Source organism: Chinchilla lanigera, unplaced genomic scaffold (assembly GCF_000276665.1).
Source record: "Chinchilla lanigera isolate Chin_1 unplaced genomic scaffold, ChiLan1.0 scaffold00029, whole genome shotgun sequence".
Classification (NCBI taxonomy): domain Eukaryota; kingdom Metazoa; phylum Chordata; class Mammalia; order Rodentia; family Chinchillidae; genus Chinchilla; species Chinchilla lanigera.
In genome coordinates this window covers 8528214-8600042 of record NW_004955430.1, presented here as the reverse complement: position 1 = coordinate 8600042, position 71829 = coordinate 8528214, and the positions used below count along the sequence as shown (strand labels likewise).

The following is a 71829-nucleotide window of genomic DNA, read 5'->3' as shown; positions in this document are numbered from 1 at the left end:
GGGGGGGGGGGAGAACTGTTCACTCTTGCCTACCAGAGATATGAGCCAATTTAATGGATAAAACAAAGTACTTGTCAAGTACTACAGTAGTGTTCAATTGATAACAGAGTTCAAACCAAAATCCAGGCCACCAATGAATTGTTAAGTGCAGAGTTACTGTTTCCCCATCCTTACCATTATAAATTTGTGCTTCAACAACTTGGAAAGGAAAAAAAATAGTAAAGAATATACAGAATATACAAAAAAGAAAAAGTAATTAAGAGAAGATGGCCATGTAGAAGCACTCAACACTTATCTGGCCCCCAACAAGGAAGAATCAAAGTAACAAGTGTGTAGTTCCTACTGGGGTGAGTGATAAGAGAACACAGAAATGTGGAGATAAATAGAAACCTTGTAATATCCAACGACCTGGGTCAATGACACAATAAGAAAAATATCCCAACACCTGCAGCCTGAATTCCACAGCCTGGAGAGAGGAAGTCTCGGCCCCACATGGTTAGAGTCCTAGCTACTGGAAAGTTCTGCAAGCCTTATAGCTTTGCAGCCGAACTAGACAAGTAACCTGAAATTTTCACAGTAGTCTGGCTTTAGAAAAGGAATTCACACCATCTTTCAGTGAACCCCTGGGTGCTACAGCCAGGAGCCATCTTGAGAAGGAACTTACAGTATTACTTGCTGAACCTGGACCAACACGAGGGGCTCAGGAACGCTGCATATTCCCATCTCTGGGACCCCACAGATATTCCCTGATGGTTAACTGTCTCAGGAACCAAACGGGCTCCACAGAGTTACCTCTGTAAGTGCTGTACTGAGAGTCAGCTGTGCCATAGAGCACACGGGGAGCCTGTCTGTCCTCTCAGACTAGGGACACTGCCAGCTGTGTGCGGTTCCACCCCGGTGCCAGGGCTAAAGGCAGTTCCCGCCCCCAGGTGCCTGTCAATGAGAATAGTAACTCTATAGTTTCACTGACTCAGCAGTCTTTTTAATTTTTTCCCCACAACTGGGGATTGAGCCCAGGGCCTTCACACTGAGCTACATACCCAGTCCTTTTCTATTAAGAGACCAAAAGAAGAAGAAACCTAGGCTTAAACTTGTGGTTCTCCTGCTTCAGTCTCCAAGAATGCGGGCAATAGAGGGGTGCACCATCATGCCTGGCTGCTTTGGCAGCTTTGCACAACTCTGTGGCTCTGGCTGTCACCTGGCCCTGGGGTACGTCCTACGAAGGTTCACAAAGAAACTGACCAGTTCCAGCCGTGTTCTGCTCTCTCTGGCTCCCACAAGCACCGCAGCTAGAAGGAATTTGCTTGGCTCCACATGCAACCCATTTCTAGCCCCTCGCTGATGGGCATACAACTGAAAGAATCAGGAGGCAAAAGTACTGACCATGGCCCTGTTCAGAAGCAGACATACCTGAAGAGGACCCGAGACCCCTCTCCTGGGTAGGCATACCCACAGCTCTAGAAGAGAGGAACGCAAGTCCTGCTGCCACTGCACATACACAAGTCCCCACCGTCCCCAGATGCAGAATTACAGAACTTGCCCATAGCTAGAATATCTTGTCTGATCACATAGTGCGGACAAAACTGGGTGCAAGGCAACACGAGGGGCAGTGTGATTCCTGCCCCTACCCTTCCTAATGGTTCTGCACCGGTATCTAGTGAGAGGACAAGTGCTCCTACTAGTACAGCCAGTGCCTGAGACCCTTATAAGTAACAGAGCCAACATCAACAGGGAGTCCCCATCACTGGACAGGGGCTAACATTCCCACTGCAGGGACATACTGTTGTCTATGCCACACCCACGTGAACTGCTAGCCTGCCCCATTCTTGCATGACATCTGGAGACAATGGGTCTCTGATACAATACACACTATGCCCAAACTCACTAATCACAGCCAAAGAAACTACAGAGATTATGCTACTGTGCCAAGCTAGAAATAAACAACATTGCATAACCAATATCCCAAACATATCCTAGGGGAAAGCTGCTTACTAGGGCCATCCCATAAAAGTAAAAATAACCATCCCAGCAGATGTATAAATCTCAACACAGGAACACAAACATGGAAAACAAGACAGCAAGGCACCTCCTAAAGACCACAAGTCTACTAACAGATTCCAGAGATGCTGAAATGGATAAAATGCCTGATAATTCAAATGGAAGATTTTAAGAAATTGCATGCAATTCAAGAAAATAAACAGCTAAATTAATAAGATAATGCAGAATATGAAAGGAAAATTCGGCAAAGAGACAAAGATTTTGAAAAAGAACCACACAGAAATCTTGGAAATGAAACACAACAAATCAAATAAAAAAACTTAGTTGAAAGCCTCAACAATAGACTACATCAAACGGAACAAAGAACACTGGCATGTAAAGACAGCTTTTGCAGTATCACAGTCAGGAAAAAAGGAAGAATAGAGACCACTCAATTGCACGGTACACTATTAAATAACCAAACGTCTGCATCACTGACATATCCTAAGAAGAGGAAATGAAGGCTAAAGCACAGAAAATCTATTCAATGAGACAGCAAAAATTTCTCTAATCTTAGCAAACATGTGGATTTACATTATTCCATCCATGTTGTACAAGAAAGCTTATAAAACCCCAAATAAACATGACCAGAATGTATCTTTACCATGACATTTTAGAGTCAAGTTGTCAAAAGTATAGAACAAGAATTTTAAAATCTTTAAAGTGCCAAGCATTTAAGGGGAACCCCATTACACTAACAGCAGGTTTCTCAGGAGAAACCCTGGAGGCCGGGAGGGCATGGGATGACATATTTCAGTTCCTTAAAGAAGATAACTGCCAACCAAGATTGCCACACCCAGCAAGGCTATCTTTCAGTAGTGCAGCAATAAAGACACTGCAAGGTAAGTAAAAACAGAGAATTCATGATCATTACAGCAGTCTTACAAAAGATGCTTAAGGGATTCCTGTATCTATAAGTGAAAGAAAACTACCAGCCATCATGACAGCATGTGAAAGTGTAAACCCCAAAGAAGAACAGATATACCAAAGAGAAACAGAAAAGAATCAAACATAAGAGTAGTAAACCATCCAATAACAAAGATGAACAAATATTTCAGACAACTGAAGAATGTCAACAAAATGGTAAGCCTAAGTCTGTACCTTTCAATAACTCTAAATGTAAGTGGCCAATTGAAAGACAAAACTGACAGACTGGATTAAAAAAAGAATATGCTCTGTACAAAAAAAATTAATCTCACTAGTAAAGACACACACAATCGGAAAATGAAAGGATGGAAAATAATATTCCAAGCAAACAGAACCCTAAAACAAGCAGGAATAGCTATATTTGTATCTGACAAGACAGACTTCAAGACAGGAACATTAAGAGACAAAGGTCACTATATATTGATCAAGAGATCCGTTCATCAAGAAGATATAATATAAATCTATATGCACCTAATTTTGAAGCACCACATTTTATAAAACAAACGTTGTGACACCTAAAGGGAGAGATAGGCTCCAACACAATAATAGTTGGGGATGTTAATATCTCACTCATATCAATAGATACATCATCCAGGTCCCCCCCCCACATCAGCAAAAAAACATTAAACTATAGACCAAATAGACTACATTTACTGAACACTCCAACAGCTGCAAAATACAAATTCTTTTTCATGTGCAGCTTCTCTAGAATAAACCATACATTAGCCCACAAGACAAGTGTTAACAATTTTTTTAAAAAATCATGTTTTGTATCTTTATCTAATAACAATGGAATGAAGCTAGATGTTAATAACAAGAGAAACTTTAGAAATTAAACATAAGGAGAATGAACCATACATTTGCATCAACAGTGGGTCACAGAAGAAAATCAAAAGGGGAATTTAAAAATTCTTTGAAACAAGTAAAAATGGAAACACTACATATCCAAACCTAAGGGATGCACCAAAAGCAGTACTAAGAGGAACATTTGTAACAATAAATGTCAACATTTAAAAAAAACACCTAACCTGATAATGCATCTAAAGGACGTAGAAAGCAAAAACAAATCAAACCCAAAATTAATAGCAGGAAAGAAAAGATCCAAGGAGAAATAAACGCAAGTCAAAAACAAAACAAAACGAATCAATGAAATAAAGAGTTGGTTCTCTGAAAAGAAAAACTAACTTTTAGGTAGCTAGGTAGCTAGCTAGGCAGAAAAAGAGGGAGGGAGGGATAGAGAGAGAATCCAAACTTTAAAAATTAGTTGAAAAAGCAGACATTACAACTGAAGCCACAGAAATAACAAAAGACTATTAGGGATTGCTCTGAAAAGCTACATGTTAACAAACTGGAAAATCTAGAAGAAACGCACAAGTTTCTGGATACATATAATCTACTAAAATTTTTAAAAAGATAAAAACGCCTGAATAGACCAGTAACAGGCAGTAAGACTGAATCAGTAATAAAGATATTAATAAAGAAATTTCAGGACTAGATGGCTTCACAGCTAAAGTTTACCAAACTTTCATAAGAACTAATACCAATCCTTCTCAAGACTATTCCATAAAGTTGAAAAGGAGGGCAATCCTCCAAAATTATTAAAAGCCAAAAGTACCATTACCAAAACCTGACAAAGTCAACAAAATAATAGTATACCAGTATCCCTGAAGAACATAAATGCCAAACTATCAAAATATTAGTAAACCGAATTCAACTACATATCAAAAAGATCATACACCATGATGAAGCTGTTTTTCCCCCCAAAGTTGGAAGAACAGTTCAACATATGCAAATTAATAAGCATAATACTACACAGAAACAGAATCAGGAATAAAAACCTCAGTCATCTCAAGCTACAGAAAAAGCATTTGATGAAGTTCAATATTCCTTCATAATAAAAGCCCTGATCAAATTAGGTAGAAAGGATCATATATCAGTGTAATAAAGGCTATATATGACAAACCCCTAGCTAATACCATAATGAACGTGGGGAAAAACTGAAAGCATTTCCAGTAAACAGAAGCAACACAATGGTGTCCACTTATACTGCTCTTAACGTATTACCAGAAATTTTAGTGAGAGAAAATAGGTGACAAAAAGAAGTAAAAGACATGCAAATAGGAAAAAAGGAAGCCAAACTATCCCTCTTTACAGATAAGATTCTACACATAGAAAAACTTAGATTCCATCAAAGACTATTCAAACTCATAAATTCAGTAAAGTAGGACAGAATCAGTGGTTTTTCTATACACCAATAATTCATTGAAAATGAAATCATGAAAGCAACCCCATTTACAAAACACACAAACACAACACCTAGGGAGGAATAAACTAAGACACTAAAGACCTCTACAGTGAAAATTATAAAACCATGATTAGAAATTTGAGACAACACTAAAAAGTAGAAAGACATCCCATGTTCAAGGATTGGAAGAATACTGTTAAAATGTCCATATTACCCAAAGCACTCTACAGAGTCAATGCAACCCCCATTAGAACATCAGTAACATTATTCATAGAACTAGAGAAAACAATCATAAATTTCATATGGAAGCACAAAAGACCTGATCTTGAGCCAAAATACTATTCCTGAAGGTATCACAAAACTAATTTCAAAATATACTCTTGAGCTACAGTAACCATAACAGCATGGTACTGGCATCAAAACAGACTCATACGCTATTGCCACAGATGACAGAACCCAGAAGTAAACTCACACATCTAGAGCCAACTGATTCTTAACAAAGATGGCAAAACATACAATGGAGAAATGACAGCATCTTCTACAAGTAGCACTGGGGAAAACGGATACATCCACAAACAGATACTTTAAACTTGACCTCTATCTCTTGCCCTGCACAAAGATCAACTCAAACTGTATTTTAAGACCTGAAACTTGGAAAGCACTAGAGGAAAATATAGGGTTAACACTTCAAGATACTGGTTCAGGCAATGATTTTCTGGCTAGGATACCAAAAGCACAGGAAACAAAAATTGACAAATGGGATTACATCAAACTAAAACGCTTCTTCTGAGCAAAGGAAACAAAAGAGTGAAGAAATAACCTACAGAATGGGAGAAAATGTTTGCTGGGTACTCATCTGACAGAGAATTAAAATCCAGAATATACAGAGAACTTAAAACAAAAACCTTTAAAAAACCAAATAACTGAATTTTAAAATGGCCAATATATGAAAAATTTGGTCAATGTTATTAGCTGTCAGGGAAATGCAAAAAAAGCTACAATGAGATACCATCTCACCTCAGTTAGAATGGTTATTATGAAATATAAATAAATGCCAGTGAGGATGAGGAAAAAAAGAAATATACTGCTCATAGGAATGTGAATTAGTATAGACACTATGGCAAAGAGTATGGCGATTCCTCAAATAATAAAAAGAGAACTACCATATGATCTAGTTATTCCACTTCTGGGTATACAGTATGTCCAAAAGAAATGAAGTCAGCATACAAAAGTGATACCTGTTGGCTGTACTGTTTATTGCTGCACTAGTCAAAATAGCTAATATATGAATCAACCCAGGTGTCCCTCAACAGATGAATGAATAAACAAGATATGGGATAGATAGGAGGGAATATTATTCAGCCATAAAAAGAATGAAACGACATTCGCAGCAAAATGCCCCTAGGCACATACAACTCCAATGAGCCATAACCAAAATAAAGCTACACCCAGACATACAATAATCAAGATCCCAGAAATTCTACAAAAGAACAGAATATTAAAAGCTGTTAAGAGAAAAATAACATCATCTACAAAGGAAAGCCCATCAGAATCAGGGCAGATTTCTCAACACAAACCATCAAGTCAAGAAGAGCTTGGAATGAAGTATTTCAGGTCATTGAAGATAACAATTTCTAATATAACAACCACTATTAATTCCTATCATTTTGTTTTGAAACTCTGTATCATTTTTATCCTTTAACCCTGTATCACTTTTATCCTTTTTGCTTTGTTTTGTTTTTGTCTGTGTTATTATTGTTTTTTATTCTCTTTAAAATAAAAAAAATTATAAAATGTTTTAAAAAAGTAGTTAAAACAACATGACATCAAAGCAGACTTATCAAAGCAAAACAGACCATGGAACAGTTGGAAGTCTTGGAGGAAAAATACATTGGTGAGAATTTAGTATGTGACTTAAAAAGCATTTGAAATCATGGGGAAAGTACACCAATGGTGGCTAACCTATGGCACGCATGCCGCAGCAGGCTGTTTGTATCATGGAAAGCTCTAACAGGTTCGCCATCCCTGGTACAGACTTTGGACAGCTGGAGAGTTGTGTGGAAAAGTTGGAGTCATATCCCCCATCAAGTACAAAAACTAATCTCCAGTAAATTAAGGATCTGTAAATTATCAGAAGAGAATATATCCAAAGAAACAAAGGGAAAGGACAGCATGGTGCAAAATAGACACAATTTAGAAACCACTGGTATAAGTTACAACAAACAATTTAGGTACTAGCAACAGACTATGGAAAGATATTTGTAATATATAAAATGTACAAAAATTACCACTTTATAGTTATAAATCAGTAAGATGTTAAAACACACCTACAACATGAATGCATCTTTCTCAAAAGAAACAGAAGGCTTAAACACTGTAATAAAAAAATGCAATGGAACAATCAGAAAATGGTTAACTTTTAAAAAACTATCTTTCATCCAATAAGTTAGGAGACAAAGTATTTTAACACTGAGGATATCTAGTGCTGGCTAGAAATGGACATGTTCATACCTTATTAGAATATAAACTGATTAGGCATGGAATAGGATAATTTGGCAATAACAGTCAATTTTTGATCCTTAAGTAATACTTCTAGGAACTCTATAGGATTACATGTATAAAAATTATACAAACCAATCTATGTGCTGCAGTACTGTGTGTAATAGCGCAAAATGCAATCTAAAGGTCTACCGCTGAACATGGTTAAACACATTATGGTATACATCCATAACCTGAAAATGTGTAAAGAAAGAAAAGAGATACACAGCACATAAGCTGTACATGTACACAAGGTGTTTGTACCATAAGATGTCTTAATGGATAACCAGTGAGCTCTTTACACAGAGTTTCCTTCCAGGTATGGGAAAGCAATAGGAGAAAAGCAGCCCTCAGTGTTTTAGTGTGCATACTTCCACAGTATTAAATTTTTAGTTCATATTTATCAGATAATTACAAAGAAAAAGAAAAGACAGATCTTAGGCTCAAGTACAGCACAATGAGACATGGGAATGAGATGGCAGGGACTAGGTTAATCTAATGGGATCCTGCAAGGCTTTAAGAACTCAGAACAAACCAGATCAAGAAGGCTGATCAACACCCAAGAAAGCCTACACTCCTGAGTACACAACATTTTAAAATGCATGCCTTGATTCAATGATGGCTTAGTAGATAGCTTTATATTATCACCAGACTGATTGTTTGTGCACATATTAGGGAAGAGTAATATTAAAGAAAAGACATCTCATGATTTTCTCTAAGATGAGAACAGTACACTTCTTTGAAATGATTTAAAGTAAAAATGAAATAACACATCTGAGGTCAAATTATCAGTATATGATCATCTGCAATACACAGGAATGAAGGAAATTGTTTTCCATTCAGGAAAAAAAACATCTCCCGAGACATATGACCTTAAATTGTTTGCCAGTCATTGCGTGCACATGTTTGTACTTGTAGGCATGCCTGCACACATCTGTAGCTGTGCGTCCAGAATTAATCCTCCTGAGCATTGTCTGCACAGCATGGTACAAAATGTCCCACAGCTCTCTCCTAGTCTCAAAAGTTCAAAAAACAAAACAAAACTAAATAAGTGGCCATTTTTTGACCCCACTTCCCTTTCTAGTTATTCCATTTCGTTTCTTCCCTTTCCTTGAAATTATTATCCACATTCTCTCATTATATCCCCAGTTGTTCTGAAACCCATTCTAGGTTTTCACTCCCTCTCCCCATCTTATCCAAATCACCAAGACCTTCTGGTTGCCAAGGCAACAGTCACTATTCAGAATGCATCTTTTTTGTTATAGCAGCAGCACCCACCATGTTAACTAGTCCATTCTCAAAACACTTTCCTACTTGTTTAGTAGAGCATCTCTTACAAGCCCGTAACGCCATTAACCCCTGTGACTTCGTGTGGGCCACTGACACAACAGGGGCAACCTGAAACAAGGTGAGCAACAAAAGACTGCCTGCAGTGAATGAAAACATGTATAAAAAGCCTTGACTTCATTCATACTGTCATTCTAAAAAGATCTCACTGGTCACCTTTTAGAGACTGCTAAGTCACCATGTCATAATAGGTTAACTTATGAGAGGAAAGAAATCCAGAATTGATCCTGCACTCATCTCATGGTAATCAAAGTTGATAAGGAGATGTTCATTACAAAAGGATCACAGGTAATGAATGCAGGAAGTAACAGGAATGGATAATTAATCCTTAATGAAATAACAGATATAGGCAATGATCAGTGGCTGCTAAGACAATTAGGCAAAAGGTTGATGGAGAACTTTATATTGGATGGATGAGGCTGACAGAAGCCAAAACCACTGATCCGTTCTGACAGTGAAGGTGGAAGATGTAAGTGCCATCAGGAATACACACACCAATCTGTAATGAAGCCTCACCCGCAAAAAAAACCTTGACTCTGACTCTAAGTAAGTTCTAGATTTAAGGACCAGTTTGCATGTAAGAGGGTAAAGGATAATGTTAAATGACCCCTGAGGATGCATTACACTGGGTTCAAATGGTGGAAAACTATAGGACAAAGGAGCCAGTGTCTTCCACAATGAGTCACGAGGTAGTTAGGAGGGTGCCACTGATTAAAGGAAATTTAAAAGACACATCAACCTAATGCAGTGTGTGGACTTTTGAGGCCATGGGAGAACACAACACAGAGGGTCTCAGATGATATTAAGGAATTATTATTACTTGTTGAATATGGTGATGACATTGTGGTGTGATGTCTGTGAGAGATACGTAAGAATTTACAGGTGACAGGACAAGAACAGCAGGACACTGACAGTAATTGAAGCTGAGTGGTGGACTAATGGGAATTCATTTTGCTTTCTCTCCTACTGTGACATACGTGGAATTTTTCATAATAAGTTTTTTTTTCTTTCTCTTTTTTTTTAAAGTAGGAGCTAGGGACAAGAACTAGGATCCCAGGGAACATCCCTATCTCAGGGCTGCACATCCACCTGCAGACGCCCTGTTGGTGCTGACATGCTCCTTGCCTAACAGAAAGCCCCTTTGAGAGTAAACTACTTGGGGAAGGTCAAGTGTTTATTCCACTTTCTAGTAAACAATGGTGCTCATATACTTAAAATTTAAGAAAGATTCATGCGTCATATTAATCCACTCTCTTGTCACAAGAAACAGTCTCACAAACTGGCCCTTAGTAAAGGCCAGAGGGTCCTCACTAAGTCCTTTACTCCATCTCATCTGCTCTGGGAAAGCCCTTACATAAACAAATACCTACTATATGCCATGTACAGTACTAAACAAGACTGGGTTCCTACCCATAGGAAGGTTTTAAATTAATGAACTGAATCTAAACTATCCAGCCTCTTGAAATCCTTCCTGAATAGGACAAGGAGTAGCAAATGATGACAATATGTTCATGCATACTGTGCCAGTATTTTATATGCATGACCACATTCAATCCCCACAACCGGCCTACAAAGGACGTCGTAGTAGTAGCACCTTTTCACATGAAGATGTAGGTGTATACCTTTAAATAAGGCATACAGCAGTCAAGTGACTTGCTCATGGTCATCTACCTTGCAGGTAGTATCGCTGAGAGTTGAACCTGGGGAGTCTGGCTGAAGGGCTCTCTCTAATCTACACCATTCCGCCACCACACTGAAAATTACCAGCCATCCTTGCTGGAGTTCATTCATTTGAGTATCAAAGAGATATGGATTGGCTTGGCTTGGATAAGGAATAGGACTTCCTTGGCCAGCAGACCAGAAAATGCCACTTAGCACTTAGCATTGGAGCGACGGAGCTTTAAGGAATTACACTGCAGGCACACAAAGATCATGCCCTGGCCCATCTCAGCGGTTCACAGATGGTGACGGTGAGTCGGCAGCAGGGTGGGAGGCAGAGCTGGACTCTCCAGGAGAGACGGCCCTTCCTCTCTGACAACGGCAGGTACACAGCACGGCGCTGGCTAGACAGAGGGAGAAGGCAGCACCTCCTTATGCTCCCATCCTGTGCTGCACTGAGGACATTCGCCCTGCTTCTCCACTCCTGGCACAGACGCCTTTGCTGGGCTTTTTCTCTGTACCTTTGGGTCTCTCCCCGCCGGCTGCCTTTACTGGGTGGAAGGAGCCCTTGATAGCTCCCTAGCCCTGAATCACAGCATGCTTTATCCTAGGCCTCTTCAGTGTCCGGCTCTACAGCCCAGCCCCCAAACAGAACGCTCTGAAACCAATCAGTAAGTCAGGATTCCTGTGGCAGCTCAGAGCTTCTCACAGTCCTCTCACCTGTGAAATGCAGAAGATTATTTCCTGGAGTGGCCTTTGATATGCCTGTCAGCTCAACAGCCCGTCTCTTCCTCTTGCCAAATCCAAATCTGAGATCAAATAGTCATATGCTAAATAATGACGTTTTAGTCAACGACGGGACTATAATATATACAACAGCAGTCTCATAAGGTTACATCACCGGGAGATGTCACACCCATCTCAGTTTGTGAAGTACGTTCTATGAATGCTCACACAACAGAATCTCCTTGCTACGGCAGGTAGAAACACCAAAACACCACCCAGGATTTGGAAGCAGATTTATTTATATCAACAGGCACTGATCAGGATCATTCCCAGAATATCAGCTCCTGATCTCTGGTGATTAGGGCTTAAATGGGATAAGCAAGCGGGAAGTAGAGAGGCAGAATGGCTTGTCAGTTGGGGACTGGTTTATACAGTGTGCATCATAGTGACCAGCCGTTTCGAAGAGACAGGAGCAACCAGAACTGGAACTATTACCTGGGCAACTAACAAACTGAAGCATACTGGCTGGGTGAGGGTGAGGGGGCATTTTCTGTTACAACCTAACACACATTTCTCAGAACTCATCCCAGTCTTTAAGAAGCTGACAATAGCTGACCAAAACCGTATTTGTTTAAAACCTGACAAAACTCAAAATAGGGCAGAGGCTACATGGTGACACCAGCCTTATTCAGGTCCCATTAATTGATTATGTGTTTAAGTACGGAAGCTCCTGTAGCAACAGAGCTGAGAAAGGCAGCCTGTCTCCTCTGCTCAGCACACACACAATGAGCTCCAGTTCTGGTCTGCCCTTCCTTCTCGCTCCCTCCATCCTCTAGTGTTCTCCAAGCTGACGGCCTTGGGCCCAAGACTGTCATGCAGAGAATGGCCTGACCTCAGCCCACAGTCTTCTTCATGACTTTTAAAAATCTAAACAAAGAGAAGAATTGGTCCCTACCAGTTTCACCAGAGAAGCCTGGGGATGGGGCTCCACCATTCTTTCTATCCACCCTGGGGACTGGCTCTCAGTTCCAGAGTTAGTGAGGGGCTAAAATGTTAATGATTTTCTTTCAGTCATTCAGCAAATATGCAAGGCATACCTTCTGGTGCCCAGGATGACCCTTGAAGAGGAAGGAAATAAAAAGCACAGAAGCAGGATCTGGAAATGGCTCTGCACCCCCCCATCAATCCACACAGTTCCACGGCCAGCCAGCCCAGCACTGATTCTACCTGAAGCACACGTCACCGACACCTTCCTCCCAGGCAAGCAGCCACCTCCTACAGTGGTATGGCAGGCGGCCAAGACACAGCAAGGGTTTTACTCGAGGAGAAACAATTAGGATACATACTTAGGCTATGCATTACCAAGAAAGAAAATATGCTTGATCTTTAACTCCCTACGGCAGTTTGCCTAGTAATTTTCTATTTCCAAACCCAACTTTGATGGTTCAAATAGACAGAAGTAAACTAAGGCATTAGAAATTGAGAATTTTGAAAGTAAAATTATTAAGAAAGTATTTAAATTTTAAGTTCATTGAACACAAGATATATGGACTACTATCAAATAATTTAAAGACAGCCTATGATTCACACCAAAAGCTACAATTTCTTATGATTAAATTAATCTGTATCTATCTATCTATCTGTACACATAGATAGGTACAGAGAGAAAGAGAGACCACCAAGAAAGTATACATCAGGAAAAGCTTGCATAAATATTTTAATACTAAATTTATTGAGACATGATGAGATTAATACATGTTGCCTTTGGCCTGTACAATTACAAGGAGTACTCAAAGTGGTGGCTATTACCTTCCAGACATTATGAGTACAGCAAACTGCTGAAGTGTGTATACATTTTTTTGGCAGACTATATATATATCGCTTTTTTCCCTAATGGCAAAAGAAAATCTGTATTGAACAATTCAAGGCACCTCATGAGTCAAACTGTTACTAACGGAAAAAATCCATATAGTAAAAAAATATTTTGATCAATGAAGTCACTGCAAAAAGTTTATCTTTTGACTCTGCTAGCTAGCTTGTATTTTATCCTTTAGCTAGTCACTTGGATCACAACTTTAAAAAAATGGAACAACTCAGGTAGAGGTAAATCCACCTTGCCACAAATGATATAAAATCTCTCTTCCTCTCTTGGGTGGATCTCACATCTTTTGTGCCTTTGCCCACACCCTACCACCACTTCTCAAAGAAAATGTGCTCTTTGGGAACACAGCTGTTTTCTAGTTGCTTGGAGAAGAAGTCCGTCATTGGAGGTGGGCCACAAATATAGAATAAAGTCTCATTTGAAATATGATCTTTTATCTCCTCCTCCGTTATTCTTCCTTCTGCCAAAAAATAGAATAAACACCAAATTAAGCCAGACATGTTTGTATTCTGAAATGAGAAAGGAGTAGGCACAACTCACCAACAGTGTTTATCTGTAGTAAATCAAGCCCAGTGTGTCTTTGTAAACTTACGGCAAGCAAAGTGGGAAGCTAACCGTAATGCACTCTGGACAGACAACCAGCTAGCTTACTGGTCTTTGATGGAGATGGAAAATTACTTTCAGCAAAACAAATACATAAAATGCTTCATCAATAAAGTTTTATAAAACCCTTCAAAATGGGGTGCTGGGGATTTAGCTCAGCGGCAAAGCGCCTGCCTGGCAAGCGCAAGGTCGTGAGTTCGGTTCCCAGTACCGGAGAAAAAACAAAAAACAAAATGGAAAACCCTGAGTAACTTAAATGACTGTTACTAGCAAATGCAATCAATTCAGCCAAGGTTGGAATATAAATTTTTTGTATGCACAACATAGCAGTGACACAAATGCCTCCTTAAAAATGTGAAAAAAAAATTTTAATATGGACAGTAGAAAGTCTTTATATAATAAGCAAATCCAACTGAATATTCCTTGTTTCTCCATGATGAATCATCTCCCAGTTCCCCTGGTACTAAAATCCCAGCCAGCAACTCCCAACAATAAAGCATATATGCTCAACCAACTGGCATGTGCACCAAATAACTGCATGGAGATAATCAAAATATCTTTAGAGGACTCACCCGTGATGTATGGCCTAAGTTCTGCACTGATTTGTGTAGTCTGTTTTGTAACATGCAAACTGCATGCAATCTTCTCAGGAAATTCACTTACTAAATCGAGGATATTTTTCTGGAATGTCAAACATATTTGGTCACACTACAATTTTAAAAAATCAAAACAGATGTGCATTAACCACTGACGCCGAACCTCAACTCCCATTCTGCACACGTCTGCTGCTCTTACTCTCTACTCAGGAAGATATTGTTTGCAGCCTAGCAGGCCAGAGCATTCAGAGTACAGAGGGCTATTTGGCTTTAATTGAAATCTGAATATGCTAACAAGCATATTACTAACTCTCCGGGAGTTTTTTCTTTTTCCTTTTTCTCAAGCATTGGCAATTAAGCAGCAGTTTCACTGACCACAGTTGTGTCTTTTAACTGTTTCTGTTCTTTTGTTCATTTCTGCAGCTGCTAAGCAGTCTTGAGTGAAAGCCTTCTCTGCTGAATGTACTTAGTTTCAACAGATGCAACTGATGGGGGTTTCATTTACCCAGCTGGATCCAAACTATCTGGATCTCACCTACTTCAGTGACAGATGAGCCCACTTGTGGGTCTCTTGACTCTTTCCAGAATCTCAGGGTCATAGTGACTTTTCTGTTCACCTAACCTCCAGATTCCATCCCACCAAAACCCACCTTATCTTGTCACTTAACTTGGAGCCTCCTCAACACTAGCAGTTTTATTTGTCCTGGGTAAGATGTGTTGTTTAATTTCATTTGAACATGACAAATCATTGCCAAGCCTTTTGTCTGAACCTTTGCAGAGAAATCAGAACCTAGATGAGACATTTTTGTGGATAATACCACTGTACAAGTGTGCTCACAGCAAACTGTAAAACATATATTCTCACCCTTACCTTAAATAAGAGTTCGCTAGTATTCTTTGCACTGTAGAATAGTTTTATCGTTCCTATCTCATATCCACTTCTTTTATTTGCCCACTCCCGGTGAAGATCTGCTGAGTACCGCAGGATGGAAAGCAGGGGGTTAATTCCGACTCCTCCTGCGATCAACACAAGGTTTCTGGGGGCATCTGTGGGCTGAGGGTCAAAGAAGAACTCTCCACCCACTCTCACAGCCACTTCAGAGTCAAGTGTACACTACGGCAGGAAAAACAAAAAGGATCCTTTAGTCTTTTGCAGCACAGGTCTTAAACCAAATGTTCTAACTTTAATAAAACCAACTGCCTACCTCCTATATTTGTACCCATATTTAGGATTATTTTTGCAGCTTGCTCTCAATTTTCTCGGGGTACCGTGAATTGATTCCACTGGTCCATTATGTAAGCCACTTGCACCTTTGTGATCCTTACTGCACACCCACTCCCATTCTGAGGAAAGGTGACTTGCTTCAGTAATGTTGCTATTTGTTGACTTTCAGGTGATGAAATGAGTTGACAAAAGTGGTAATGAACTCCAGCAGGGGGCAGCTATGGACTATGGGTGTCCCTTATCTGAGAGGTATTTCTTACTCTCATCAAGGCTGAGAGAAACAGGACGGGGCAAGTGTCCTGACCCTGGCTGCCATGGCTCATCAGGGCTGAGATGGATGAGTACTGGGATCCCTCGCAACACGCAGCGGAGCGCAGCCAGACCAGCTCCACAGGCTCAGACCAGCACAGTGGAACTGTTCCACCCTGTTGTCTTCTCCCTGGAGCAGCCAGAACAGGCACCTAGAGGCTTCACACCAGGAGCGAGTCCCACATAGCCCCACTCAGGTAAAGCATCTATTTAGTGAGGTCACTACACCAGAAATACCACCAAAATTGAATGCACTGGTTCTTGATGCAGCAATACTGCACCTAATGGGTTATTAAGGAAATTTGTGGCAACATTTTTTGGTTGTTACAATGACTTGGGAAACCCAAATGGTGTTTAGAAGGCAGGGGGCAGACATGCTAGATATCCCACAGAATTAGTGGTATCCAAGAGATGGCTCCTACTAAGCTGATGGTTAAGTCTGTAGAAATTTTGTGAGCTAGTATCTACTGGTAGTTTGAAATGAGAAACTGTGAGAGTATTTGCCACACAGAGATCAGCAAATGATACAAACGAGGGCTTTCTTCATTCAGGGAGCTGGCTTGCCACCATACCATTATCTGCAATAGAGACGACTATCCTGATGATGACTTTTAAATGGCCCATGGGTTGTTCCTGTAGGTAAAGACTGGATTGTAATGACCTCAGATAGGCCCTAACTTTTCATAAATACAGAGACTTTTTTTGGGCACACATCTAATTTGCTCTGAATTTTCTAGAATGTAACCCTGTGTAGATTTATTGTGCTTGACTGTGTTTAAAACTTTATCAAGCATATTCACCGCTCTGGAAAACCATACCCAGCTGGTGGCACATGTGTCCTCCTGGCACACACAACGTATCTGCATTATTTGCATCTGGAGAACATGTATTCATGATGATTCTATGTTTAGGAACAACTATCTGACAGCTTCCGTCTATCATCTAGTTTAGATATACCCCAGATTTATATACTGCAATATTCTTTGATTAGGGATTACTTTCCATTACTTTCCTTTATATTATACTTATAAGAATTATGTTTTTTAGAAAGTATTTATTTAGTCTATCAACTATGAATTTCATTTCAGGATAGTTCTAGAAAGAGAGTACTGGATCTGAAGGGAAGAGAACTTGTTCTGGAGAAAAACACACTGACTTAGATATCAAAAGACTGAACTTTAATCATAAAAGTGATAAAAAAATATGTGAGATCCAGCAAGTCCTTCTAACTTCTCTTAGCCTCTGCTGCCTGAAACTGGCCTGCCCACCCCACTTCATGGGTTGCTACAGGCATTAAATGACAGCGGGAAAAACTCCCCCTGGTACCAGGGTTTAGGTTAAGAAGGCATTTTAGTCAAAAAAGAAAATGTGCTAGGCATGCTGCTTCCTTCTTTCCTGTCACTAAAAGACAATCCAACAATAAAGAAATTGATAGTAAGAGCAGGATAGGTTTGCGCCATTAATTATTCCTGGCATAAACCAACTAAATGAATTCCCTCCTAAAAAATAATAACATATCACACACTTCTTGAGGACCAAACCCTTGGCATTCACACACTGCAGGTGAGTAATAAGTACTTTCAGACAGTAATTTAATTTGAGGCTCTAAACTTCAAGACAAGTCAAATTTAGCAAAAAACCTAGGAAAAAATGAAAACTGTCTGAATTCACAAAATAGGTACTTTTGGTAAGAACTATTAAAAGAACACAAATCCTTTTTTGTGAGGGAAAAATGCCTGAACTTAACTGTTTTAAATATGTAGGAGATTGTTACATGAATGATGCTAAGTGGGTTTTCATTTTGACAAAAGAAATTAGCAGCAAGAGAGCATGTGGTTAGGAGTAACCACCTAGGAATGGCTGCACTGGCTACCCAAGTGCTTTAAAATGCTCCTTCACATCTTGAAAATAGAATCTCAGACACAAGAGGCTCTGCCTAGGGATGACAATGGATGACACCTACCTATATCCTTCCTCTACCCTTCTCTCGCTTGCTTATATAAATCTGTCTCTAGGAATCTTAGCACAAAAAAGACTGAAATTAAGAATTTTCTCCAATGGCCATCTTTGGCATATACTTAGTAATGACAACAAAGAAAGCCCTACACTTATTGTTTTTAGAAAGCAGAGTATGTTCAACCCCAAAGTTGGCAAGAAAATGTGCCCCAGGGAAGGATGATGCCCCAGAAAGCTGTACTCTCTTAGTGACAAAATAATCCTCAGTAGATCTATCTTCTAATTTGCTAGCATCTGGAAAGAATCAAAAGCTTCTTCTGTCTTCTGTTGATCAGTAAGAAGTGCCAGGGTAGCATGAACACAAAACTCAAAGGACACACACTACATAGGATGTGTAAGTAAATAAAAGGACATTACCTACAATTACACAGCAATGTATCTAACTTGAGTACAGATTTTCTACTTGTGAAATAACCTTTCCACAGCAACTGCAGCCAAGCACACAATGGCTGTCTAGAAACCCTCACCCTGCCAGGAGTTTGAGCCAAAGCAATGAAATAAAGGAGATGTTTATGGCACTTTACCCCATGTCCCAACAGAGCATTCTGATGCCACCCAGACACTTACGTGCCTCCATTGTCCACAATAACAGCTTAATAAGACAAATCCTCAGGAGGAAAATAGCCACCTGAAAATTGTTCCAAGAAAAATCTGACTTCATAAAAGCTGTTTGTAACTCCCACTGGGCAGAGTAGAGCAGGCACCACAATTAGGATGTGCATTCAGGCAATGCCACTTCCAGATTTTCTACAGCCTCTCAGAGTAAGTTCCTTCATTGAAATGCCAATGAGGCATGAAACCAAGCAGGGAGCCGTGGACCAGGACCAGGTCAAGTCACGTGGGAGGCTAAGGACAACTGCAGAGCGGAGTGTGTGTACACACACGCTCACTTCTGGCACTAGGAACTAGGGTACCTGCACTCACTTCAAATTTGACAAGGGGCACGGGGTATCTTGTTGGTCCCACCCCAGTGGCATAATTTAGAGACAGAGAGCAGCCTACAGGCAGTTATGGGTTGAAAATCTACAGAGAATTTTAAAAGGAATGAGGCAGCTGAGGCCATACCAAAGGAGACTGAGAGGCAGGAGGCTAAAATGTGACAGGATGCATTTACAATGCAAATGCCAAGGCAAGCAAGCACCTGGGGTTTTCCTGAACAGACACAGTTGACAGAAGAATATACAAGAATATATTTTTGTGTCCCTATAAATTAAAAAAATTATCTTACTATGATTTTTTTTCTTTTGGCATACGTCTACGAATTTTAACACATATATATAGACCTATTGTAACTACCATCAAAATCAAGATATGGAATAGATCCACTGGGCAGTGTGGCATGTACCTGTAATGCCAGCACTATGGAAAGTGCAGGCAGATGGACTACAAGTTCAAGCCCAGCCCGAGAACTTAGTGAGACTCTGTTTCAAATTTAAAAGGGGGAACGGGGAGCTGAGGATGTGGCCCAGAGCAAAGTACTGTGAAACAAAAAGCCCCTGCAACTCCGTTGTCCTTTTATGCTCAGCCTTCCCTACTTCAATCCTTGTCAAGCCCTGATCTGTTTCCCATCATTACTTTTGTCTTCCAGAATGTGGCATAAATGCGACTGTATGGTATGCAACCTTTTGGGACCACTTTTTTTTCACTAAACATGATGCCTCTGAGATTCACCGAAATTGCTGTGTGCATCAATAGTTCATCCCTCTTTATTGCAAAAGCCTTGAAATTATCAGTTTGTTTACCCATTCTCCTGCTGAGGAACATCTGAGTTGTTTCTAGTTTTTGATATTTACAAATAGAACTACTATAAACATTCATGTTAAATTTTTATATGAACATCACTTTCATTTCTCTAGGATAAACTCAGGAATGATACTGTTGGGTCACATGGTAAGTTTATCTTTAACTTTATATGAAACTGTCAAATGTTTTCCAGAACGGCTAGGTTATACTATCTTGCACTCCTACTAGCAATATAAGCAAATTATGAGAGTTTCAGCTGCTCTACATCCTCACCAGCACCTCATACTGTTGGTATTTTCAACTTTATTCTTTTTTTTTTTAACTGTAGTTATTCTAATGTAACAAAATATATCCCAGTACATATTATTGTAACCTGTATCTCCCTAGTGATCAATGATGGTATCTTTTCATTATTTATTTGCCAACCTTATACCCTTTTTTCGTGAAGTAGCTATCTGATACTTCGCTGTGTGTATGTATGTGTGTGTGTTGGCGGTACTGGGAATTGAATCCAAGGGTGCTCTACTACTGAGATACTCCCCAGTCTTTTTTATTCCATTTTTATTTTGAGACATGGTCTCATTAAGTTGCCTAGGCTGGCCTCAAACTTCCAATCTTCCTCCCTCAACCTCCCAAGTAGCTGGAATTACAAGTATGCACCACTGTCCCTGGGCTTTGTATATTCTTTTATTAAGAAGAATCTTTTGGTTGACTTTTGAGATTTATTTTTGTGTTCTGGATGTAAATCCTTTCTTGAGTATCTGACTTACATATACTTTCTTCTGGTCTATAGGTTATTTTTTAATTCTATTAACAGTCTGACAAAGCTCACACTTGTAATCTCAGCACTCGGGAAACTGAGGCAGGAAGATCACCACGAGTTCAAGTCCAGCCTGCGCTACATAGCGAGAGCCTGTCTCAAAAGACAAACAAAAAACTCCAAAAAAACAGTCATACAGGGAAAGTTTTAATTTTGACCAAGTCCTATATATATTTTTTTCTTTTATAGATCTTGGTTATGGTGTCACGTCTAATACCTTTTTGCCTATCCCTATCCTCAAGTTCCACCTATCTCCTGTCTTCTTTTAGAACTCTCATAGTTTCATGCATTGTATTTAGACTAGAAAACATTTCAGTTAATTCTGAATATAAAGTATGAGGTTTAGGTTAAAGTTCCTTTCTTTTTTAATATATAGGCGTACAATTGCTTTAGCACTATTTGTTGAAAATGCTATCCTTTTTCCAATTTCTTTAGCACCTTTGCCAAAAATAAAATGGTCATATCTGTGTCCGTCTACTTCTAATGCTACATTTGGATGAATTATCTGTGTCTATTTCTTTCACCAATATCCCACTATTATGATAACTGTTGGTCTACTTTAATCTCAAATTTGAATAATGTGATTCTTCATTTTTTATTTTTCAAAATTGTTTTAGCTATTCTAGTTCCTTTTCCCTTCCATATACGCTTTAAAATCCCTTGTCTATAGCTATAAAAAAATCTGAAGATTTTGATTAGTTATTATAAATCAATTTAAAGATTGACTTCTTTACTATCTTGAGTCTCCCAATTCATGAACACAGTTAACTACTTGCTCATATCTTCTTTAATTTTTTTCATGAATTGACATAAACTGATTTTTTTTAGAGACCAACTACTTAGAAGATAGTCCTATATTGAGGAATGGGCCAAATAGTATCCTAAGCTAGCTGGTTTTCACAACACGAAAGCTCTCTTAGCCATTTCAAGGGCATATTAGCTCCTATCAATATGGCCTGTCTGTTTGATTCTTTGTGTATCCTCTCTTCTAACTGAACCAAACTGCATCCATGTGGGACTTCTACAACCACTAAATTCAACCATCCACACTTTCTTTTGCAAACAAAGTATTTGCAAACAATGTGAATGGTCCCACAGCATTCACACACACATTTTTGGGTGCTCTATGAGATCTACTACCGTTGTCTTCTTGTCCTCTCTCCTCTACTTATTCCCATGTGGCTCCTATATATAACCGCGATTCTCTACAACCTTTAAAAAGATCCTAGAGTATGTTTCCAAGTTCTGCCGAAAATAAAGTTTTTGTTTTTATTTTCTGTCTTCCTTTCTTGACTCTCAATGATTTCCAGGAAGAAGGACACAGTGCCGAATTTCTGAAGCCATATTTGTGCTAGTACACTTCTTTATGGTGAAGGAGATAACACCTTTTTGGTACAGGTAGAAGACACACTAATAATAAAGACCATGGCAGTGAGAAGAAGACCATGGTCAAAAACTAAGATGATAACTAACCCATATGAGTATATTTTTGTTATCAGAGTTCTAGCTGGTAATGACAGTCAGCTTACGTAGGATTTGTGCTGAGCCCTGTAATTAAAGCATGAGTTATTAGCACTAGTTAAATTTGGATTCCCTCTCAGAGTCCCACATAAAGAGATCAACAGGATTAGAGAATACCATGGATTTATATGTGCTCATCTCTCAGCACCAGCAGTATTATGTAATCAGATATGTTTTCTCCAAATACTGGACAGAATAATAATTTCCTTTACTTAGGACAATTATATGAAAATAATTAAACTTACCTTTTATATAATAAACAAAGCCAAATTTCAAAAACTTAGATAAAATGCAAAATGTTTTAATTCTTACAAAGTGTTCTACTGAATCTTATTTGATAAGACAAAATATTTCCAAATCCTAGTCCTTTTGAGCCAGACTTTATGTATCAAAAAGATTCTGCTTCTTCACCCTTTCTGGGAAGCTCTGTGTGAACATGAACCTTTTATATTCAATACCAAGTTTTTTAGGTGGATCAAGTGAGCCAAACAGAAGTCCTGTGGGAGGCAGAGACGCTAAATCTCTAGGTTTAAAAAGGTAGCTGCTCACCTCATTGTGAACCCAGAGAGCAGGAGGGTGGTTTGTGTGTTTCACTGCCAATTCTATCATTCTTTCTTGTTCTAGCAGCCTGGGGCTGGAACACATTGAAAACCCACCAACCACAGAGACTCCTGGGATGAAGAAATCAATCCTAAAAGGAGAGACAAATAAATGATTACTGTTAAAAGTAATTTTAAAATAGGCAACAAGGTAAGCAAAACTGACAAGACTTTAGAGGAACAAAAAAGAAAAATTACTAAAATTAAAAACAGAAAAGAGGTCATTATCACCAACGTTACAAAAAACAAAGAATATAAAGGAATTTTATGAACTGTGTACCAAAAATTAGTTAACGTAGATAAAATGCATATATTCCTAAAAAGGTATAAACTACCAACTGAGACTCAAGAAGAAATAAAAGATGAACAGACTCCTAAGAAATTAAAGGACTGAGTTAGTAATTTTAAAACTCCCACAAAGAAAAGTGCAGGTCCAGACAGCATCACTGATGAAAACATTTGAGGAATACTTATACAAACTTCCAAAAACAGAAGGAAACACTTCCTAACTCATTTTATAAGACCAGCATTACCTTGATATCAAAACCAGGCAAAGATACTGCAAGGAAACTATGGACCAATTTCCCTTCTGAATAAAAACACAAAAATCCCAGGGATACAAGGTTAGTTTAACATTTGAAAATCAATTGTATAGTATCAGTAGAATACAAAATAAAACCCACATGAATATCTTACTAGATGCAGAAAAGGCATTGGATAAAATACTACATTCTTTCATAATGAAAACATTCAAGAAAACAAATAAATGAGAACTTCTTCAACACAATAAGGGGCATCTATGAAAGACCCACAGCTGACATCAAACTTAATGACAGAGGGTTGAACAGTTCCTCTCCAGAACAAGACAAGGATGTCTACTCCTACCACTTCTACTCAACAGTGTACTAGGGTCTAGCCAGAGAAAGCAAGGAAGTCAAATAAAGCATACTCTGATTAGTACAGGGAAGGCATGAGCTCGTACACAGAAAACCCAAAGGAATTCACTGAAAAGACATCAATAAGTAAATTCAAACAGGATTGTAGAACACAACTTTAGTATACAAAACTCAACAATATTTCTTCGCTGCACTAGCAGTGAAAAATCCAAATGTGAAATTTAGAAAAACTTCCATTTATAATACCATGAAAAGATAAAACTTTAAAAAACAGTGTAAAACTTGTATACTGACATTTAAAAACATGGTGGGAAAAAAAAAACTAAAGGTCCAAATAAATGGAAAGATATCCCATTTTCATGAGTTGGAAGAATTAATGTTTTTAAGATGGCAATATTGTTCAAATTTATCTGACTCAATACAATACCTACCAAAATGTTAGCTGGTTTCTTTGTACAAATTGACAACTTGATCAAAAATTTCATACAGGAAACTGAAGGAAGCCAGAATCTTGTAAAAGAATAAATTTATTTAGCAAATGGTACTAGGACAACTGAATATCCACATGCAAAATAGTGAAGTTGGACCCATACCTTTCATCATATATAAAAATTAAGTAAAAATGAACATGAGTTCAAGTAAGGGCCAAAACAATAAACTCCTAGAAGAAAACACTGGTAACAGTTTTTTAGATATGACATTAAATCACAATGATCAAAAAAAGAAAAGGAGAGAGATTGGACTTCATCAAAATGAAAAACTCTGTGCTACAAATGGTATCATCAAGAAAGTTACAAAGACAAGCAGGGTCAGTGGCACATGCCTGTAATTGTAGCTCCTGGGGAAGCTGAAGCAGAAAGATCTTAAGTTTGAGCCCACTCTGGGCAACTTAACAAGACCCTTTCTCATGATTTAAAAAAAAAAGGCTGGAGATGTAGCTCTGTGCAAAGGACCTGGGTTCAACCCCTACTAGCCAGAACAGAAAAAAAAGATAATTTTCTCCATTAAGGGACTAGAATTCATAGATTATACAAAAAAATTCCAACTCAGGAGTAAAACAACCCAAATTTTAAAATGAGCAAAGGGTTTTAATTAACATTTCCTCAAAGAAAATACATAAGTAGCTAAGAGCATATAAAAAGATATTCAATAGCATTAGTCATTAGGGAAAGGATAATCAATCAAATCCACACCCAAAAGACAAACAATAGCCAAATGTTGGCCAGACCTGGAGAAACAAACTCTTATACATTTCTGGCCAAATGATATAGCCACTTTAGGATACAAGTTGTCAGTGCATGAAAATGTTAAACAGTTATCAGGTGGCCCAAAATTCCACTCCTAGGTTTACAGCCAGAAGAAACAAAATTGTATGTCCACTCAAAACATGAACATGAATGTTCACAACAGCATGATTCATAGAAGCCCTGAAGTGGAAAAATTCTAAAATGTCCACGAGTTGATGAATGGATAGACAAAATATGGTACAGCCATACAATGGAATGAAGGACTGATACATGCTACAACACAGGTATGCCTTGAAATTAAGTGAAAGAAGCTAGAAAAAGTAGTCAAAAATAGACCACATACTATATGATTCTATTTATATATTTGCCTTAAATGGGCAAATCCAAAGAGACACACTAAAGTAGATCAACAGTTGTCTACGGGGCAGGAGGATAGGGAGAGAATGGTAATTTATGTAGATCCCTTCATGGGATGATAAAAATGTCCTAAAATTTGGATTATGATGATAGCTGCACAATTCTGAATATAATAAAATCTAGTAAATTGGGTAATTTAGGTAAATTTTACATGTAAATTATATTTTGTAAAACTGTTCTTTTAAAAGCAATGGCAGGGGGCTGGGGATTTAGCTCAGCGGCAAAAGCGCCTGCCTGGCAAGTGCAAGGTCGTGAGTTCGGTTCCCGGTACAGGAGAAAAACCAAAAAAATAAAAATTAAAAAAAAAATAAAAGCAATGGCAATTGCCAGGTGTGGTGGTGCATACCTATACTCCCAGCGTTTAAGGAGGTTGAGCCAAGAGGACTGCCATGGGTATGAGAACAGCAGAGGATACACAGTGAATTTAAGGACAGTCTGAATAACCTAATGAGACCTTATCTAATGAGACCTTATCTCAAAAAACCAAACCAAACCAAACCAAACCAATGGCAACAAAAACTCTTTCACTGGTACCTGCCAAACTTAAACAGGCTAACACGGCCTTCTGAGTTCTGAAAGGTGTGTACATTCCTTTCTTTTCTTCTAATCACATTCTTAATTCTCTAGAACTCTCCCAAGTTTCAAGCCTTTCAATTTTATACCACAGAACCTTTTTTCTTGGTGGGAATTTAAAGGCAATGCAACAAAGCACCAAGGAAAGAAAGATTTATTACAATCTGGCACCACAAAAAATTCTCAACCCCAACCTAGGAAATGTAAACATTTGTTTTAGGTATTTCTCTACCACAAAGGAGCAAAAAGTATCATCTCTCCCCAGCTGCCATCTTCCATGCAGAATTCTCTGAAAAGAACAAGATGCTCTCTACTGGTTAAATCTACCTCTAACTATATTGTTCTCTAATCTATGGCCTTGAATATTTGCTTGTTTTTATAGTCTTTAAAACCTGCTCTGGATTGGAAGCGCTCTGGGAAAGCTCCATAGCTTACTTCCGCTTTCACTGGACTCTTCCCCATGAACACTAACTTATCTTTAATTTCACAGAAGACACGAATTTATTAATACAGTTGCTTTTTGCTATCAGGAGACACACAGACTCTCTATTTCCATGTTTGAAAAATCTGAGCTGTTTTTGCTCCTTCATCTCCTGAACTACAGCACCCTCTCCTGGGCAATGCTGGTAAAGACCTCCTCAAATAAGTGAAAGGAACCCTCTTCCCTAATATAACTCTGAAAAGCGCCTTCAGAATACAAACTCTTTGATAGGGAAGAATTCAAATTATATTAAAAGCCCCATCTGAATAGATTTTTAAAAATACGAACAATATGTATTTCATAAAACATCAGCCCAAGAAAAACATCTTTAGAAACACCTTTGCAGGATTAGCCACCCTGGGAGCCGGGAGCGGAGGTGCGCACTGTCCACAGCACAGCTGAAGGGTCCCGGCATGCAGTGGTCCTCACACCCATGTCCAGGCAGCCAGGCCTGTCCACAGAGGGAGCCCCAGCTCCTGGCACGGAGCAGGCATGCAGACCATGGCCAAATGACCGTGCTGTGCTGTGCGAGTCCAAACGCTAGTCCTCTGCCGCAGCTAGTCCTCAGCTCCTCACTCATCCACCTGCGCAAACAACGGCAAGCCCTGCCTCTATGGACAGGCACCACGGTATAATGGGGCCTCGGTCACAAAGCTTTTGTTTGCAAACAATTTAGAGTTCATCAAAGGAAATTTGGTAAAACTTTGTTTTTGTTTGTGAACTCTGCACTGGGTGACACACACAACTGTGGCCACCTTTTCCACACAAACACAAAAGTGGCCATCTTTTCCAAAACTGAATAAATTAAGTTCGTGAACCCAGGTACCACTCTACGTATGGGAGGTATAACCACCATGGGTGCCTTGGTTCCCGCCTTCAATAAACTCACTTAAATGGGAGGAAAGTCAGCACGTACATAGCAGTCAAAATCTATACTAAAATCTGCTTAGAGTAGGGAGACAGACATAAGAAGTAGTAGCTATTCATACCAAAAGTAGAATTAGACTTCACAGAGCACATGTTGCTTAAACCAAGTCTTAAATGACACAGAATGCAGTGGAAGACAGGCCCTGAACAACAAGCCAATGCACGCAATGCCGTCCGCCTGTGACAGCCTGGAAGTCGGGGCTGCTGCACGCGGCTATGTAGGTCATACGCTGTTCAACACAGACAGCCCTGCTCTAGAACAGGCGTAGTTGTATTTCCCTAATCTTGCTCCCCTCATCTGCTTCACTGAGAAAATATCTTGGCCTCGCCTCCCCTCAGGCAGCACCCTCTGCTCAGTCAGCGTGAACTAAGTACGGAGCAGCGTCACCGGCATCACAGTGATGAGGCACCTTCACCCGTTTCACCTTGGCCCGCCGTGCTTCAAAGAAACAGCTTCACTGCACGGAAACTGACCAAGGAGCTAAGAACTGAACTTGTCCCCTGGTCTCACCAGTGCAGAGGAAATATCTGACCGAGTGAAATACTAACAATAACCAAATTAATGAAATTAAGAGGCACTGTGCTAACCACTTTAAATACCCCCAATATAGGAATACTACTGTTCCCTCTTTCATGGGTGAAAGCTGCAGCCCAGAGCGATGCAGAAGCTGCCCCTGCCACAGACAGAACCACAAGCACGGGAGCCAAGCAGTCTATACAACGTGAGGCCTCTCAGCCTCATGCCTGGGATGGATTCCACCCATTGCAGCGCACCCACTGCAGGAGACAGGCAGTGAGTGCCACACTAGAAGAGGGCAGCTGGACGTGCCTAAGGACTGTTGATGGCATGCTCTTCCCACCTGCAGGGAGAAGGAATTCTGACAAGGAGAAGAGCAGGACTCTCCAAAAAGCTAGCTACTAAGCAAGCAGTACGCCCACCAGTGGGAAGAGCCTGAGGTTTTGGCCTGCTCGAGGTGGTTTCCTCTCTGACTTTTCCTCTGGGTTGGACTGCTGAAGTTCCAGGAACCAGCATCCAGGTACCAGAACCAGTCCCCTGGAGAGGGGCCAGTAAGACCACAGCGCAGTGCAGCAAGGGCCCTTGTGACTCACTCCCGGCCTACGCTGAAGGAGTCTTCCTGTGGGGCTGCAGCCAGATCTCCAGCTGGTCACAGACAGCATTCTTTTATTTACTTACAGTTGGGTCTGGAACCTCATCTTGAAAGTTTCACAGGTGTCAGAGGAAGCCACCAGTCAAGGAATCAGAGATGTGGAACGGTGACCAATCTTCTGTCCCAGAGATGAGCTGAAGAACAATCCTCACCTTTACAGACAGCAGCTCTCCGCTCTGACCATCCTAACCACACAGACTGCACAGCAGGCATTTCTCAACTCTCTTCTCCAAAGTGCCAAACAGAGGTTACCACCAAGCTGCTGATACAACATCCTAGAGCACAAAGCCAAGCTAGCAACAGTACAGAACAGGTGGTCATCACCAACCTAAGCAAAAGGGCCATCCTGTAACTATAAAGTCAAACATTCCAAGGAACTCACAACCCCTAGAACTATACAATAAGCCAACAGTAAGAGTGCAATCTTTTAAAAGGGGAAGGGACAAGGCGCAATCTTTTAAACAGGGGCAAGGAGTAAGTGCTGACCCACACTAGCAGAAAAAGGGTTCTGCTAACCAGCCAATCACTGCCACTCCCTCTCTTGCTTCAAGGGTCAGGCACACACAAAAACCAGCCCTCAAGTCAGTGAAAAGACCAAATCCATTCACTGGGATGAGATACATAACAAGCGCTGGTACACTCGCAGGCACACCATGGTGACAGCAGTATAACACCCAGGCCTTTTCTGTGCAGCAGACAGGGGTCTGAGCATCGGCAGAATTCAGGGTTGAATGCAGAGACAATACTGTACACAGGGTGCAAACACTTCCACAGAAGGGAAATGAGGAGAAACAGGTCATTACAATTAAAGTTTCCGCTTTTCAATGGAGTAACTGCTAAGCCATTTTTGAAGGGTAAATATGTTGCCCACCCCCTAAAACTGCCAAAATACACTTAATATGTATCACTGAACATGTGCAAAGATTGCAGTAAATTGCTTCACAAACGCAAATTATTGCAATCAGCATCTTGTTTTCTAGTTCTAAATTCAAAGGCAAACTATTAACACAAGACTGCTAACTCTTGCTATTATCACACTTGCTATTATCACACATCCTCCTTCTAACAAAACCACATTTCCAGATGGACTGCCAAAATTAGTCAAGTGACTCCTAAGAAATACTACCAAGATTGACATGCCAGAAATTCACTTAGAAATGAATGCTTTATTTAAATAAAGGACACACACACCCAAACACACCTTTCCTTAGGAAATACAAGTTGCTTTATTTACAATTCAATTTCAATTGCAGCTCAGTGAGGCCATTCGGAGAAATAGTGGGACAGCTGGGCTGTTAGCCTGTCAGCATACTGATTAGTCCTCAGTCAAATGGGACAGACTTACAGAGTGTGTGTGTGTGTGTGTGTGTGTGTGTGTGTGTGTGTGTGGCTGGGGAATCCTGAAAAAAAATTAAGCAAAATATTTAAACTCAACCCAGACAAGGTATGAGTGATACATATAGGAATTCAGTTGAGAGGATAGTCAGCCCTACCTAACATAATGGGTTAGTCTTTTCAGACTATTTTGTCTATTCTGTATTAGATACAAAGATGATTAATTTTTTAGAAATGTATGAATCCCCAGCAACACATAAGTCAGGCAGATTAGATCACTGCAGTGCATTCTATTAGCAAGCGTTTCTGCAGAACATAATTATCAGTGCTCTTGGTTCCCAGCACTAGCTGCTTTGATTGAAATTGGAAGACTCAAAGAAATTTTCATATATGACTAAGACAAGGGGCCATGGGCTCAGGCCAAACAAGAAATGAGATTCTTCATGTCAAAAAAGGCCCACCATGAATAGAAACGACCTAGAACTCTCCTCCTAGGAACAGCTAGCCACAGCAGTTCTCTCTAGAAGCTAATATCCAGTTATCCCTTCTGTCTGATATGACCTTCTAAAATATATACCCTTGGGAAACAGAAAAGCCACTTACCACTGGCCAGCTTTAAAGGAAAAATCTTTATCAGCAACAAGCAAGCGGAGGCTCTTCACTGATGGTGACTCACTGGCAGTTCCACACACCTTAGCTACTGCCACCACCTAGAGGGAGAGGTGAACTGTGGCTCAGGTTAGTATGCACAGAGCAGGAGGGGCAAATGATGGCTTTCTGGGAACTAAGTTTTTTTGAAATCTATAAAGATGTGGTTTTTGAAATTTGCCAAACAAGATAAAGAACACTTTGATTCTACCCATTATCAGGTCAACAAATTTTAATTAAATCTTTTTGAGAAACTTGCTACACTAATCTTATTCTGCATACAAAAATTATCTCTTACAGGCATGAGTCAGCATTTATTGGAGGAGTGTTATGGTTTGTGTCTGGATGTCCCCTCCAAGCCTCATGCAGTCACAGGTGGGGCTTTTTCAGAGGTGGCTGAATCTAGAGTGTGTGACTGATTCATGGTGCAATGCTAGGATTAAGAGAAGGTGATTACTAAATCAGTCCACTGATTGGACTGGCACCGCCCTAACTGCAGTAGACTGGACAGAAAGAGGCTTGTTTTCCCCCCTTATTGCTTTGCTGCCTTCTGCCTGCTACCAACTGTTTCCCTCTGCAATGCCACCCTGCCTTGGAGCCAGCCAATTATGGACTGAAACCTCTACAGACGGTGACCTACATAAGCCTTTTCCCCTTTAACTTTGGGTAATGGGTATTTTGTCTCAGCAATGAGAAAAGTAACTAAGACAAGGTGCATCTGTCCTTTGCAACACACTGGGTTAGGCACTCTGGAAAGAGCTCAGGGGACTGGAGCAAGGGACTGGAACCAGTACGCAGTCCTGACTGCCATCAAGTCTCCATGGGTGCCAGGCAACCGAGGCCTACTGTGCGCTGCTCAGTGTGTAAGGAGCTTGCTTCAGAAATTAAAAGCAAACACTCAGAATTTTTTTTAGTAATTTTACCGAGCAACTGTGTCTTTGCTGAATCTAATAATAGAAAAATTGGGTTTATATTCATGTCTTTTACTATATCTTACAAAATATAAACAATTCCCAACCTCAAAAAAAAAAAAAAAAATCACAAAAAAAGCTCTTCCCGACTGACAGTCTAAGAGATAAACTCTAAATGGCGTATCTGATTTCAGCCTCAGTACCCCTCAAATTCAAAATGTCACTAACTTCATTTATTCCTTCTTCTGTCTTGTGCTTCTCTTCCTCCCTTAAACCTGGGACATCTTCACAAGTGGAGAACGAACGAACATGACTTTCCTTAACCTCTTACTTTTGTTCAGCTCCACTTGTCGAAGCAAATCAAATCCAGAGCAATTGACCAAAATATGATCCTGTCCTTGGAGCTATGTTCACAGCTCAACCAAAGGCTGCAGCGGAAACCTGTCAAGGTCAATGAACCTCCCCTCCCAACCCTGGCCCCTTTCTCCAAAGGTCTGCTAGATCTAATCAAACTATCAGTGAGGATTATTTCAAAAATCCATCAGAATAATTCTCATGATGGATGGTGATCTCCTTTACCTCAAAATAGCTCCTAAAATTGTCTACTTTCTCTTTCACCTGCAAAAGTTCTTGCCCCTGTCGTCCTCTGTATTACTGATTGCCAATCTTCTTTTTCTCCTGTCTCAGACAGCAAGTGGGTGATTTTTCAGGTCTGCCCCTCTAACTGCACTCTTGATCCCAGTTCCAACCCCTCCGGAACACTTCTCTATCAGCAACCACCAGTCGTTTCCTTCATGTACAATCATTCTTTCTAGTACCTTCCTGTTTCATCAGACAAATGCCACTGGTTCAGCCTAAGCAATTCAGCCACAAAATAAAAGCAGCACTAGAATAGGCATGTAAATAATATAGGTTATGTAGCTAGACCGCCTGGTATTTAATCCTGGCTCTACCACTTACAAACGGTGTGACTCTGGCCAAGTTACCTAGCCCCTCTCAGCTACAGCATGGGAAGAACACCACCTTTAAATTCACAGGATTGTTTCAAGGACTAATTGAGATAAGATACACAAAATAAAATTTTAATGCTTCTGGCCAATAGTAAATATTGTGTTAGTTACCAGTTTTCCCCCATTAATTAGAACTGTTACTGTCTGCTGTACACTGTACCTTACACTTTATTATTAATATGTACTTTGCCACAGCACTGGTGCTGCTGCACAGGACCCTGCAGAGTGGGCACAGCACAGCCCCTGGGGCACTCTGCTTGCATGGATGTCAGGGAACTCCACAGTTCATCTTATCCAGTAGATTTATACTGTGAGTGAAAACTTAGATGCATACCATCTTTAAGCTTTTTAAAAATCTTACCTTCCACCCCTTCCTCTACTGAAAGGATTAGTAACTGCTTAGCCTGCAGAATCTTCTTTTTCTTGATCTCTCCTAACCACGGGTAACTGGCTTCTGCTATTCCTGAAGAACCACACTCAATGCCTCGTCTCAGTTCCCACTCTGCCTGGCCCCTCTGAATTTGGTACTGCCCGTCCTGAAACACTTGCCTGAGATAACTCACACTGAACCCTTCACGTCTTCTCCTGCCTCTCCTAGTTCGCCTCCTCCTTCACCATTCCTTCTCCCACTTTCCTGATAAGAGCTGCCTGACCCTCACCCCCAGGCCGAAGCAAGGTCCCCGCCTGCCAAAGACTATTCATCATTACTTTTCTGCCAACCCCAGGCTCATATCTCCAATACCCACAGGTAACAGCCAATGCCTGAGGAACCATTATCTCAGATGTATACCAGGTGCTTCATTTTATGTTTTATGTGCACTAATTCATTCTGTTAGTATGAATAATCATTTTATATCTTGAGATAGTACTGTATCCTTCACCTTACAGATGAGGAAACTGAAAGGTTGGATACTTGCTCACGATTACCTAGATAAGAACAGGCTGTGGTACTGCACACCTGTAATTCTAGCACTCTAAGAGGGTGAGGCAGGAGGATGCACAAGTTTGAAACCAGCCTGGGCAACTTAGTGAGACCTCGTTTCAAAACAAAAAATGGAAAGGCCCTGGGTTCAAACCCTAGTACCACCACCATAACAACAATAAAAAAAAAAAAAAGAAAGAAAAGAAAGAAAGAAAAAGAACAAGCAAACAAATGAAGAACTTCTGAATCATCTGTTGGCACTATCCCAGCGGTAAACATCTTATCTGCAGAATTAAATCCCCCATATTCTTGCACAGTTCCTGGGCTTGAACATGGTGCTTTAAACTGAGAAACTGGGAAAGTAGAGATCAAGAATGCTGCCCTGCTTCCCCAGAACCCTGCAAAATCAGAATCTCCTCAGCAGGGTTTCAACCCGGACTCCTCCTGGAGTGAACTTGGTCAAATCCATTTTCAGCTGATGTACAAGCACACAAACTGACTCTTTCTAGTACTCTGTCCCTAACTGATACGGCTTACTTTTTCCTTCCCTTGATCATTCTCACTACCCTAGCCTAGAATTCCTTACTTTTCATGTGAATTGCTATATTGATTTCTTTCTTGAGTCTCTCAAAGCAGCCAAGATGTGAATATTCCTAATGTTCCAACCTGAGTTATTCCCTAGCTCAACAGCCTTCAAGGGGGCTGGCAATGTAGTTCAGCGGTTGGAATGCTTATCTAGCATGCTCAAGGCCCAGGGTTCAATCCCAGGTGCCACCACAAAAGAAAAAACAAAAGCACTAAAAGGCTTATGTAACTCATATTAGCTTGAGTTCCTCGTGCCCACCTCCCAAACTCAGCCTAGGTCATACACAGCCAACGCTCCCAGTTCTACCAAGTCCTATTCAAATACTCTCCCTGTCTGAAGTCTTTCCTCTTCTCTCCATCCTCTCAACTCTATCAATACAATCTTCCTGTCTTACTTATTGTATTTAGCATGTATAATTAAAGTACAAACACTCACGAACATGTCTTTCCATCACACAGATCACAGGCCTCCTGAGGTCAGAGCTGCACATAATGCATCTCTAAATTAGCTCAGGTCAAACCCAGGGCCCAACACATAAGAAGGCTCTAAGTACATACTTGCAAAATGAATGAAAACTCTCAAAGTCAGTTCAAGCTGGTTTCCAAAGCAAACAATGGAGGAAATTCAGGAGGGTTTCGCTGCCCAAGAAAAGTGAGGAGGATAAACACAGAAAATCCAGATTTGTATTTTACAATGTGGGAAAGGTCAGAAGGGCCAGGGATTTCTTCAGCAGAACTGCTATCATCCTATTTGCCACACATTTTAAGTACTATATCTTATTTCAAAGACAAGTAATGAGAATTTTATCATAAGTCTCTCCATTACTTTATTATTCCCATTTTGTATGTTTACAAAAAAGAAATGCTACTTTACAAACATACTTTATTTTCTTTCAGTTTAATAATTTGTAAAAACATAGCCAATAGCTAGATTATTTCACTGCTAACAACTTAACTGGCACCAGCTGGATTCACTAAGAAAACTAGTTATTTATAAGCTTTGAAAACATACCCAAAAGAGTCACCTGGTGGCAGGGAAATCTATATTCATAATCACCGCAGGAGGAAGAGAATTTTAGCTGAAAGGTTTGAGAATGTTTCACAATCAAATGCTAGACTACGTGAAATGAAACAATCATTTCTCAACACCCAGTCATAAAATTTAATGAACAAGAGAAAGAAAGCAACACTTTTTATTAGGCCACATTTTCATTTGGATAGTATCTATAAACAAAACTCTTCCCAGATGCATTACACCCTTTGGTATTAAAATCTGTTATAACTCATCCTAACAATTGAGACCAAACTGCTCCAACTGGAACACAAGATACCTTGCACAATTCATGACTTCTGAACACATGACTCCCTCTTACTACTCTATTCTGTCTAATTAACACATTCACCATAGGGCTGTAATTTGTATGGATTGTTACCGGGTAGCTTGAACCACAGGAGGTACATGCGTGACTGTCCCACGCATGACTGTACCACTTCTACCACCAGAGGTACAAGCTGCCCGATAGGGCAGTCACGCATGTACCACCGGTGGTTCAAGCTGGCAGGAATGTGTTAATACAAAGTGGATTAAAAACTGCTATCTTTCAAAGGCCCCATATTTGTTTTATTCTAAAGCTAGTTCATATAATTAGGCTCTGCAATTGTGACCCTTGTTATACGCCACTGTTTCTTTTATTGAATAAGTACAACATAAGAGAGAGGCTGTGTTTTAAAATTTATACTTGCTCTTGTACTAAATGGATCATAAGATTTCACAGCTGAAACCTCTACTAGCCACATCCTAACTTAAAACACATGGCAGGAAATGAAACTTTCCATAAAATAACATTTAGATTCTTCTACTGTTCGATAAAAACACACTTGCCAACTCTTCCTGGGACACATGTTTAATGCTTTGACAGAGTCAGCATCTAAAAGGAAATTCCACCATATTTATTTAAAATGCTGATTTTATGCAGGATGTTCTCATGGTACTGCTGATGCAAAAGTCTATGTATAGGAAATGGGTCTTTGGAAACCTAACTGGCTTATCCTGTTCACTCCTGTTTATTCATTTTCTGGCTTAAAAATTTAGCCAAACCAGGATTAGAGATAACCTAAGACAATAATACAGTTAGGGCTCAGAGAATTTCAGAGTTGAAGGAAACTAGTTATTACTGAGAACAGCATGTCACTTGACACGTGAGGGTCCCAAGACTCAAAGACATCATTTACATGGTGCCAGAATGCAGTACCACTCTGACATATAGGAACCTGATTTGAACAAGTCAGTTTTACTCAAGTAAAACTGATTTACTGTCAAAAAAAGATCACAAAATTCTGCCAACCATACATTTTTATTTCTTAAATGATTTATGCTGGTCAGCAGTTCTCCCTGCAGGACAGGTAAACTTACCTAACTGCTACCACAGACTAACCTGTGCCCCTGGGCTGGGCTGCTCTCTGCCTTGAGCCATACAACTGCATCACCTCCCGTCTGCATCAGAACACATGTGAGCTCGAGGATCTCCCATCTCAGTTAACAAGGACAGCAGCAGCAAATGCCGGTAGACAGCGCTTACCATGTGCCAGGAGCCGCGTTCCTTCACAACAACCCGGAAGGCAGCTCTTACTATCCCCATTTTACATATGAGGAACTGCGGTCCCAGAGCTAAGTGGTAAGGCAGAGATATGAATCCAGGCACTTGTGTGTTTTGCTACTTCTCAATAAACAACACACAAAACAAGCCTCTCGTTCCGTCCAGCTACCATACCATTTCTCTGCTGCCACTCACATCGAAACATTTCTGCCCCCACCACCTTATCTCCCCTTCTCTCTCCAACCCAATCCAGTTCAGCTTCCAGTCTCAGCAGTGGACAAAGCCAGTCATTCCAGTCACCCACTGCCCATTCTGACAAAAAGTAGTTGTGACTTCTCAGCAGAACTGAGCAAAGCTGGCTACTCTCCCTCCTTCCCGACTTTCTCCTGGCTTCAACAACGCTGCTGATGTCACTCCTGCCTAGCTGCCCGCTCGTTCTCCCTCTCCTCTGCTACCCTTGGTTTTCCGACTTGGCCTCTAACTTGTGACAAACGCAGGGCTGAATCTCAGGCCCTCTTCCTCACTTTCTATATGGCCTAAATTTTATTTCCACCAGCAAACTCTAAACTTACATATACAGCTGCCTATCTGAATTTCATTTTCAAACTTAACATACTGAAAACCAAACTATTTTTTCTTCCAAGGTTTCTTCCTTTTTATTATTATGGAGAATTTTAAATGCATAGAAAAAAATGAAAACAGCATGTTGCACCCCCAATGTACCTATGATCCAGATTCAATAGTTGATGAGAGCTGCTAACGGTTTTTGTAGCTAATCTTATTTCAACTGTAACTCCACCTACTTCCTGCCCACACCCAACCCCAGATTATTCCAAAACCAAGTTCTTTATTTCCTCTCCTTCAAACGCTCTTCATGCTCACCAACATTTGCCACCACCATCATATCATTATCTACTGCTATTATTCAAACCCCAAATCCTAGAATTACCTTGGCTTCTTCTGCACTAACTGCTACTCCATCCCCACCTGCGAATCCCGCCAGCTCCTCCTCTGTCCCAGACCCATCTCCGGACCTCCATCCTGACTACCACCAGCACCTCCCTGGAAGTATGTCAACAGCCGCCAAGCTGGTGTCCATGGCACAAGAGCCTAGTCCATGACCGAGGAGATAAGTGACCCACTTAAAATTAGAATATCACTCATACTCCCCCTTAAAACTTGCCATCACTCTCAAGATAAAATCCCAGCCTCCTACTGAAGTTAACAGTTTCCCGTCTACCTGTCCCCGTCTCCCATACCTGCCATCAGTGCAGCAGGCTCATTCCTGCCTCATAGCCTTGGCTCCTGCCAGTTCCTCTTCGCAGAACGCTACCCACACGGCTGGCTCTTTTCCTTATCGAAGCCCTGGTACAAACGTTAAGCATAGACTTTAAAAGGCACCCTGCCTCGAGCCCCTCTCGCCTCCTGTAACCCTGTTTTATTTTCTCTAGTCCACCACATCGGACATTCTGTGGGTTAGCTACACTACACAGAGCAGGGACCTTGCCCACCTCATGCACTGCTGTAACCCTGGAATCCACGGGGGAGGGGGAGAACAAGAGCTTAGCTGTCTGACTGCTTAATTCATTGAGCAAAAGCGCTTTACATTTCAGACACTATCCAGTTAAGTCTAGGGCTTTAGGAAGTAGCAGCAGCACAGGCAACTCTGGTGATTTCCGTGGCGTCTGTCTGTACAGAGCAGACTGCACAGGTATCAGCACCTCACCTCTGGCGACAGCATCACCACCATTCCTACGTCACAAGCAATTCATACAAGGCAGTACACGCAATCAGCTACAGAGCTGAGACCAACACCTGCTTATTCGACTTAATGAAGCAAGTACTGAATGAGTACGGTATACCAGTACTGTGTGTGATACGCTGGCTGTGAAGCTCTCCCCAAGGAGCCCCCACTGCTTTGCAGGCTTGGACAGCGGAGTGAGCTGTACTCCCCAGGAGACACAGGCAGCCGCTCTTCAGTTAGGCAGTTCATCCCGCTCAGACCTGCAACCCGGCAATCACAAGTCAAGCAATGATGAGCACTCAAAAATCAGCACTGGGAACCACAGAATCCCCAAGGACCACTCAGCCGCTCAGCCCTTTGAAGCTATTAACTAACCACCGTGCCATCAGTAACTCTCCCTTTTATGTCCAGTAACATATTAACTCCATCTCTCTAAACCAAGTGTTACATTCCTTTACTGTAAGGAAACCTGATTTGATTATCAGAAACTGAGTTCAAGGGTTGAGGCCTCATTTACTTGACCAAAAACATAATTCATCATTTAAGATAGGATGCTTTTGCAACGATATTCTAGAAACAAACGGCATGAACCAGGACTATTCTAGACAAATTAAGAAGCAAGGTCACCTGAGTCTTAATTCTCTCATCTGTGAAATAGGAACAAGGATTCCTAAACCTCCCTCCCATGGGGTTGTGAGAATCAAGTACCAGCCCACTGTACAATTAAATGGTTTGAAAACAAAAGACAACAACACACGTAAGACACTACAAGATAAGGTATATGCTTCTAAAAGCAAACTTTTGTTTGCTTCTTTGTTTGTTTTTGTTTTTTTTTGCCCCCAGCACCAGGAATCGAACTCACTGTGCTGCTGAGCTAAACCTCCAGCCCCTCTAAAAGCAAACTTTAGAGGTAGAAAAAAATTAATATTTTTCCAAAACAATTACATGCGTAAAATCATTGTTTTTTGTGGCACTTGGGATTGAATCCAGGGCCTCTGAACGAAGCTCCATCCCCAGTCCTTTTAAAAATTCTTTAAAATTCTGAGATATGATCTCACCAAGATGCCAAATTGCCCAGGTTGGACTCAAATTTACAATCCTCCTGTCTCAGCCTCCCAAAGTGCTGAGATTACAGGTTTGCACTACCATGGCTGGTTCTAGAATCACTTCACAGCAGAGCTCCACTAAATTCTGAGGACAGGGGTTTATCTAGCATTTTCAATACCCGCATCTGGTGTCTGGCATATTTCCAAATGAACCAATGAATGCATAAAAAGTAGTTAATTTTAAAACTTTTATTGCCAAACTCATCCACAAATTGATAATCAGAGTGTATCTTGCTCAGTGGGCCCAGCCTCTGCAGAGGCCAGGTACAGATTGATCCTCCAGTTATATGTTAGCCTTGCCCGAACAATTCTTACTACTTTACAATATTTCTACTCTTATCTCCTTGACATTGTTAAGGTTACTCAGATGGCTTATTCTTTAATCCTAAGAAAAAAATGTAAATTTGAATACAGGCAAACATTTATCAATTCAGAATTCCATTTCCTGCATTTACAGTCCCACGCAAGAGCACCAATACATAACCTTTCTGGAGGGAATATAACACACAGCACTGAAAGGACATTTCTGGATCCATTTCTGCTCCATTCTCTACCCACCCCAGCAGCGGCAACAAGGTCCACTGGGCTAGGATTTCTGAGCTGGAGCTTCCCTCTGCCTCTGGAAAGACCCTAAGACAGTGGTGTTAAACCTATGGCATGCATGCTATTGTGGTTTTCTTTTTTGAGATAAAAAGATGTTAATGTGTGAGTTATTTTTCCTAAACTGAAACCTCAGTATTCAGGTTTGACTGCAGAGTGGGCACGCTGCAATAAGTGGGTTTTGGGGTGGAGTTTAGTACTCGGTCTCTAAAAGGTTCACCATCATTGCCCTAAGATACCTCTTAAGCTTAGTATCTTTCTTTGTAAAATGTAAGTGCCATCCTATCATTAGACTACCTGAGTGCTCGCTTTGGCGGCACATATAGTACCGATGGACTTGAACTGAAGAGTAAATGAAATGGGCAGTTTTGTAAAGTACACTGTCCTTGCTATACAAATTAAAGGCGAGAGTGGGAGATGAGATTGTGAGAATCTAGTTCATACTGTTATAGCCCAACCTGAATCTGTTCACTTCACAAACCCAAGGTCAAGTTGCTCTATGGCTAGGAGCAAGCTCTGCAGGCACTGAGGTGGAGTTGGTACAGAGGTGGCCCCAGAGATCATCAAGCGCTCTGCAATCCCTCATCTCCCAGTTCTCATTCTGTTTGGAGGAGTAGAAATTAGAAACAAAAAGAGAACTTCAACTGGAAAATTTTTCCTCTAAGGTAATAACATGATTAGAATTTGAACCTTGGGGCTGGGGATTTAGCTCAGCGGCAAAAAGCGCCTGCCTGGCAAGCACAAGGTCGTTCCCAGTATCGGAGAAAAACCAAAACCAAAAAAAAAAAAAAAAAAAAGAATTTGAACCTTATAATTTTCTGATTTCCAGGCACTAAAATTCTCAACCAATCATACTATGAGAGTTTACACTAACTTTCTTTGCCCTAACCTTGGCTCTAAATACCTTCCCCTATCCCCAATAATTCTAAATACCTTCCCCTATCCCCAATAATTCTAAATACCTTCCCCTATCCCCAATAATTTCATCCTGCAAAATCCTGAGATGACGACTCTATTTCCGGTTCTGGCAACTATTACCTGCAGGCCAAATCTGATCTGGTAAATCAAGTTTTACTGGAACATAACCACACCAATTTGTTTACATACTACTATGGCTGCCTTCATCCTATAGAGACATAGTTTAGTAGTTGTAAATGAGACAATATGGCCCACAAAATGTAAAATATTTACTATCTAGCCCTTTAAAGAAAGTTGGCCAATGCTTGCTCTAATTTATCTACCTGCCTCAAAATACAAAAGGAAAGCATACAGCACATGTTTGCTAAATAAACTACTTTTTCTTGAGAACTACCAAACTTTTCACTTAAAAAAAAATAAGCCTCACATTTATAGAGTCAGCATTCCTATGTGCTGAACCAAGTACTCTCAGATTTAGCATCCATGGGACAAGTATATTTTCCCACATGGCCATAAACCTACTCTGCTGATCTAATTTTACAGACTTCTTAAAAAAAAAATTTAAACTGATCAAACCTTCAGTCCCGAAGTCATTTTCTGAAAGTAGAATCAGTTTTAAAGGTAGGGCTTAAATAATACACCTTTCCATAAAAGTGTTTTCTTCAACTAATAAATACGTAAAATTAAACGGAGACAATACACTTTCAGTTCATGTTTGTGGATGTGCATAAAAATACAGTATTACTATTAGTTTAAATGGAATAACACTAAGCTAAATATATCTGAATATCTAAGAAGCACTCAAAAAAGCAAAAGCAAATACCCAATTTATACTTTTAAATAAAAACAGGGTTACTCACTGAGGTAAAGGATGAGGGTCCTTTACTTCCCAGCCCTTGACACCCCTTCAGGTGGTAGATTAGCTTTCTCTAGTCTGAATATGGTGGGGAAAAATCTGTGCATGGGAAGAGTAATGAGCTCGTCCACTCTCCTCTCTCTCCCTTCACGGAATAAGGAGTTCTAAAGTAGGGATGGTCAAGGGCTTTGAGATGGTGCCAAGGAAAACAAAAAAGGAAAGAGAAAGAAAGAAAAAAAGAAAAAAGGTAAGCCACTTCATAAAATGTAGGCTCTAAAAGAAGTTCTCCCTCTACAATAGAACCCAAAATGTCATACTCATGAGGATGATTCCTTTAATCGCCACTACATTCCCTTCACCAAAAATTAATCCACTCACTCCAAGTTCAAAGGACAAAAGAACAAATGTGAGTATTTCTGTCATCTTTTAAAATCCGTTGTAGTATGTCCTGCTCAGAAACTTTCAGAACAGAAAAATAACAAACTTCCTGGACTGTCCTTCAAGTGAACCAGCCTCATCTAATGCCTTCCCATAAAACCCGCCCCAACTGTGTTTAAACTGTGTGGCCAGGAAAACCTGTCACACACACATACAAACCTCTCGTCGGACAACACTTGCAGTCCTCTCCAAGTGGTCAGTTTTCCTTTTGGATTTCATTGTGCTTTAATGAAAAGTAAAATTAGGTTATTAAGTACTATCCTCATACAAGTAATAAAATTAGTTTACCCTGGAATATTATGGCTATCCAATATATGATATAATATCATGCAGCCTACAAAATGGTTGGTGAAAATGTATACATCTAACTGAGGTTTTATGATCTACGGATGCCATGCATTACTTAAGCCAAAGTGCTGCCTCTTTCGGGAGTTTGATATGCTTCCCACGACCATCAGCAGATCAGGTCTCTCTGAAAATAAACTTCAAGGCACACCAAAGGCTGACAACTCACCTGGTTAGGGTAAGGTGGCGCAAAGTACTGCGTGTCAGCCTTGACGAAGCAGCTCGCATGCAAATGGCTCCCAGAGAGCCTCCCACCAACCCAGGAACCAAGACAGCAACGCAGGCCATGGTGCTTCCTGGCAAACAAAACTCAAATTTAAAACTCTTTTAAGAAAAAGTGGTGAAAACATCAACTAGTTCAGACACCAATAAAAAAAAAGTTTGGATTTCTGTAGTGCAATTGCGCCTTGGTCTGCCAACAAAAAAAAAATCAGGATCTTCACCTGGCAAAATTTCTGATACCATTCAGAGCTGATTCAAATACGTTAATTATTGGTGCTATCAAATATAGTCATGTATCACCTAACAATGGGAATATATTCTGAGAACTGCTTCATTAGGGAATCCCATCATTAGGCAAACACCATAAAGAATGCTTGCACAAACCTGGATGATGGAGGTTAGTTACTCAATACGGCCTCTTGATGCAAGCCATACACTGTACATATGAGACACATAAGGCTGCTGCTACCAGTGTAATATGGCATACTGTTTTATGATTAAAAAAAATTTTGTAAGTAGAAACAACATATCCTAAAATAATGATCTAGTAAATATATAAGCCAATAATATGGCCACTTATTATCAAGTACTATGTACTATACATAATTGCCCATGCCATACTTTTATAGGTCAGCACAATAGGTTTGTTTACACCAGCATCACTACATACACAAGTTGTAGCCAGGCATGGTAGGGCATGCCTGTAATCCCAGCACTTGGAAGGCTGAGGCAGGAGGATTGCCCCAAGTTTGAGGCCAGCCTGAGCTATACAGTGAGTTCAAGATCCCCCTCAACTACATAGTGAGACCCTGTCTCAAAAGACAAAAACAAAAAAAAGAAACAAAACAAAACAAAAAAACACACAAATTGTGGTCTGATGTTCTGATGGCTACAGTGTCACTAGGTGACAGCAATTTTTCAACTCCACTGTAATCGTACGGGATGCATGTGCAGTCCTTTGTTGACTGAAACATTATTATGCAGCCTGTGACTATAGCTATGTTCTCTCTTGGCTTCCAAAATCTGTAACTAAGTTTATGTGACTATGCTATTACAGAAGGGGAGAGCAGATTTACAACTACTGATAATTGTGTTCCATCTGATGAGGGCCATACAGTCCTTACTATTTCTTCTTAGAGCAAATGCAAGAGGCAGACAAATTTACTGAGATTCCCAAACATAAAAAACTTAAGATCCCAAATACTAAAAAACCAACACATAATATTATCATTACTCTTCACAGTAGCCCCCACTAGATTATGCAAAAGGCTATTAATAAGAGTAAACAAATACACAGCAATGACAATGAGTAAACTGCAACTTTTTACAGTAATATAACTGAATATGACAAATATTTTGAATGAAAGAGCACATATTCTTTAATTCCAACCACATAAAATACAAAAGGAAAAATTAATCTATGATGTTAGAAATCAAGTAAGCCATTACCCTTGGGGGGTGGCCACAACAATGCTATTTCTTCAGGCCTAGGTAGTTGTATTTTGAAAAATTCATCAACCGTCCTCTTAGAAGTTATGTACTTTTCTCTTTGACTGTTATAATTCAATAAAAAGTTAAAAATACATACAGAAAGGCTTCCTAACATTTCACTTCTTAAAACTACTGGACTCTCAGCTGCTGGAAAAATAAAAAGTAGAGGAGAGGAGAGAGGGGGAAAAAAGGAGGGAACTGAAATGTGTTATGTACATGTACCAATCCCCTACAGTGAATATAATTATTGTCTACTGCAACATGTACTAATAAAAGTAAAAAAAGAAAAAGAAAAACAAAAGTGCATAGAAGATATTACAAATGCTGCAAACCTTGGGAAGAATTTAGTCCTTGAATTTTAAATATATTCTGACACAAATTTTGGAAGCACATTTAAAGTAGAGTAACTTTTGAGTTATGGTACAATTTCTTTAAATTAGACATCACACTGGCACAAAAATGAAATGTTTTCTTTCTATTATGAAGATTTTTTTTAAACTATAGTAGAGAAAAGAGGCGTTTCTCAGTACAGTCACTTAATGGCTAACTTTAAATATGTACATCAGTGCAGTGCTTTTATGTAAAAAATAATCTCCAAACAGAAAGTAGGAAGACAGATTTTCAAAGAGGAAGGGAACCAAGAGATGGAGAGACAGGGAATGAAAAAAGAATTAAGATGTGTTATATACATGTACTAACTCTGCAGAAGGAATGTGAACATTATTATTGCAAATATGTATAAAGGGAAAAAAAAAGCAAGGAGATCAAGATGTGGAGGGGATAGGAGGGAAGGGAAAAATGAAAAAAGGAATTAAGATATATTAGGAGGGCTGGGGATTTAGCTCAGCAGCACAATGCCTATCTGGCAAGCACAAGGTCGTGAGTTCGATTCCCGATACCGGAAAAAAAACCAAAAACAAACAAACAAAAAAAGATTTATTAGGAACGAGTACCAATTCCTCACATGGAATGTAATCATTCCTCACATGTACCACAAACTTGTACTAACAAAGAAAAACAGAAAAAAAATTACTGGACTATCAGGAAAAGCACTGAAGTCAAATTAGAAGTCAAATTATATATATATTATCTATATATTATCTATATATAGATAATATATAGATTATATATATATATTGTTTCCTCTAAATACTATTTTCTTATGCCAATTTTTAATTATTTCTTAGGCCCAAACAGCCACATTTAACATGCTACAATGTCATACCGATCTTTTCCTATCTTAATTACTTGGAGAATAAAAATTTTATGTGAACACTTTTCTTCTGAGTTCTTTACAAGGCATTACATAATTGTAATAAATTGAGTTAAGAAGAAAGTCAAGCTAATTAATAAAGATTAGTGTTCACTAACCTAGTCCTTCATTCACTAGTTATTAAGAGCCCGACAGGATGCAGGCACTGGCCTGCTTAGCCATTGGTAATACAGGCAAGAAAACAAAAAGCCTCTCAGCTTATATCCTAAAAGGCAGAGACAGAAAAGAAATCAGGTAGAGATGTAAGCCGGATGTCTTATTCAACTATAATCAAATGATACCAAAAAGCCCACTGCTTCATAACTACTCTTCAGATAAAAGATCTATTTCTTCTGGACACACTATGATTCAGCATCATTATGAACACGCTATTGGTTATTTTTCTAATAAATGAAAAAATATAATCACCCTTTCATGTAAGACTACCGTAGTTTCTCTCTTTTTAAAGCACTAAACCAAAAATGATGTATTAACCACTGAAATGCGCTAAACCAAAAACGGTGTGTTAATGACCGAAAGGAAGAAGGTAAAACTTACTTTAGGAGTCCATGAGATTTCAGGAGTCATTAAGTGTATGGCTGGCTGACTAATGCAGAATATTTTGGCCGTTGTACTTTACTAGTATCAACCAGAAGATGGACAGACTTTCCATATACTGAAATGCTCACGAAGTTCCTGGAATGGCAGAGATAATATGTGAGAAAAATGTGGGAAACTGAGAAAAAGTCCTAGTAAGTCCTGGCTGCAAAAGCAAAGGCTCATTATAATCAGCAGGCACCCCGTCTTGCCACTTCTCTTTTCTGATTATTTCACTGCTTCTCTTGTTCAGCTTCTTTGGCCCTTCATAACGCCTCCCGACTCAGGCAATCCACACAAAATTCCCTTTCATACTGTTTTCATCCTGCCATATACCGGCCATCCTCCTTGCCTGGCCACTGGTGATCTGTCTCATGCTTCTGCTCAAGCTGCACTTGCACTTGCTAAAGAAATAAAAACATAGCCAAAGGCTAGAACGATAGTTACATATTTGCCACCCTGAAGCTTTTATACAGAGAAAACACTAAACAGATAATTAATGAGATTATTACAAGGAGAATGAGTTCGATAGAGGTGGTAGAAATGGCTTGAGTGGAGGAGTACCAGGGAAGGCCTCTCCAAAAGTGATGACACCTGAGCTGAGACCAGACCAATCCCAGGTAGCTACGCAGATGTTCAGGAGAAAACATTCTGGCAGAGGGATTAGCAAGAAGGAAGGTCCAACAAAATCCAAGCCTGGCAGGTAAAGGAATCAAACTGGTGTGGCTGGAAAGCAGTAAACTGAGTGAGAGTAATGTGAATTAAAGCTGAGTAAGCAGACATGTCCCCATCACAGCAGGCCAGGGAAGGGTATGAACTTCACCCTAAAGGCACTGAGAAGCAACTAAATAAATCAGGAAAAAACATGATCTAATTTGTATTTTTAAACGATTACCCAGCTTACTGTGTGAAGAATAATTATCCAGGATCAAGAGTGAAAGAGGGAATTTGGGATCTGAGAGAGCAGTGAGTGAGAGAAAAACCGAGAATGCTTCATGGAGACTGTCCTGAAATAAAGTAGTAAATTTTCAAAGCAATTGTGGTACCTGTCAATTTAGAACCATGGAAAAAAAAGCAACTCCCAGCACCTGGCAAGGGAACCTGGGTAGTAAGCAAGTGGCATAGGGGTCTGTTTGTTTGGTGTATCTTGGGCAAGCCACCTTTTACCACTTTAACAGTACCCACACTATCTCACTGTTTGCAGGGAAGAATAAATAGAATAGTATCTGTGGAAGTAGCTGGCAAGCCAGAGCGTCACTAAAAATCAATCCTCACATACTAACTTTTTCCTTTCTTTGCCAAACCCACCGAAGTAGTGGTTTGATGATGTCAAAAAGCAGCTCTCCCTGGAGAGTTATACAACTCATCAAATATAGTTGCTATGACATAATTATGATCAAGTTCTAAATCTGATCCTATAGTAAGAATTTTGCTGTTACCATCCATATAAGCAATGTCAACACTTATGTAAAATAAACTTGTAGCAAGTGATTCTGTATGATACTAGTAAATATGCTCTTGTCATACTCTCAAGTCCAAGAATGTGTCATTATAAGATGTTTCTATTCTCTTTTAGGAATAAAAGGAAAGTTTGGTAGTCAGTTTAGTGTTTTCTTTAAAAGCATTGTGGAGTCGGAACAAAACAAAAGGAAAAAGCTTTATTACATGTTTAGCTATGGTTTTAGTTTTTTCAGAACAGTGCAAGTACAAACTTGGCAGAATCACAGAGGAACCAGCAGCAGCAGACACGGTGGCAGGCAACAAATGGAAAACGTGAAAACAGTATGGAATGCCTACAAAAAGCCCCCAAATCCAGGTCTCGACAGAATAAGCACTGTGGTGTAGAAAATCTATGCTTGTTTCATCCAGTTCCCTGCATCTCTGTACCCACAGACACTTCTCAGGTAGTCCCTTTGAGTTGCCAGGGTTTTTTTTGTTTTTTATTTTTATTTTTTGTCTTTTTTGGGACAGGGTTTCGCTATGCAGTTCAGGCCGGCCCTGAACTTACTTCGTAGCCCAGGCTAGCCTCAAACTTGCAGCGATCCTTCTGCCTCAGCCTCCCAAGTGATGGGATTATAGGTGTGTGCCACCAGACTCAGCCAAAACTGCCAGTTTTGTTCAGACTGAGTTGAAACTCCAACTGAGAGAAGCTCTTTTAAAGTTTGGAATCCTGAAACGAGTAGAGGAGTCTGGGAGAAAAGTCCAGAAGTTATATTAAAGGAGTTTACAAAAGGTTGGCTCAAAGATTTCACAAACTCTGTTGGAGGTCTACCTGGCAATTAGGAAACATCTGAAACTTACTGAAGGGTAACCACAGTGATGTCTGAAAGGAAAAATCCCATCAGGTCCACACACCTGGCAATTTTCACAAACACTTGAGTGTGTGTACATAAGCAGAGGAATGAATTAAGTATACATAATGTAAATTAAGTTATATGTGATTGCCGAACCAAGTAAAACTCTTAATTTCCATGCAAAAGAAGAATGTTAAGATTTGAAAAGGATTATGTAATCATCTCTAGCCCGATCTCAGAAGAGAAAATAAGGACCAAAAATATAAACTCCAATTCCCAGAGCTAATTTACAACCAAGTCAGATTCTGAGCCCAGACCATTTTTCAATAGTGCTTTTTTCACTCACTTCATTCCTTTTCTACTAAGATATGAACAACTGTCTAGTAATGGAGCAATACTCCATGGTATCTGGTTGTACCAAACAAGCACTAACGCTGCTTTCCAGACAGATTGCATTCAGCTTCAAAGTTCAGAGAAGACTCACGTTGATACCCACCCCCATTCCATTCCTTTTACAGAAGGAATTGGGATTCGCATAGGTAATTTGCTTCTGACCTATGGGGAAAGGCTCATATCTAGTAAGTATGTGATCTTGGTCAAAGTGTCTACTCTCTGGACCTCAGTTTAAAGATTAATAAAATGGAATTTAAAACACCCAGGGTTAACGGGAGAATTATATTTAGCATAATATCTGACACACGAATTCCCAACCAAAAAAAAGTGATGTTATTACTGTTAATACATATCATCGTAGTGAACAACGTGATCTGCCTAGCAATACAGGACTGGGCTCAGTCTCTGCCCTCCAGGTCTTGGTCCCCACAGTAACACAATTTAGGGTATCTGAAGATGTCTGGAAGAGGAAGAGGTTGGCAGGTAGTACCTGCACCCTGGAACTACCGCAAACTGGACGCCCCCCTGACCTCAAGGTCACCTGATGAAGTGAAATTCCACCAGAGCTGTTAGTCGGTCAACAGGAAGGGACGGAGAACACGCCGAGCATCTCCCGCCGCTGCCGCCTGAGACCGAGCAAAGCAGTGCCCTTGCTTTGCCGCTTGTCAGACTTCAGCCAGCTATTTAAGGCCTCTCTCAGGTCAGCAACGTGACACAGGGAAAGGAACATCACATACTCCCATCGCGCACTCCTGGGCCAAATCCCGCCTCGGCTCCTAGGAGCCTCAGCGTCTCAGACCGTGACGTACAACCGCACGACAAACTCCACATCCTATTGGTCGCGGTGCTCGACATTGCTGAGCGGAGGCGCCATTTTTCCAGAACCTCTGCCCCTAGCTCCGCCGTCGCCATGGTGACCGCGACCCGGTCACCCATTTGGCGGCCACGGCCTGGTTTGCGTCATTGTTTGTGCGCCGGAAGCGGCGCTTCTTGCACCCGTGCGTGGTGACGTCGCTGAGCCCAGCCGCAGCTACGCTAGACCCGAGGAGGCGGTGTCAGACCGCGCGGCCGTCACCCTTCGCCGGCCCCTAGACCATGGCAGTATTCCACGACGAGGTGGAGATCGAGGACTTTCAATATGACGAGGACTCGGAGACATATTTCTACCCCTGCCCTTGTGGGGATAACTTCTCCATCACAAAGGTAACTTCAGGGCCCCGCCCGGCAACTCACCGGGCTGGGCACCTTCTTGCTTTGCTCTGTTGCTTGGCGCGGTTCAGTCGCCCTCGCTGCTCTGAGTCGTCCACATCCTCGTTTCCTTCGCCTAAAATCAATACCCTGACTTCTCAGGACACATCGTTCTGGCCTGGGAGGGGTGACAGTGAACATCTGTCTCCTGGACCGCACCAGCCCCTTTTAAAGAGTCCTTTGCTAGAATAAGTGGGAAAGGAGGCTCGTTTTTATTTGCCAGGAGTTTCGAGATGACCGACCCTCGCCTCGCTTCTGGGTGTTTCCACTAAGTGTTTTCGTGCAGCGGGGGCTGGGGAGACTCCTCTGAGCTCTCCTGGGGAGCGGGGAAGGCAGTCTGCTTGCCCGTGGGGGTGGACGAGATTTGGAGGAAGGAGATGACCAAGGGCAGGCTATGCTGACCACACGTTATTTGATTGATTTTCTTATAGGAAGATTTGGAGAACGGAGAAGACGTGGCAACGTGTCCTAGCTGCTCTCTCATTATAAAAGTGATTTATGACAAAGTAAGAGATACACATTTTAAAAGGGGCAAAAGGGTTATGAGGTTATAGAAGGACCTAGAGCCACCTGGCTGTGAAATTAGGTGAAGGTTTCTTAACAGTGTGCTAGGTAAAGTGGTATTCTTTTAAAACATACTTGTAAAATGGTTAATAACCATCCATATCAGAAATCAAAATTTGTTTGCTGTGTAACTCGTTAACTTTGGAGAAGGTAATAAACTAATCTTTAATGAACATTGACTATTATAAATGAAAAAAATCATAAAGTTTATTTTATTGATACTATATTCTTCCATTCTCGAATGTGTAATTAAATTTGTTTAGAGCTCCTGAAAACACATTTTGGTGGGAGCAACTGTGATTTCTTGCTTGAGTTATACAGATAACTCTGCATTATCTTGTTTGAGGTATAATTCCAAGTTTCTGTTTTATAATTTCAGTTTAGTCTTAAGTTGTCCTCTTGCCTTTCACTCAAAGATGTTGATGTTGACAGTAGCAATGAACTAAATGTTTTTACTGCCCACCCTCACTCAAAGTTTTGTCAATACTTTGAATGAAGTCCTAAGTAAGGACTTAACTCTTAAGATTATGAGGAGAGCAGGTAAGGTTGAAACACGGAACTTCATGAGAAATAGGCCGCAGTTTCGACTATAATGTAAATTTAGTTCATTCTTGATGTAGAATGCCGTCTGGAGCAAAAAGCGAATAGGACAAGGGAAATCAGGAGTGCTGGTCTGGGAGACAGTTGTAATTTTAAACAAGGTGACCGTGGCAGGCCTCACTGAGAAAGGTCTTGCTAATTAAAGAAATAAGGGAGTGAGCCGTGTGTGTGAGAGGTGAAAGAGTTGAGCGAAGAGAACACCAAGTGAAGGAGCCCTCAGTGGGAACATACTTGGTTTTGTCAAGGAACAAAAACAGCACCAACGTGACCAGAGCAAATGAGTGAGAGTTGTCCGAAATGAAATAAATAGAGCTGGGCAGATCAATGAGAGGTTGAAGGGCCACTTTAAGGGTGTTGGCCTTTGCTGTGAATGTTACACTGAGCCACTAGAGATTTGTGAACAGAGGATTGCCATGTTCTCACTTGAATTTTAGAAGAATGTTTCTGGCTACTCAGTTCGGAGTAGACTCGGGGAGTGAAGAAACAGGGAAATGAAGTAGGAGGCTGCTCTGTGAATCTAAGCTAGAAATGGTGGCTTGGACCATGCCTCGGCAGTGAGGTAGTAAGAAGAGAGAATATACTTCAAATGATAAGGATTTTCTTACTGGTTGAGTATAGCTGGTGAGAAGAGTCGGGGATGATTTCAACATGTGTGGCCTAACTGGAAGCAGAGTTACCGTCAGTTGAGGGGAGGTAACTGTAGTTGTACAGGGGGAGTTGGATGTACTAAGTTTGAGAGATCTTATCATGCAAGTGGAGTTGTGGAGAAGTCAGTTAATATGCTTGTCTGGGGTTCGAAAGAGAAAATGCTGGGAGTGTTAATTAGGAGTTATCAGCAACAGATAGCATGGAGAGCCAGGAGATCAGGTGAGATCACCAGAACTTTCAGTGTAGATATAGAAAGAGGGGAGACCTGGGATACTCAAGGATTAAAAGGTGATGGAGGTGATGAAGAATCTGCAAAGCTGACTGAAAAAGAAACAAGTTCTGGTTGTGATAATCGAGTTGGAAGTTGAACAAGGTAAAGAGAACATCAAGAGAGAAGGTGGTAGGAGGAATACAGTGGAGGTCCGGAGGAATTGGAATATGGGATCCAGGGTAGGTGGAGGACAGAAACAGAGAGGAATAATGTTGCTGTAGTCTCATGAGGTAAGATTCAAAGTTGGTGGATTTTTAGAGAAGAAAGGAAAATGGTGAGAAAAAAGGAGTACCCAGTCCCCACTGCCAAGCCTTCTGGTACTAGGGCTCTGACAACATAGACACTACTAGAGGGGGGCCTTGGGGAAACTCTCCTTGGAGTATGGCTTCATCTCAACCTCAGCACTGTTGATATTTTAGGTGTAAAGATTCATTGTGCAGGTCTGTCCTGCACATAGGATGTTTAGCAGCATCCTTGGATTCTACCAAGTAGGTATTAATAGAAACTCCAACTTGTGTCAACCCAAAATGTTTCCAGATGTTGGTGGCAAAGGGACATTGTAAAGAAGAGGTTGAGAAAGGGAGCACTATGCTGATGATGCACCATAAATTCGAAAGGGCCCAGCAGGGTTCTGGGTAGTGGGTACGAGAGAGCAAAAGGTACAGAATAGTGCTGATCCTTAGAGATCAAATTGCAGGAGATGAAGGGTAGCCAGAGAGAGAGAGCCAGAGACACAGAGCATAAAGACCTATCCCTTTTAGTTGGAAGCACTAATTATTTTGGAGAGGATGTATATTTGAATGCCCAAATATTGAAGTAATTAATACAGAAACTTAAAACACATGCTGCCTTTTTGTTATTTCTGGTAAGTAGTTACATGAGAAAATGCTGAGAAGATGAGCGTGCTTATAAGAAAAGGTGCTTCTTATTAAATAATAAAAACATACTTTTAAGATTCTAATTCTAGGGGCTGGGGATTTAGCTCAGCGGCACAGTGCCTGCCTAGCAAGCACGAGGTCGTGAGTTTGATTCCTGGTACCAGAAAAAAAAAAAAAAAACCAGCAAAAAAAGATTCTAATTCTAATACTGATATTGCTCTTTGAACTTGAATGAATACAGCAGTGGAAAAACTAAAGGCTGGATTGATTATGTAGAAAAATGAAAGTAACATTAATATATCTATGATACAGAAAGTGAGTGGTTAATGTCATTTTTTATTCTCTCTTAGGATCAGTTCATGTGTGGAGAAACAGTCCTAGCCCCTTCAAGCAACAAAGAATTAGTTAAATGCTGAAGAAGCCTTCAGGAATTCAGATCCTGAATAAATGGATGGAAATATCAGATGAAAGGGCCTTGGCTTTCCAGTGACAACTGCTTTATGATTTGCTGTTCCATTAAGAGTGTGGATCTGTTCATCAACTGCTGAGTTTATCCTCAAGTAGAAAAGCAAGCCCATAACTTTTTATCTGGATTTCATGCTTAGAACTTTGAATTGGAAGTGTTCTGAATTACCCATCTGAATTTAAAGGAAGTACTCTCTTTCCCTTAATTTCTTCATTTTCATATCCTAAACCTAGTTTGGTATCTGATTACAGCATTATCTACCTCATTCATTAGAATTCTTTATTAAAAAGTTTCTTTTTTTTAACTTAGTTATTAAACTGAGTAAAATTAGCCCTTTCTGTGAACACTGACATCAGCTTTGTGGCTCTAAACTTAAGAAAATCCATTGCTTTGTCAGTGCTTGCAGTTCCCTCACTGTGCCGGTCTCTTCAGTCTCGCCATTATTAGAATGCTCATGTTCATTCAGTGTGCCATTTCTGTTACACTTCATGCTGAGTTCGAGTGTGACATTAAAAGGAAAGAGGTGTGGTGCATGCCTGTCATCCCAGCACTCAGGAGGAAGGAAGATACCGCAAGTTCAGGCCAGCCTGGAATACACAGCAAGACTCTGTCTCAAAAATCAGAAGAAGGGATAGCAAGGCGACACCACGGTTTCTCCATGCTACAATTTAATGACTAAGGAAGAAAGTCCAAAGTGAAATGGTCAAAGAAATGGAGTTTCCTTATATTCTGCATATTCTTTGAAAATCAGAATAAGATAGAAGGAAGCAAAATCAGTAATGAGAGGAGTGAAACGCTGCAGGTTAAGTAAATGAAATGCATGGGTGATTTTGCCACATCAGAGTGAATATTTCTGTATCTCAGTTTTTGTTTGTTGATAATGCTGACGAAATTGTACTTCAGAAATGGGTCAGTAAGTCTTTATGGCCAGTAGCAGTGCTTTCAGCGTATCACAGTTTTATGTCACTACCAAAAGTTAAAGCATCTACACCAGAAAATGAGCTTGGAAATGGGAGACCTGTTCTGAATAAGTATATCCATAGAGCACATTTAATGAATCTCCGTAACATGCAGCCCACCAGACGTGCACTCCTGCAGAGAAATGTTGCCCTGGAGAAAGGCAGAAAAAAGATAGGCTCTTAGTCTTCGGCAGTGCTGCAAGTAGCAAGAAATTAGAATCACTTAAGTAAGAATTGAAAAATTCCTTTATAAAGACAGCTTTGCTATGTATATATAAAGTTTTGAAAATACACTGATACCCAGAAGATTATTTTGGGAATGGCTCCTGTGATTAGAAAAATGACTTGTTAGAAAGTGAGTGTTCTATTACTAATTAATAAAAGCTGCACACACTCATCAGAGGTTTAAATGAAAACAATCTATATGGACTTTTTTTTTAACTTGGCAGCAGCTTTAGACTAAGAAAATTAAAAAAATTTTATGCCAGAAATGGCATAAAATAAATACAATATTTATTTTACTTATAAGTGCATTGTTAGGCATATTCCTGATATGATGAGAAATCTCATTGCTATGTGGAACTCTGATGTCCCAGAAATAATCCACACTGCTCTTGAGCAAAGTGATTGCTCAGAAGAGAACAGGGTACATGCTGACTCTGGTGGGAATGACCTGCCAAGAGAAATGAACTGTCCTGTGCTCATGTTGATGCTTCTATAGATAGTGCTAACGTGTAATCATTTTCTGCTGATGATGAATTTCAAACAGGAACAGACACTCTGATGAGCTCAGTCACTTAGTTTGTGAACTACAAAAACATACCAGGAATTAATCCTACCTTAAGCAGAAAGGAACATCAGGGTCTTTCAAGTATTACTCGACTTCCGTGTGATATGTGTGCCTTATTTATCACTCCCTGCCCCTGCCCCGGAGCACGTGTGAAAACTAACCCGGATACCATGTCTGATTAACTTTGTCGTCTTTGGCCAAGCACGTAGATTCCTCATCTGTACAGTTGGGAGACCATAGCAGGTGGTTTCTTAGCTGTCAGGTCTCATTTCAGGTGTGGCTTTCAGGAACTGAAGTGGTGATTGAAAACTATACAGTCAAAACTGAATCATGAATTAGGAAACTCCAATTTCCTCCAATAATGGGATGTTGCCACACTTCTGATTTTGGAAATTACGTCAAACTGTTTGAAAAATTCTGCATAAACTTTGTACATCCAGAAGCATTTTTCTTAGCACCCAACATTTTTTTGTAACTGTACATATTAATTTATTAAGTTGTACTGGTGTACTAAATAAAATCAGACCATTTAAATTCACTTGTTTCCATGTAGCTTTTCTTCCTCTAAATATAAAAATTTGGTATTAAGAGGTTTTGGTGTAATAATTTTATATGAGATAGAAATCTTAACCTGTTTTGGGGCTTGTAAGTTGTTACAAAGTTTTTTTGGTTTTGTTTTTTGGTTTTTTTTTGAGACAGGGTCTCACTGTGTGGCCCATTGCAAGAACCCCTCAACCAATCCTTCCATTTCAGCTACAGCCAGGTACTCTCCCCAGCTTGTCAGAGTTTTTTTTAATAGGAAAAAAATTACTACTGTTGATATAGTTTGGCCACTAAATTTTGACACTGGATCGTTTTTTGAAAAATTAAGCTTTGAATCCAGTGTCAGTAAGGCAAAGATAGTTGGTTACTTAGATGAATAACTCAGTTTGTTGCTGGAAATCCGATACGAACTATATTTAAGGCTGGTGATCAATTCTTGGAGTAGTTTGAGAGCCCATCTCTGCCCAGGACACAGTTGACTCTTTAATTCTTTCATTGTAATCTGAAGGAAGTTATTTCATCTTTTATGTCTTGGTCTGTGAAATGTTGACCATGTTTCCTCCTCCATGGGGTTGCTTTGTGAATTTGCATTTTGCAAGTGTCCGTGGGGTGCTTGCCATGTGCTAAGCTCTAGGTTAAGACATGGTTTCTGCCTTTGTGACGCTTATATGCAAGTAGAAGAGAGGAACAGAGCCCAGAGAGAAATAAACCGGATTATGTGATCATAATGGGGCAGGCGCCCATGAGTTTGAGGTGTGGCACTGAGAATGACCTGAAATATAAGAAACAGCTTTGTAAAAATCGTCAAATGAGCCAGTGACATTTTGACACAATGCCTACCATGCGTGCAAAATATAGTTACTCTAACTCTGAAAGGAATTTACTGTGAGTGCTGGCAGCGTATCCTTAAAATTAAAAAATGTGAAGTTTTGGACAGTCCCACTCCTCACCTTCCTGAATCTAGAGATAGGGACCCACCAACCCCTATTTTAACAGCCTTCCAGCAGATTGTGATGCAGCGAAAGTTTGAGAATCACTGCTTTTCAAATGTGTAGCACATTGTAATCACCAAGGATGATTTAAAAATTGATGTCACAGAAAGTCTGATTTAATTAGGGTGCAGTGTGGGCATCAATTTGTTTAAGTATCCCTGGTGATTCTAATGGACACCTGAGGCTGAGAACCGCTAGAAAAGCAGAAAATAATCACAAACAAAAAAGGACCCAATTTTTTTTTTTTTTTTTTTTTAAAAAGCTCACACCTGCCTTGCTCATTGGAACAATGAGTATGGGTTCAATTGACCACACACTTTGCATTCAGGCTGCAGTCTGCCTTAATATGCGGCCAGCCAGGACGGAGCCCTGGCTGTGCTCATGTACACAGTGGGAGAGCCCCAGTCTGGGTGGCCTCTGGCTATGTCCTCTATCTAAACAATCACATTTCCCAGGGCACATTCCGGCTGCTAATTACACACCTTATAGAAGTGACAGCTTTTGCAGGTATAAGTAATTAGGGTATCTTTAACTCATTTAAAGATGCCTGCCATTCCCTACTTCCCACCAAGCAAATTGCTCATGATTACATATTCGACTGAGAAGTCATTTTACAAATTATCCCTTGTTAAAGCTTTAAAACAAAGGACATAAAAAATTACAGAAATACTATCCCTTAGTCCCACAAAAATGGTTAAAATAGGGGTAGGATCGGGGTGGGACTCTACCTGCTACATAGAGATTTCAGAAAAGCCCTAGAACGCTAAATAAATAAATAAATAAATAAAACACTACTTTTAGATTTCTGAATGAATATTTGTTAAATTCTAGGAAAGCAAGTTAGCATTTTTTAAAAAGAATATTTTTTGGATCAGACTTTATCGCTAAAATTAGAGAAGAGAACTTGTTACTTAGTCTTCGCTGAGTCCTGGCACAGGTCAACAAATCGGGGCTCTCAGGGAAACGGAGAAGGGAGGTGCGCCAGGAGGAGGCTGGTGGAAGTCTGGAAAGGTTGCTGCCTCTATGGCACTATTACCCTGGGAGTTTGCAGCTAGTCCCTGGAAGGAGCTTGTGGTTGCTGCTGGTCAGTAGACCTGACAGGAAAAAAGCTGGATGTGCAGCAGAAAAGAGAGGATAATTAACCACCCAGCACCTCTGCATTTACCTCACCACCTGTAACTGCAGTGCTTTTCAGAGCCATGTCTCCTGCTTTCTTTCTGCCTTCCAAACCTTGCCCAAGTGTGTTTTTTAGCAAACTGTACCCAGAACCATAAAGGGATGGGGATTCTGGGAAACTTCCAGATTAGCTAAGTTGGTACAGTTTAAAATTGCCACAGTTATTGATAGTATCAAAAGCCAACCAAACCCACTTGTATCTTTTTGTTAGAAGCCTCACTAACTTCGATCCTTTTGCAACCTGTGAAATCTTTTCACAACACCTGCTGTCTGAAAGAGGGCAAATGCTGGAAAACTGACCTGGCCACTAGGGCTACTTCAGTGGGGATCAAGGGGGCCCCGCAGGCAAACATGGCAAGTGTCAGGTGTTTGATGGGAGAAGAGTTTCAATATGGAATGGTTCCCAAGCAGAGGCAATGTCTACTACAGGGTAGGGCAGCGGTGGTGAACCTATGGCACATGTGGGAGGTTTGCGTCATTGAAAGCTCTAAAAGGTTCACCATCACTAGGGTGGGGACTCCCAAACAGTGGAACAGAGCTACAGGCATTGCTTCAGTCTAACAGGGTTGACACTTGGGAATGAAGCAGCTCTTATCTGAGACCTGACCATGGGAGCAGGGCTATCACCTGGCAAAGATTTTGGACCAAACATCATTCTTACAGGGGGACTGTGTTTCTGAGTAGGGTAGAAGATTCTACCTTTGGACAAAAATTAATGTTGACAATGACAAAGGGTATCACACATATCAGGTTCTTTATATACACAGGTTGTCCAGGGTCACCTCAGAAAACACTGAATCCCAGTTACAATTTCATATAGCAAGGGAGACTTAAGATATTGATAGAGCTTGTGGGTACCTCTTAACTACCAGTTGGTATGAGGACAAAAGTGAACAGATTGGACAGGGGATTTGGAACCACTTAACTGAGTGAGATAATGGATGTGAAGCAGTTACCCAGTGTTTGCACATAATCAAGTCTCAATAAATGAAAGTTTAATCTTACATATGTCTTGGTCCATCATAAATAACTGGAGAGAATAGTCTGGGGAACTTAACCTAAAATGCAGATTGAAGTGGACTCAGCTATAACGTGTCAGAGCTCAGTCAAAAGTAGCGAAGAGGACACAATGGGGCAGCCACACAAGCACGCAGCCACACAAGCATGCAGCTCCCTGCAACCCTGCACCCAGTGTAAGCAACCTGGCCCAAAGGGCACAGCTCTCCACCAACTCCAAGCTGCCTTTACATTTTGCTTCCCTTGGCATGAGGCAAAGAGGTGCAGATTCACCAACTGACCTGAGCCTGGAAGAGAATGATGACTGGGGAAAGAAGATAGCCTGGAAAAGCAGCAGACCCAGGGAGAAAGTATGAACCAGGCCAGAAACTCTAGGCATTCTAGTGTTACCTTCCCAAAGGGACTGTGTGAGAGATAAGCACAGGAGACTTCCACAGAGAGGGAGTGGGCACTCAGGCTGGGAAAAACACAGGCCTTGCCCTCCAAAACAAGCAAGAAGACCCCATAAGTACCAATATTAAGACCAACAGTCTACTTGAACCCCCACCCCACTATCCACCTCCAGTAGAGAAGAAAGGGCTAATCACATTTCCCATCTACCAATGTGAGAAAAGATACACCTCAGCCTGAACAGTGACAACAGTCTGGGGTCAATGGACAGAGGGACCTCTTGTGCAAGGAGGGCACCTCAAAAACTCTTAGCCCTTAAAGCTGGACAGAGAAAACTCATGACTGGCTAGATTCCAAGACAACAGATCTTGGAAGGAAACTACTCATTGAAAAACAAAGAGACATTTTTTTTTCCCTATGGCTCATCTTTTTTGATTTTTCTATTTTTTAATATTTTTGTCTTTCTATCATCAGATTAGGGGGCTAGCAGTCCTCCCCCACCTTTTTTTTTTTTTTTACTTTTTTTGCACTTTTAGTTTCTTTTCTCTACTTTTTCAAATTCTTTTCCTTCTTTATTTTATTTCTTGTATGTTGCTCTCTGATTTTTTTCTTTTACTTCTTTTTCTTATTTGGTTTTTCCTGTGACAACTTTCTCAAACTATCAACTTCCTTTTAATCCTCAGTAGGACCCCAATCTCTTTATTGTCATATACCATTGATTACTTTTTCAAATTTTACTTTTTTTCATTCTCTGGTTCCTCACCTCCTCTACTTTTAGTAATATAACTACTAGCTTTATGAATATGTAGATAGCTAATGAACTCTATGCTATTGCTGTTGAATATTGTTCTATTGTTGGCAGATGTAAAGTTGTTCCATTTAGTAGATATTTACTGTAGGCCCACAGTAGGTCAATATTTGGTTTGTCGTAGTGTTTATACTATAATTATAGATCTCTTTTCTATGTTAAGGTTGGTATATTATGGATTGTTGGAGTTTGTCAATATCCAGTTTCTCTTTGATGCTATAATTAATGTTGATTTTATTACTATAACCAAGGTGACATAGTTGTTGTTAACTGATTTTTATTGAGATGCCAATATCTGTTTTGCCTTGGGTCACTAAAATACTGTGGCCCATTCCTGAACAATTGGGCCAAATATGCTGCAACCTTACATCTCAAAAAAATGGAGGTAGTTTGCTGCTGGGACAGAAGCAAGGGACAATAGTTAGCCATGCCCAGAGGACAACCCTGAAAAGTAGACATCAAATAAAGACATCAAGCAGAGAAAGAGCCTGAGAGTTGCCATCTAGACATTGGAATATAGCAATGCAAGGAAGACAGAAAGGAGAGAAATGGGTCCCTTGGGCCCCAGAAGGATCTGAAGTGAGAACTGAAGTCCATGGGGAGAGTGAAGAGAGGAACTCCAACAAAGTAGAAGGAGGTAGCTGGCAGACCCTTTTCATTAGTTGGGACTGGCTACATGGGGCAGCTATTCAGGCCTGTGGACATATGGAAATATGGTTACTGCTGGCAGTGCCAGTGGCCTCTGAGGAGAGACACAGCAGTGGAGGGAAGCATTGGACATGGAGTACTGCACTGGCTAAGGGTGAGTGCTGAGGGCTTGGTCATCCTGTGAGAGAGAGAGAGAGAGAGAGCGACTGACTCTGATCCAACTTGGAGAGGGGCCAGCTGAGCTCAGAACTCAGAATAACTGCTGGGTCCATCTAAAGGCTCCCAGCCGAGTTCAAGCCTGCAGAAGGAGCACTGACTGCTGCAGGCTGAACTGGTCTGGTCTCAGCTCCCCCACAGCCAGAATACAGCCTGAACCTCAGAGGAAATAAAGGTGTAGCCTTGCTGAGATTATCCAGTACTCCACCATAAAGCTCCTGCTGGCTTGCTTGATAAATCAACACAGATCTTGACTCTGTCTCCACACATTGTCTTCCAGTGACAGCAGAGACAAACCTGGAAGTGGACTTTTGGGGTTTTTTCTCTCCTTTACTGTTTGATCTTATTTTCATATGAGTATGAATGTGTTTTCTAGCCTCTTTGTAGTTGTAGTTCTGTTCCATTCTTCCTTTTGTTTATTTATTCTCTCTTCCCTTCCTGTCTTCTGCACCCATTTCTCTTTTTTTTTTTTTTTTTTTTTCCCTCCGGTACCAGGAACCGAACTCACGACCTTGCGCTTGCCAGGCAGGCACTTTTGCCGCTGAGCTAAATCCCCAGCCCCCTGCACCCATTTCTCAAAGTTAGTTTGATATCCCTTAGTTCTCTAGCCTTACTTTTATTCTCTTCATCTACTTCTGTATTTTTTTCCTAATCCCTTTTAAATTTTAACCCCTGAGGGTAAAATTGATATATTAAGGACTTATATACTGCATATAATTTTCTGGCTTGTTTTAGATTTTGTTATATATAACCACAAATCTAGTTCATGTGGTCAAAGGTGGCAAATTAATGGTTAGCTCAGTTTGTCACTTTCTAGGCTGTGTTTGATGCTGTTGTCATTGCTGATGGTACCACTATAGCCAAAAGTGACATAATTGTTCTAAACAGCCATTCTTTCTGGTATTCCAAGACTGAGATTGACTAAAGATCACAGAAAATACTGTGGCACAGTGCCAAAGAACCAAAGGCTGGGCCAAACAGGCAGCCACTTCTCATTCCCAACAAATTGAAGAGATAGAATCTTGCAACAGACTCAAAACCCAAAAACCATCTACACCTGGAAGACACCTCAGAGAAGTAGTCATTTCCTAATAGTTCTAAATTCTAGCAACAAAAGAAATCCACCAAAAGCAAATACAGAGCATCACCCCAGTAATTAAACTAAGAAAAAAAAAATGAGAAGGCACTTTAAAAAGACGCAACCCCAGATATCCAGTTCACCAAAGGCAAACCCATAGGGGTAATAGTGTGCAATAACCCAAAAGCCACCCACCTGGCCCCTCTGAAGTGGTAACAACAAAACAATTGAATGAGGTTCTAGAAAAAAATCAAATCAGAAATAATTTCTCAGGTAATGGCAGAGATGGTGACCACAGTAGAAACCATGCTTAGCAAACTCTAGAGCAGACACAGACAAAAAATGGAGCTTAAGAAAATTATGGAAGCCATGAATACTCAGCATAGGAATGAAATGGAATCCATAAGGCAGATTCAAATAGATATCCAGGAGAATAAAAATTCCATTGAAAGTGTCTACAGCAGATTAAGCCAATGTGAGGACAGGATCTCAGATATAGAAGACTTGTGGTTAGCAATTATATAAAGAACATTTCTTGAAAATAGCAAGGAACCATAAGAAATCAGTCTAGTGGCTGCTAGATGAGGCAAAGAATAATAACTTAAGTTAATGAAAAATCAGGAGATAGCACAAATGATATAAAAAAAAACTGTTCATAGACATCATGGCAGAAAACATCCTTGGTAGGGAAAAAGAATTTGACATACAGATTAGTGAGGCATATAGAACTCCAACTATCCATGATTAAAAAAATCTACAGCCAGGCATCTCATAGTCAAGATTTCAGAAATTCAGCACAAGCATAAAATATTAAAAGCTGTTAGGGAAAAGAAATCACTTATAAAGGAAAGACCAACAGAATCACAGCTGACTTTACAACACAAACTCTCAAGTCAAGGACAGCTTGGAATGAAGTATTTCAAGTTCTAAAGAAAAACAACCTTCAACCCAGATTGATGTACCCCACAAAACTATCTTTCAAAGTCAAGAGGGAAGTAAGATACTTTGATGACAAAGACAACTACGGAAATATGTGACCTCCAAACCAGCACTCCAAAGTGTTTTGAAAGACGTTCTAGAAAGAAATAACAAGGACTACAGCTCCATGAATCCAAACAGAAGGAATCCACCAGACAAGGCAAACAATTAAACAAGGGGTGGGGGATTCAACAATGGGAAAATAACATGACAAAGACAAGCCAATACATATCACTTATAACCATTAACGTTAATGATCTCAATTCACCAATCAAAAGACACACACCGGCAGAATAGATCAAGAAGGAAGATCCAAGAATATGTTGCATACAAGATGCACATTTAGTTTACAAAAATTTATAGCCTGAAAGTCAGAGGATGAAAAGCAGTACTCCATTCGACAGAAATCCAGGAAAAAGCAAGAGTAACTGTTCTATTTGCAGGCAAAGTGAATTTCAAGCCAAGACTGATTAAGAGAGACAAAGAAAGTCACTACATCAAAAAAAAAAAAAAATCCAAGAAGAGACAACAATTTTAAACATATATATAACAAATGCCAGTGCCCTCAACTATATAAAACAAGTACTAAAGGACATGAAAAATCAAATAAACACTAACACATTTGTATTGGGAAGATCTCAATACCCCGCTGTCACAAAAAGACAGATCAATTAGATAAAAAATTAACCATGAAATATTAGAACTGAACCAAACTTTTGAACAAATGGACTTAGTAGGTGTCTACAGAGTGTTCCACTCCACAACATCAGAATACACATTCTTCTTAGCTGCACATGGGACATTCTCCAAAATAGATCACATACTAGCTCACAGAATATGCTTAAGTAAATGCAAAGGAATTAAAATTATACCATGCATATTATCAGACCATAGTGCAATGAAATTGGAAATCAATGGCAAAACAAACCACAAGAATTTCATAAATACATGAAAATTAAATAACACCTTCCTGCACAACCAATGGGTCACAGATGAAATTAAAGAAGAAATTAGAGTTTCCACAATTAAATGATAATGACAATACAACATACTGGAACTTATAGGACACATGAAAGCAGTCCTAAGAGGGAAATTCATAGTAGTGAACACCCATATCAAGAAAACAGAGCAAACACACATTAACAACTTAATGCTAAACCTCAAATTTCTAGAAAAAAAAAAAAGAACAGGCCAAGCCTAAAGCTCAGATAAGGGAGGAAATTATAAAGATCAAAGCAGAAATTAATGCAGTAGAGACTAAGAAAATAATCAATGAATCAGAGTTCATACTTGGAAAGATTAAATAAAATTGACAAACCTTTAGACAACCTTACCAAAAATAGGAAAGAAAAGACTCATCTATGCAATTAGAAATGAAAAAGGTGAAATCACAACAGACCCTGAAGAAATCCAGATCATCTATACCTACTTTGAAAGCTTGTATTCTAATAAGATGAAAAAATTCAGAAAAATGGACAGCTTCCTAGATACATATGAATTTAAAAAAGCTGAATCAAGAAGATATAAAACTCCTAAATAAATCAATATCAATCAATGAAATTGAAGATGTAATTAAAACTTACCAACAGAGAAAATCCCAGGCCCTTAGAGATTCACTGAAGAATTTTACAAGAAATGTAGAAAAGACCTAATACCACTACTCTAAAATTTTTAATGAAATTGAAAGGGAAGCAAACCCCCAAATTCATTCCTAGAAGTAAACATTACTCTGATATCAAAACCAGAGAAGGACTCAACTAAGAAAAAGAACTACAGGTCAATCTCCCTAATGAACACAGATGCAAAAATCCTCAATAAGAAATGGGCAAACAGAATTTTAGCATATCATCAAGAAGATCATACACCATGACCAAGTGGGATTCACCCAGGGATGCTGAAATGGCTCAACTTACATAAATAAATAAATGTAATATATCATATTAACAGGGTCAAGGACAAAAACCTATGATCATCTCTATAGATGTAGAAAAAGCTTTTGACAAAGTCCACCACCCATTCATAATAAAAACCCTACAAAAATTGTAATAGATGGTCTTTATCTCAATCTGATAAAAGCCATTTACGACAAATCAACAGCCAACATAATACTAAATGGACAAAAACTGAAAGCTTTCACTCTAAAATCAGGAACAAGACAAGGATGTCCACTGTCTCCACTTTTATTCAACATTGTTCTCGAAACCTTAGCCAAAGCAATTAGAAATGAAAAATAAATAAAAGGAATAACAATAGGAAAGGAAGAAGTTAAATTATAATTATTTTCAGATGATCTGATACTCTATAAACCCAAAAAATCTCTAAAAGGCTGCTAGATATAATAAGCAAATTCAGTAACATAGCTGGATACAAAGTCAACACTCAAAAACCAGTAGCCTTCTCATACACAAATAAAATACCCACTGAGAAAGAAATTAGGGAAACAATACCTTTTACAATAGCATCCAAAAAAATGACATACCTAGGAATTAATATAACAAAGGATGTAAAAGATCTTTACATTGAAAACTACAGTACTCTGAAAAAGGAGATTGAAGCAGATATCAGAAAATGGAAAGATACCCCTAACTTTTGGATAGGAAGAACCAATATAATGAAAATGGCCATACTTGCAAAGTTGTTATACAGATTTAATGCAACTCTGATCAAAATTCCAAAAGCATATTTCATAGAATTAGAGAAAATAATCCTAAAACTCATATGGAACCAGACATGACCTAGAAGAGCAAAAGCAATTCTGGGCAACAAAGACAAGCCTCAAAACAAGGAAAAATAGAAACATGAAAAGACAAAGTGACAAAATGCCTCTCTAAAACTCTCCCTAAAGATTCATGGGAACCATTTGAAATGATGAAAGAGGAGATAGTAAAAAATTTAGCAAGACATTTAGCAAGGTCACAGAAGATATAAGTAACTAGATCATGGGACAAATAAAGCAATCAGTGAGTTAACAGAAGACACTAAAAAAAAAAAAAAACTAGCAGAGCTAAACAAAATGATGCAAAACACAAATGACTAGCATTCAAGTGAACTAGAGTCCATAAAAAGGCTCCAAATAGAAATTCAGGAGATTAAAAATTCTATTGTAAGTATGAGCACTGATTCCCCTTCTAGGTACCTTCCCAAAAGGTTAAAGACATATTACAGTAATCCATGCATACCCATGATTATAACAGCACAATTCATCATAGCTAAATCTTGCAAGTGGCCCTTACTGTATGTCCATCAACAGATGCATGGATAAAATACTGTGGTATTTACACACAGTGGAGTACTACTGTGTCATAAAGAAGGATAAATTTGAATCATTCGTATCACTGGAGACCATCAGCAAAATAAACCAGACACACAAGTTGATATATTGCATGGTTTCTCTTACATGAGAAACCCAAATTGTAAATAAAGAGCCAAATAGAAGATAATAGGAAGTAGGGAGCTAGAAAGAGGATCAAGAGATGGAGAGAGGAGGAGAAAGGCAAGGGAAAGAGGATGAAAAAGGAATTAAGATGTGTTGTGTACATGAACCAACTTCCCCCATGGAATGTACACATTATGTAGTGCAAATATGTACTAATAAATATGCAAAATTTTTAAAAAGAGTAGCAAAGAACCATGAGTGCTTGAGAATGAAGGATTTGTTGTTAGGATTACACTTTGTATGTTTGTGGGAGCCAGTGGAAGCATCAAGAGAAGGCTGTTAGCTTTGCATCTGAAATTGAGCCTAAGGTGGCTGTAGTTCATCCTAACAGGCAATTGGAAAAGGATGGTGGGTGCAAACATGAAAAAATACAAACTGAGTCATTTATGTCTCACCACCTCCAACCCTAATACTGTGGGTGATGTCTGGGGCAGCTAGCACCCTGTTCCATGAACTTACATAGGGAGTTGGCCCAGAACAAGGCAAGGTAGCAGATTAGCAAAAACACACGAGTGACCCATTGTTTGGGGTGCCCTGTCTCAAATGTTCAGAACTAAAAATACATGTGTCGCTTTACTCCTGACTGCCAAGTTTTGCACAGAATTTCTCTTGCCGTGCAAATCCAGAACCATGCAGGGAACGGAATTCTGGGAAATGTAGTCCTGAGATAGTTAAGAACCACCATCGTGGGAGAGAAGGCTGAGTATAGTGTGGCATGTTTTAACAGCCCCATCATGAAACCCTGATAAAATCATAGAAACAAGAAACTATGCGTATCATCAATAAGAAACAAGAAACATTTGCATAAAACAAGAAACTATTACCAAGGGAAAAACCTAAGAAATTCAAAGTTCACTAGCTGCTAGTAAACTTAAAACCACTTAGTTTTGAGGTCACACAGCTGGACGGTACGTTATTAGTTTCCCACCAGCTTTGCTGTAAGATAACCTGTCTGACATGTGGTTATGATAGCAGTTGCCTGGGTCACTTTGCAAAAACTTGAAAACCCTTTTGTGAAAACACTGACTCTTCGCTTGTGTCTCTAGGTACATAATAGGTGACTAAAACTGGATAACAGGGTTGGCATCTCTGTCTCCATATCGTGTGGGTCCCCTTTGCTGTCTTAACTCTTGGGTCAGAAACCACTCAGTCCTGCATACAGACATGCTGATTATTTTTCAATATTTTGTCCAAGACTATAATATGAGGTTAACTTGGCCCATTGCCTGTTGGAGCTGATATTTCTTCTACCTCACCCTTGTGCTTTTTCAGCAGCCCAAGAACGAAAGTCCTTCAGCCCCGTCATAAGGTTAGGATGCTATGCAAGATGTCGCCAGCTGTAAGAGTCACTCAGCAGGTACTTGGTGAACTTGATTGCCTTTCAGCTCACCAAGCGCAAGGCCAAGGTGTTTTGCACAGTATCCTGATGTTAGATACACAAAAAGCCAAAGTCCTCTAGGAAGAATTGACCATGACCACCTAAAAATGTGATCCTGGCCAGTGGAAATTCCCAGACTTCAGAACATCTTTTGGAACTGTGCCCTTGGCTGATGGAGGTTACCAGATGCTCGCTCACCCAAGCAAATCAATAAAAACCTGCTGCTCCCTTTGTTCTTGGGACAGCAGCTTGGTCACTCTCGATACCAGGTCACCCCCTTCAGCAACTGCTGACTCCCTCCCGCCACAGACTCAGTTCTGGTGCACTTCCCCCTCTCTCAGTAAAGCTTTGCCTGTGCAGAAGCATGTGTGTTTGCTGTATTTGGCCCACTTTCATTTTTACCATCTCTGGCTCAACAGATCCTGTTGTGTAGAAGGACCAGACCACCTGGACGGCTCTCCTTGAAAGAAGAGCATTTGGCCCTACTTCCATGTATTCATATGTACAGAGCTGGCTAGGATATTTCCTTATGTCCTCAGTTGGCTTAAAGCAATGCAAATGGGTCTAGCTGAGGTGCTGATGTATAGTCTTGGAAGCAATAGGACAGGTCAGTGATGCCCTGCCTAGTGTTCCCAAGTAGTATGTGTGAGCTCGGCTGAGTGATGTCACACTGAGATTGAGCTTTGAGAAAGAAGCTGGGACATCCCAGGGCATGCCGATTACACATCAAAACTGAAGCTCCAATCCCAAAACACTAGATACTGCCCCAATCTGTGATATGTAGATTACTCTTTCTGCATCTCTCTCTCTCTCTCTCTGGATATTGCAGAGATGATTTCAGGCCTCCTAGCTAGCCCAGTTTACAGCACTCACATACCTCCCACTTTTTTCTCAGTCACTCATCCCGAAACCACGCCCCTCTTCACTAATTAATAAATGCTGGTCCCCAGGTTGAAGCCTTTGTTCTGGTTAGCCATTATTCTGGCCGGTCTTAGGACCCCCTTTGTGCCCCACCATTTCTTTTATCATATCTTCCACCATTGCTTTGGACCTAGACAAGTCACATGGCCAAGCCCAAAGTCAAAAAGCAAGGAATTACAATTCTTTCACAGAGGTGGTACAAGAAAGAGTGAATATTCTTGAAAAGTAATCTAATCACCCAGAGTCATTATGTGGAAGACTTGGCATTTCTATCCATTACTTTAAAATCCAAATCTCATTTGCCTTTTACTGTGGCAGTGTTTGAATAATGGAACAACTTTCCAAGTAGTAAAGTGGAAGCCAGCAGCCCTCATCTTTCATGCCAAGCAGCAGACAACAGTCCCATGGGATTAATTTTTGCTTTGTTTTTGTTTTGAGAGGAGTGAAGCTTTGACTATATTTTCCATGTTAAAAATTCAGACTTTACCTTCTGCAGTGTAACTCTGGTAATAATAGGTTAATATTTCCAAATTCTGCCTTAAGCATCCACTTGAAAATATTTATTTTCTCTAATTATAGAGAGAAATGGAGCCATATACTCAAACAGCATCATTAAAAGTGAGATATAATATCCAAAGGGACCTGGATTGCTCACCTACTGTGACTGTTTCCTGGCTGTTGAAACTTTGGGATGATTCATTTTGAGCATCTTGGTTGCAACAAATTCTCTGACACACTTTGGTTGTGCCCAACAATGTTATTCAGCAAAGTGTGATGTAATCAGCACGGTCACAACTGAAACCTTGAACTTTGGGCCTTGAACAGAGTTTGCCAGCTACAGCTGATGTGTTCCTAGCAGAACACGGCCTGCTAATGACCCATCCATCTGGCTGGGCTGAGCATTCTACAGCTGAGTCAGAGGGGCCTGGGAGATCCGTGAAGTTAGACATGAAGGAGAACTTTCTTCTCAGAAGAATGTTAAGATTTATTTGTAGTTCCTTACCCTAAAATGGGTAAACACTGCCTAGCATTTAGAAGTTTCTGTTTACCAGAGCTAAGCCTGATACCTACACAAGGAAGAGTTTAAAAAGTAGAATTATAGAAAATCTTTAAAAATAAGACAGAAATTGTTTCACCAGTAAGTGACCAAAAAAGATGCATTATGGTTGAATTATCGGAACCTTTGTCCACTTGGCCAAGCGTATCCGTTACTCATCACCAACTTTAAGGAATTAAACTGCATGGACAGAAAGAGGCAGAAGGTGGACCTCTTTATATCCTGGACCAGACAGTTCTTGTTTTTCTTGCTTGCACACGTGCTCCTGTCCCATCTGTGAACTGAATGGGTCATTCGTCAAGGCAAAGAGGCCAAAGACAGACTGCGGAACAGCGGAAGTGCGGCCTGCAGAAATTATGTCCAAGGACCTCTCCTTCCTCTGATATGACCTTGAGCAGATGGATGACTATTTCTATTGATCCATGAAGTTGTGCTGGCTTGCCTAAAGGGGCAGCAGCCTCCACAAACTTCTGGACTAGAGCTCTGGGAGGAGGAAGTGAAGTAGATAGCAACACTAGCCATGCCCTGTAGGGGGAACCAGAGCCCCACCAGACACAGCGTGGGCACCCTCAGCCCAAGCCAGGTTGCTGCTGGGCATGCGCAACCCGGAGCTCTGGTCCATGTATTCTCTCTCCCTAGGTGCATAGGACTTACTGTGAATGTCTGGGGAGCTGACCTTCACCCTAACGTCGGAAGCAAACACAGCCCGTTGCTCGATAGCCTCAGCGACATCTCAGGATGTGCCCGGCAGGAATTCTGTGTTCTGACCTGCACTGTCCAACATGGCAACAACTAGCTACACAATTTTTTTTTAACATAAATTTAAGTTCATTAAAATTAAATACTTAGAAAAGCAGTTCCTCAGTAGTCATGCCACCATGACTACTTAAGTACAGATGTATACATGCGGCTCTGGCTTGTCGCTGCCTTAATGTGGCTCAAGTAAAGAATATTTCCATCATCACAGCAGTTCTACGGACAGCTCTTCTGGAATGTGGCATGGTGCTCACACACTGAAGAAATATAAACCGCCTCTCCTGACTTCCTGTTCTCACACTGCCTGCTTTCTCTGTTTGCATTAAAACGTCCTAGCAATATAGTCTTAAAGAGTGAAAAGGATGAAATATTTGATATGAAGGGCCTGAGTTCAAGATTCATCTCCCCCACACCAAATTTAGTAAACATAGCACATTTTTCTGCATCAAAAAAAATGAGAATGATAATCACACCTCCCAGGGTTATAAAAATCAAATGGAAAAATACACATGGTGTTTTTGGTAAGTTGTACAAATTCCTACCAAGTGGTACACAAACAGGAAAAGGAGGGAGATTATTGTCAAGTTCCTGTTTTAAAAAAAGAGGTGGTTTTTTTGACAAATTTTGAATGTTTTGCAGAAGAGACAGCAAGGGTAAAATGAAGGCGTTTCATTTGAGGAGGGAACGCTCAGGAGGGAGTCTTCTTGACTTTGTGACTGTATACTTTACATTTTAAGGCTCTCTCACTCTTGGAACACATTCCTCAGAATGTCAAGAGTCGCTGGACGCACACTGAAAACAATCAAAAGACTTTGCCATTCAAAGCGATCAAGAGAAGCTTTCATTGTTCTTTGTTCTACTTTACTGAATAAACCTCTGTGAAATTCTCTGCAGACCTCCTAGCCGTGCTGTGCCATCTTACATCTGCTCCTCCTGACCCAATCACCACAGTGCCTCTTCTCCAGTGGTGCAGAGGGGTCCTATGTTGTTGATAGGGTTGTTCTTGTTTTCCCAACAAGACCAAGTGGTATTTGAACTTTCTTGTAGGGTAGAGATGTCAGGAAGAAAGCACCCTCCAGAAGAGATGGACTGAGAGGACAGGGAAGGGCTGAACCCAACTCGCTCCGCTCCCTACTGGCAGCCCTGGAAACACAAGCCTAAGAGGGCAGCACGCTGGTTTGTAGGGGCCCACCAGTGACAAAGCCCCAAGGGAGAGAAGTGCTATGACTTACTTCTGAGGATGT

General features: G+C 40.3%; 2 protein-coding genes across 4 annotated transcripts; one reads left to right on the top strand and one right to left on the bottom strand.

Annotated features, from left to right (window-relative positions):
• Nucleotides 1-13179: 13179 nt before the first annotated feature.
• On the bottom strand, nucleotides 13180-49673 carry Oxnad1 (oxidoreductase NAD-binding domain containing 1). 3 transcript variants are annotated; one of them, XM_013515698.1, is made up of 9 exons: nucleotides 49298-49673; nucleotides 46042-46179; nucleotides 42688-42814; nucleotides 42333-42396; nucleotides 30442-30548; nucleotides 22744-22885; nucleotides 15432-15674; nucleotides 14537-14672; nucleotides 13180-13821 (listed from the first exon to the last, which is right to left on the bottom strand). In XM_013515698.1, exons 3-9 carry the CDS (start codon nucleotides 42804-42806, stop codon nucleotides 13667-13669), a joined length of 966 nt encoding a protein of 321 aa, XP_013371152.1. In that variant the 5' UTR covers nucleotides 42807-42814; nucleotides 46042-46179; nucleotides 49298-49673; the 3' UTR covers nucleotides 13180-13666. The 3 variants fall into 3 exon arrangements, with proteins under 3 accessions (XP_013371152.1, XP_013371151.1, XP_005387509.1); XM_013515697.1 differs by having other exon boundaries at nucleotides 49309-49673; XM_005387452.2 differs by having other exon boundaries at nucleotides 14537-14645; nucleotides 49309-49671.
• Nucleotides 49674-49766: 93 nt separating this feature from the next.
• On the top strand, nucleotides 49767-55729 carry Dph3 (diphthamide biosynthesis 3). The gene is made up of 3 exons (XM_005387450.2): nucleotides 49767-49970; nucleotides 50447-50521; nucleotides 53327-55729. Exons 1-3 carry the CDS (start codon nucleotides 49863-49865, stop codon nucleotides 53390-53392), a joined length of 249 nt encoding a protein of 82 aa, XP_005387507.1. The 5' UTR covers nucleotides 49767-49862; the 3' UTR covers nucleotides 53393-55729.
• The last annotated feature ends 16100 nt before the right edge of the window (nucleotides 55730-71829 follow it).

Coding starts and splice junctions, on each gene's coding strand:
- Oxnad1 (XM_013515698.1), bottom strand. CDS start 42,806: ATGGCCTGCGTTGCTGTCTTGGTTCCTGGGTTGGTGGGAGGCTCTCTG. Junction 42,397..42,687: donor CGCCACCTTACCCTAACCAG/GTGAGTTGTCAG, acceptor TTTTCATTAAAG/CACAATGAAATCCAAAAGGA. Junction 22,886..30,441: donor TCCTTTAAAGCTGGCCAGTG/GTAAGTGGCTTT, acceptor CTCTCCTTTTAG/GATTGATTTCTTCATCCCAG.
- Dph3 (XM_005387450.2), top strand. CDS start 49,863: ATGGCAGTATTCCACGACGAGGTGGAGATCGAGGACTTTCAATATGAC. Junction 49,971..50,446: donor ATAACTTCTCCATCACAAAG/GTAACTTCAGGG, acceptor ATTTTCTTATAG/GAAGATTTGGAGAACGGAGA. Junction 50,522..53,326: donor TAAAAGTGATTTATGACAAA/GTAAGAGATACA, acceptor ATTCTCTCTTAG/GATCAGTTCATGTGTGGAGA.